The following is a 71,481-nucleotide window of genomic DNA, read 5'->3' as shown; positions in this document are numbered from 1 at the left end:
TTTGGTTTTGCCTGTTTTTTTTTAATAAAACAGGAGGGGTTCCTCTACATATTATATATTAAGATGCAGAAAAAATATTGATCTAGAATATAATCATCCAATCCAGATTCCGGTCCTAAGAGCAACTCCAGTACGGCTACTAAATTTGGGTGAGCAAATGTCCATTTAAAAGCCCACTTCTAAATTTTAATCATCCAAATATGGACCTCCACTCCAGCAGGCTGAGTAAATTTGGCTTCTATTTTTTCAACTGACAACTGGGCCCCACTTGTCATTCCCCCAGCACCCCACCCATCTCTCCCAATCGCCTGTGCCCTACCCTGCGCCACCGGCACTCGCCACCCCCACCGCCGCCCGCTCGTCGTCCAGTCGCCGCCGCCCTCATGCCAGGAGGAGGAAGCGGACGCCGAGGTACTCCTTGAGGAACCCCTCCACTATGACCTTGGGCATCGCCGTGACTCACACCACCACGGTCGCCCTCCCCTCGCCGGCGGCGGCCGCAGTGCGCAGCGCGTCGAATGCCTCGGCCGCGACATCCTCCATGAGCCACTTGGGCAGCACGGCGCGGCCGGCGCGGAACCTCCCGCCCGCGCGGAGGCTGTAGAAGCTCATGCCGCCATGGCCCCGACGGCGGTGGCGACGGCACCGCTACGAAGGCCAATCAGGAGGAGGAAAAGGGTAGAGGAGGAGCAGGACGAAGCCGCGCAGGAAGCCGCCGGCCTCCAGCGCAATGAGCATAAAGTAGGGGAAGAGGCCGTCGTCCCCGCCGGAGCGCAGCAGCAGCGCGGCGTCAACATCGACGACGATGGTGGAGGCGCACTGGGCAGGAGCCGGAGGGAGGGCGCCACGGTGCACCACCGGCGGCGGGTGGCGCGAGTGGGCGCCGTCGTCCGGCGGCAGCGCTGGCGCGGAGGGGGACGTGGAGATAGGAAGAGGTTGCTGCTTGTTGCTGTTGGTGATATGCCCAAGAGCCCATCATCACAATACGGTTTAAAGACCCAAGAGGATATTGATCCAAGAGGAATTAGGGTTACTAATGGGCCTATGAGATAGAAGCCCATTAGTATGCCCTATATATACGAGGGAGGGGCTAGGGGGGCGACACCCCTGTGAGCCGCGCCACCTCCCTCTCTCTCTCGGCCGCCGCCCATGCCGTGCGTGCGGTGCTAGCACACCGACGCCCGGCGTTTCATCCCCGTACGTGTGGACTCCGTGGAGGCACTGCTGCGACTGCTGCGCTGATCAGTTGCTGGGATCAAGTACAAGGAGCTCGGTTCGTGGGACGTGATCGACTACTTCCTCTACATCGACGCGCGACTTCTTCCGCTGCGCTGCACGTCTAGTGGTAACGATCTATAATCTTCTACTCGCAAGTATCTTGGGTATATGCGGTAGTGATGCTAGCGTAGCCTACCCGTTTCCCTACAGTGGTACCAGAGCCATCTTGCGTAGTTTTTGGTCTGGATCTTTTGCATATAGGTGATATGTTGTTGTAGTAGATTGGATCTATTACTTTTGCACGGTTTGATTAGATCAATTGGTCGTAAGGGGTTAAAACTGGAGCGAGTTGATTGCGCGGCATGTGACAAAAGATTAGTTTGTGTTCTTTCTCTGTTATGCATACGACATGTCCCTACCGGCTGGAATCACCATCGGGACTAACTGTGTGCATAGTCAGCAGCTTGAACCAACAGATCGAGATTATGTGTAGATGCAGTCTTCTCAAGTGCAAAGTTTGCACGGTCAATGTGATTGACCTAGTGAAAATTGAGGCATTATGAATGGCTCGGATTTGAGGTGATGCGATCACTCTAATGAGATTTTCATAGGGATTCCATAGATACGATCTGTGTAATTCCATGAGGTTTTCTCGTCGTTGCTTTCTCGCTGTAGCGATCCCAAGCGCTACTTTGGTAGAACACGTCGTATGCCTAACTTGTTTTTGCAGGGTGTGATGTGAATGGTATGGCCTCAATGTCATGTGATGATGTATGTGATGATTTGTACGGCCTGCGTGTCGCAAGTTAACACAACCGGGTTGAGGTTGCACCATTATTGTATAACGACCTGCGTGTCGACTTGTGATGTTTGAATCCTCATGTAATTATTGCACTAGCTACTAGATGTAGTAGCTTAGTATCTTTTCATGGAGGCTTCAATCATGATGGCGATGATGATCACCACAAGACAGGACGGATGGCAATGGAGGTCACCTTGGAGCCATGGCGATGGAGCCCATTGTGATGCAAGAGGCCAACTATTCACAATATAATATGATTATATGTCTGTGATGTTTATTTTCCTGTCATTCTATTCTTTCATGCTTTTATATATGGTGGATGCTTTAATCATGATAGAATAGCTTCCCTCAGAAAAGGTTGAGTTTTTGATGCCTTTTACCAATAGCTGCACATATAAATTTTGATCGTTGTGTGGTAGGTTTACCAAAGTAGAGTACCCTCAGCTATCACTTTTGTATAGGGTGGATGTCGGACATTCACAAGCATAGTATTGGTTTACTCAGCAAAGCTATCAAAACAGTTTTGGGCTTTAAGGCATAGGGTTGGGGCCGGGGCATTGGATGCCACCCAACAAACAAGAGTCGCATAGAGATGTGATTAGTAATTTGTTACTTACCTGTATCACTACTTTTCTAGCCGTGATGCTAAAGCTCACTAGAATTTTAGTGATTATGGATCTTGAACCACTATATGTCATTAGAGGGAAGATGACTTTGATATAGTAGGTTGTCTTTTGTTAAATCAGTTAATGAAAGTCTTTTACAAAAACTTAGTGCTGAAATCTTGCTTTACTTTAATGTTGTAGATCATGTCTGCCAGTAACAATTCCGCTTTCAATTTGCGTTCTGTTCTTGAGAAAGAAAAGTTGAATGGAACAAACTTTATTGATTGGTACCGCAACCTGAGAATTGTTCTCAGGCAAGAGAAAAAGGAGTATGTTCTTGAGCAGCCATATCCTGATGATCTCCCTGACAATGCAACTGCTGCTGATCGTAGAGCTTATGAGAAGCACTGCAATGACTCACTTGATGTCAGCTGTCTGATGCTCGCCACCATGTCCCCTGATCTGCAGAAGCAGTATGAGCATGCGGATGCTCATACCATGATCGAGGGGCTGCGTGGGATGTTTCAGAACCAAGCCAGGACTGAGAGGTTCAATATCTCAAAGTCCTTGTTTGCGTGCAAGCTGGCAGAAGGTAGCCCGGTCAGTCCTCATGTGATCAAAATGATTGGTTACATTGAGACTTTGGACAGACTTGGTTCTGAACTTCACCAAGACTTGGCTACTGATGTTATTCTCCAGTCGCTCCCGGCGAGCTATGAGCCTTTTATCATGAACTTTCAGATGAATGCCTTGGATAAAACATTGAGTGAGTTGCATGGGATGCTAAAGACAGTAGAGGAGAGCATTAAGAAGAATCCCAATCATGTGATGATGATTCAGAAGGGGAACAAAAAGAGGAAGCGTTGGACGCCTCCTAATCCCAAAGGTAAAGGCAAGGAAAAGAGTTCCGGTGGTGAGTCCTTGGGCTCTAAGCTAAACCCAGCACCTAAGGCCAAATCTGGCCCTACTTCTGAGGATGAATGCTTCCACTGTCATGAAAAGGGACATTGGTCTAGGAACTGCAAGAAGTACTTGGAAGAAAAGAAGAAGAAGAAGAAGGGAAGTGAGACTTCCACTTCAGGTATAAATGTTATAGAAATAAATATTGCATTATCTTCTAGTGAATCATGGGTATTTGATACTGGATCGATGATTCACACTTGCAAATCGTTGCAGGGTCTAAGTGAGACTAGAAGATTTGCAAGAGGCGAGTTGGACGTTCGTGTTGGCAACGGCGCAAAGGTTGCGGTGTTGGCAGTCAGCACCTACCACTTGTCTCTACTCTCTGGATTAGTTTTGGAATTAAATAATTGTTATTGCATTCCTACTTTGAGCAAGAATATTATTTCTTCTTCATGTTTGTAAGAAGTTGGTGATTTTAAGATTGTAATAGAGAACAAACGTTGTTCTATTTTTTGCAATGGTATTTTTTATGCTCATTGTCCATTGGTGAATGGATTATATGTTCTTGATCTTGAGGATAAATCTATCTGTAACATTAATACTAAGAGGCTTAGACCAAATGATTTGAATCCCACTTTTCTTTGGCATTGTTGCTTAGGTCATATAAATTTGAAGCGCATTGAACAACTCCATAAAGATGGATTGTTAAGCTCATTTGATTTTGAATCATTTGACACATGTGAGTTTTGTTTGCTTGGAAAGATGACCAAAGCGCCTTTCGCTGGTCATAGTGAAAGGGCGAGTGACTTGTTGGGACTTGTACATACCGATGTATGTGGACCAATCAGCTCAATAGCCATAGGTGGTTTTCAGTACTTCATTACTTTCACTGATGACTTTAGTAGATATGGCTATATCTATTTAATGAGGCACAAGTCTGAATCGTTTGAAAAGTTCAAAGAATTTCAGAATGAAGTACAAAATCAATTAGGCAAGACAATTAGATTTCTGCGATCTGATCGTGGAGGAGAATATTTGAGCCTTGAATTTGGTGATCATTTGAAGCAATGTGGAATTATTCCGCAGCTAACTCCGCCCGGAACGCCTCAATGGAATGGGGTATCCGAACGGAGGAACCGAACCTTGTTGGATATGGTTAGGTCCATGATGAGCCAAGCTGATCTTCCATTGTCATTTTGGGGTTATGCTCTTGAAACTGTTGCGTTCACACTGAATATGGTTCCAAGTAAGTCTGTTGAGAAGACACCATATGAGATATGGACTGGGAAGCGTCCCGGATTATCTTTTCTCAAAGTTTGGGGATGTGAGGCTTATGTCAAACGTTTGATGTCAGATAAGCTCACTCCAAAGTCAGACAAATGCTTCTTTGTGGGGTATCCTAGGGAAACCAAAGGATATTATTTTTACAATAAGGCGGAAGGCAAAGTGTTTGTCGCTCGTAATGGTGTTTTCTTAGAAAAGGAGTTTCTCTCAAAAGGATTTAGTGGGAGCAAGGTGCAACTTGAAGAAATTCAGGAAACACCCGAAACTGTTTCAGCAACCACTGAACATCCACGGGATGTGCAAGATGTTGCACAACCTGTAGTTGAGGCACCAGCCCCACGAAGGTCTATAAGGGTACGTCGCGCTACTGACAAGCTCAACCTCCTTATTACGGAGGAGCGCCACGTATTATTGATGGAAAATGATGAGCCCTTGACCTACAAAGAAGCAATGATGGGACCCGACTCCGACAAATGGCTTGAAGCCATGGAATCCGAGTTAAAATCCATGCATGATAATCAAGTTTGGAACTTGGTCGATCAAATTGACAGTGTGAGACCTGTCGACTGTAAGTGGATTTTTAAGAAAAAATTAGACATGGATGGAAATGTTCACATCTATAAGGCACGATTGGTGGCGAAAGGTTTCCGACAAATTCAAGGTGTTGACTATGAGGAAACCTTTTCGCCCGTTGCAATGCTAAAGTCTGTTCGGATTCTCCTAGCAATTGCCGCATATTATGACTATGAGATATGGCAAATGGATGTCAAAACCGCTTTCCTTAATGGACATCTAAGTGAGGATGTGTATATGACACAGCCTGAAGGTTTTGTCGATCCTAAAAATACTGGAAAAATATGTAAGCTTCAGAGGTCCATCTATGGATTGAAACAAGCATCTCGGAGTTGGAATATTCGTTTTGATGAAGTAGTTAAAGGGTTTGGCTTCATCAAGAATGAAGATGAGCCTTGTGTTTACAAAAAGGCTAGTGGGAGCGCACTTGTGTTTCTGGTCCTATATGTGGATGACATATTACTGATCGGAAATGATATTCCAATGCTTGAAGCCGTTAAAACCTCATTGAAAAAGAGTTTTTCGATGAAGGATTTAGGAGAGGCGGCTTATATTCTGGGTATTAGGATCTATAGAGATAGATCAAAAAGGCTAATTGGATTAAGCCAAGACACGTACATTGACAAGATATTGAATCGGTTCAATATGCAAGATTCCAAGAAAGATTTCTTGCCAATGTCACATGGCATTACTCTAAGCAAGAGTCAGTGTGCTACGACACCTGATGAGCAAAAGAGGATGAGTACGATTCCTTATGCTTCAGCCATAGGGTCGATCATGTATGCTATGCTTTGCACGCGCCTAGATGTTTCCTTTGCTCTAAGTGTTACGAGCAGGTATCAGTCAGATTTCGGTGAAGCTCACTGGACAATTGTAAAGAGTATCCTTAAGTACTTGAGAAGAACTAAGGATATGTTCCTAATATTTGGAGGCGAAGATGAGCTCCTTGTAAAGGGTTACACCGATGCTAGTTTTCAAACAGACAAATATGACTCCAAATAGCAATCTGGTTTTGTTTTCTGCCTCAATGGTGGGGCAGTGAGCTGGAAGAGTTCCAAGTAAGATACGGTGGCTGATTCGACGACAGAGGCCGAGTATATTGCAGCTTCCGAAGCTGCAAAAGAAGCTGTTTGGATCAGAAAATTTGTTTCTGACTTGGGTGTTGCTCCTAGTGCGTCCAGTCCAGTGGACCTCTATTGTGATAATAGTGGTGCCGTTGCACTAGCAAAGGAGCCTAGAACAACTAAGAAGTCCAGACATATACTGCGGAAGTATCACCTCATCCGTAACTTTGTTGAGAGAGGTGATGTGAAGGTTTGCAAGGTGCACACGGATTCAAACGTTGCTGATCCGTTGACGAAGCCTCTCCCACAACCAAAGCATGAGGCGCACATGAGATCTATGGGTATTAGATACTTACATCAGTGATTCTAGTGTGCGTTGGAGATTTTTGTGTCATGAGTATGTTTATGTATTGATAAATAATTGTTATTTGTTCCATGGATGATTATTTTTACATTGATTATCAAGTATGTGACTTGTTCGTGAAACTCTTTGTTGACAATGATATGATTCTAAATTATCCCTAGTTTATGTCGTTGTGTGGGACAACAACGACGTTGAGACTAGCACATGCATTAATTGATGATCATGTTTCACGGATCATGGATATGGAGATATCGGATTAATGATGTGGACACATGTTGGTGAACATGGTGTTGGATTGACCCACTCCAAGACAATGTTGGGATTGTTATTTTGTATGTGCCATCAGTTGTTCTTGAGTGTTATACCTACTGGATCCTTAGACCTGAGATCGCCATTGTTTCTCACTGTGTGTAGTGGTGCATCTTGGGGCTACTAAACGCTACTCCGTGACTGGGTAGTTACGAAAGTAGCTTACAGGTATGTCATGAAACATGGAATGGGATGTGAACGGATCAAGATGGAATTTGCCCCTCCTAGATAACGGGAGAGATATCTCTGGGGCCCTCGAGATAGTTGGATTTGAAAGTGCATGGCCATGCCAAAGTGATTAAAGAGTTAATCATAATGACTAAAGGTTAGTTATGAATAGAATCCACTATTAGATCGAGAGAATGGTCGAGCTATCACAAATGTGGCATGCATCTCGCTTTGAGCTTGACTGGTATCGTGTGGCAAAGAGATCGGTGTATGAGTATATCTAAGATTCGGCCGATATGATCTTTATGTGTATTTGTGAGTCACTATGCCCTGCTAGGTGCCGCTATTGACTTGTGATTCGGAAATGATTTCCGATCACGACCACCTACACATGAACCTAACGGGTCACACACTTAAGGGGTTTGGAATGTTGGAAAGCTTGCATGTATGATTGTCTCTAGTGCAAGTGGGAGATTGTTGGTGATATGCCCAAGAGCCCATCATCACAATACGGTTTAAAGGCCCAAGAGAATATTGATCCAAGAGGGATTAGGGTTACTAATGGGCCTATGAGATAGAAGCCCATTAGTACGCCCTATATATACGAGGGAGGGGCTAGGGGGGCGACACCCCTGTGAGCCGCGCCACCTCCTAGCCGCCGCCCCTCCCTCTCTCTCTCGGCCGCCGCCCATGCCGTGCGTGCGGTGCTAGCACACCGACGCCCGGCGTTTCATCCCCGTACGTGTGGACTCCGTGGAGGCGCTGCTGCGACTGCTGCGCTGATCGGCTGCTGGGATCAAGTACGAGGAGCTCGGTTCGTGGGATGTGATCGACTACTTCCTCTACATCGACGCGCGACTTCTTCCGCTACGCTGCGCGTCTAGTGGTAACGATCTATGATCTTCTACTCGCAAGTATCTTGGGTATATGCGGTAGTGATGCTAGCGTAGCCTACCCGTTTCCCTACAGTTGCTGCTGTTCCGGCCAGTGTGGAAGAGGTGGGAGAGCATGGCGGAGAGGAGCATCGGCGGGGGCGGGGCGGGGGCGGTTGGGGATCGGAGTCAAGGAAATGAAAAAAAAGAAATCGGTGGGGCGCACAGTTGGCAGCCGAAATAGAGGGCCATCAAATTGGGGGGGAATTTGTAAGGCCTACTAAAATGACAGCTTATTTGCTCCTTCTGCTGGAGATTGATTTTTGATGTCCACCGACTAAATCTTTATATGGTAGCTCATTTGCCCTCCCTACTGGAGTTGCTCTGAGCACCGCATTTTGTTTAGTTTTGCGTCCATATGTACCGCATTTTGTTTAGTTTTGCGTCCATGACAGATGGAATAATAAATCCTCAAATCAGACAAGCTGTACGCGATGGATACGGGTATCCGCGTTAGCTGTTAAGCTTGTCCTGATTAGTATATACTTCTTGTTTGTAATTATTTCCTACTTCGTATCCTAATATATCCTAACTTGCCACTATTTAGTTAGAAGATAGGACTTTTTTATTGAACTCAGGAGCTAGGATTTGATAAATCAATTCGATCGCTGGAAAATAAAAATGCATATTTTGGCGCAACCCCGATGCTGTCTCGTGCTCACATCTTTGGAGTCTTATCACGATGAAAAATTCCTTGTTGGGTAAGTTTCGACCCGCATGAAAGGCGTAACGATCTGGGCACTGTCTCGAAGAGAGGCTCGGTGAAATGGACAAGTCTGTGAAGATGCGGACTACCCGCACCTGGACAGAAACACCCTATGAAGCTTTACTGTTCCCTGGGATTGGCTTTGGGCCTTTTCTGCGCAGCTTAGGTGGAAGGCGAAGACGCCCCCCCCCCCCCCCAATTTAGCTGCATCTATCGGCATTTGGGATGATTTCATTAGAAACGGATATAGTATAACAAAACAAATTATCACCTCTAGGCATATAGACATCGGCATGACCTCCATAGTATCCGTGTTTTCAAGACTATGAAACTTGTTGAAACTTGCATTGGGGGCTGTATATAGAGTTTCATTTCATGCAATTTCGTCTAATCACATGTCTCAAAATTAAATGCTATGGCTAGTCTATGAAATCCTGAAATGAAACTTTGTATTATTAGGGACCTTGTTTTATTCGCGAACTCAAATGTACTTAGATGACATGGCACTCTATGAAATCGTGCAATGAAAGTCTGCACTGGAAATAGCCTTGCATGCATATGTGAGGGGAGAAAAAGATTGAGTAGCATGCTCATGCACATAATTTCAAATAAAAATATCATAGTTTTAAAATCAAGCATCAGAATGAAAATTATTATTACACCATTTTGTTTATTTAAATAATAGCTTCAAAATAAGATCCCACGTCACTATGTTTCAATGATATATTTGCTTACGATTTTTGCAAGAGTTGCTTATAGCTTATAAAATGTTGCTTTCATCGTCTGAGTTCAGCTAACTGGATATTGTTGTTCATACTACGAAAATAGATTGCTTGGAGTGATTACTGGATGAGAGTAAACAATTTTATTGAGTATGTGAATGTTTATTGCATGATTAATGGTAGTCAACTTTAGCAGATTAGTTGAGCATTTTAACTAGTTATTTTGATATTTCTCCATTACGCGTAAAGAAAAAAATTATCAAAATATATGCAAGTGGTGGGGTCTTGCTCAGGTCTCTCTGAAAAGATACAGTTGTACAATCGCAATTTGAAATTGATGTGGTTTAATAACTGCAACTTTTTTAAGTTTTGAAATTGTTTGCACGTGCCACTCTAGTTCAGTAGTTATCATTGATCTAGGAGTTAAAGTTGTCTGATCTGGTATAGTTGATGGGTTAGATAAGCAAATAGCATGCGTTTGGTTTGGAGATGGATTGGATTCGTAGTAGTTTTTTGGTTGGCTCCAACTCATATAGCGTCTAATTTTTTGTTTGGTTGGAGGGACGATTTGTAGAGATGGGATGGGTGTCCATTTCACACATTTGGTATGTAACAGTAATCCGCGAATCCTAATTGTCATCCTCATCTTTTTATTCCTGGTACATCTCATCTCTTTCCTTTGGCCCTCATCACTCCTCTGCCTTGAGCCAACCGCCGCGGGCCACTCCTCCGCCGGAGCCATCCGTTGCCCCTCCACCTGAGCTCGCCCAAACGCGCTGACCCTCCACCCGGGCCGAGCTCACACGCTGTCGCAGCCGTAAGAGGGGGCCGTGAGCTTGGCCACCGCCGGACGAAGGGGCCGCGAGCTCCCGCGTTGCCGCCGCCGCGAGAGAGGCCACCACCCGATCATCCACCCGTCGCCCGCCTCCACTTGCCACGAAATTGACCGCCTCCGCACGCCGTCGAAATCCACGTCGAAGCTTGCCTCCTCTAGCCCTGTGCCGCCGACCCGCTCCCGACCCGACTGCACCGAGTGACGGAACGACGGCAATGTTGGAATGGATTGGGTGGTCCACTCGAGGCGAACCATCTAACCTGCAAATAATAGTTTCTAGGGGGATGGATCCAATCCATCTAGACTCTTAACCAAACACGGGTCCAACTAGTTGGATCCAGAACCATACGCAAAGCAACGTGATCCATAGAAAAAGTATGTACATATGGATTACGTTGCCGCCGGTGGCAAGAAAGTCATTATTACGTAAGATTAGGAGAAATAAAAAGCGACGCACAGTAATATTGGCCGTGCTGCTGCTACTGCCTCGCTCGTGGCCGGGCCCACCAGGCCACGAGTTTCCTGGAGCAGATAAGATCCAGGGCTGAGCAGCCTACTCCAGCACGCCACGATCGGGAAGGAGCCAGGCCGGCCGGCCGCCCTCGTGTCGGGAAGAAACCGCGGCACGTACCGGGGCCCACCGGGTTTATGAGGTGGCGCGTGGGGCGCTTCAGAGCCGTTGGATCCGGGCCGATGGGCGCCAGATGAGGCCAGGCCACCCATGCAGACGGGCAGAGAGCGGACGAAGGCGAAATCTCTGGAGGTCCAGTCGGCTGCAGGCGGCTGGTGGCCTCATCGTGCCGCTGCCTGCTGGCGATAAGCATTTCTTTGGGAAAAAGAAACAAAGGCGATGCATGTCGATCGAGGTCTAAATAAGATATTTGCTGCTAGTGAGTCGTGGCAGGCTTTCATTAGATGAGATTTACAGAGCTCAGAAATCAGAATGATACTGATGCAGCTGCTGCAATGGTGTGTGTAATTTATTAGAGACACGGAAAGAACGGAGAGGGGATCATATATGATCCCGTCTAGGATTCCATGAACAAACATTATCCAACAATAAATAGTTAATAGAGCCTGGAGCCACCAGAGCTAGCAAATATCTATGGTACTAATCTATCTCCAGCGGTCCCCAATAATCTTTTCCGAATAGCTGATATTGGAAGATATCTTATAGAAGTTCTAGGATTATTGAGGGACTTGCTTTTGCAGTCTTTCGATAACCTTCTCCCAATCCAACTATTTTATTGGAAGAGTCACAACTCTCCCTTTATTTAGAAAGAGTTTGGGTGAATTATTGGATTGTCCCAATAGTTATCGGGAAAAGAAAAAGATTTTGTGAGACAGCTGGAGCACTATGTTTTTATCTACTCTCCTAATGATAGTTGGATTGGAAATTGGAGGATTGTCATAGATGCTCTAGAGTTTCGAGCATGCATGCATATGTGATTAGCTATACTATAAGCTAGTACTCTCCTAAAAGATTCCGATTCGATCGTCTTGTCCCAATCTTTATTTTTATCTTTATCTATTTCTAAAGTAAGAATTGTTTTCTTAGTCCGTCGGTCGGAGTCCTAGTCGGAATCTGAGTGATCGTTTGTTGTGTTAAAAGTTCGAGACCGTTTAGAATAGCATTTGGTGAGTAAAATATAATGAAAAAGTAAAATCCTCAACTAACATGTACTATGCTGATTAATATATTTATTTGACTTCTCGTAGCAATACACGCGCATATAGCTATGCAATGCAATGTCCGAATTCCCCGGCAGCCTTCACTAACACCAACTACACTAGGCACTAGGCAGTCCTGCACGTACTACTGCGGTACCAGTGACTTGTTTGAGCCTTTTAAAGTGAGGTGACGCTCAGCTCCATTGTGACCGCACTTGGTGGGATGCCACCAGCGGTGGCGGATCTAAGGGGTGCAAGGCCTGCAGCCCTCTACTGGCCACCTCTGTTGGCCAGTAAACGAGGAGAAAGTGAAGAGAGGAGGAGAAGGAGGAGGAGGTGAGATAAGAGAAAAAAGAAGGCTTTCAGCCCGGTTTAGCTGGATGACTGGATCCGCCAGTAGTGAGGTCTGGCTGCCCTATTAGCTAGTTACCAAATTAAGCACCCAACCGAATCCGCAATGGAGGCTGGCAGGAAGCTAAGCACATCGCAACCACGTTCTAGCTAGGATTAGGTAAAGCTCCAGCGACAGCAAAAGAACAGGTCACCCAAAAGAAAAAAAAATGGGAGAGATAGAACAGAGATTTTTTTTGAACAATTGTTCTTTTTTTTTAACAATTTAGAACAGAGATTAGACAAGCAAACAATCATGCATGGAGAGAAGCTCGGGGTGTGCTGGGCTGCTGGCTCTTCGGATTGTAAGGCGGGTTACTTTCCAAGCAGTAAAACGTTGATCTCTGGACTGAAGTGATCAAGTGAAGTGGGCCAGTTTTTGGGCCCGTGCAGGCTCTGCAATCGTATTGGGCCCTCAAATTCGAAGGGTCTCCAAAATGCTAAGTATACATTAAGTATAATTATATAGAGGTTATAATTTAATTGATTGTTAGTTCAATTTGTGGCAAAACGTGACTCAAATTGCTTCTGGAAGATGAATCGTCGCAGGAGTATTGTTTGCCGCTTTCTTTCACGCGGCACATCGCACTTGCCGACTGCTGTCGTTTGATATTCGCGATCCTGAACTAGGCCGTCCCGGTCCATTGTTTCGCTATGGCTTCCCAAATTTGCTGGTACGGCCCTGGTGTCGCTGCTGAGAAGGGAGAGTATCTTCCGTTAACCCATTTTACGCAGCTGTGCTGGCACGCGCTTTTAATTCCCGCCCCTTCTTTTTGTCCGCGAGATGACGATCACGCCGTCACTTCGTGCCCTGCATCGGTGCTGGTGCATATAGAGGCTGCGCTTTTGGCGTGTGCCCACAGCAGATTGGATGCTCCCGCGTTATTCCTCAGAATAGATTATGGACACGGATGCAGTTCGGAGATGCAGTCCAAAGCAAAACGGAGGAGAAGCTAGCCTGATCATGGGCCCAAAGCAATATACTATGTGGGAAGAGCAATCGCATCAGATGTTTCCTTTTAGATGGCCAGCGCTCATTAGATGGGTCCAGGCCCATTGTACGATAGCAGAATCGTGGGCTGCGGTGTTGCCTTTGTGCCCGGCTAAGGCCCAAGAAAGAAGAGAAAAGCAGCATATCTGGCCCAGTTGATCCAAAACAAAAGGTGCTTCCCCTCCCAGTCCCAGCAGTCTCATCACCAGTCCAGCCAGCGTCCCAAGGTTTAATCAATAGCTCTCCTCTCTCTCTCGTCGCACTCGGCCATCCATCCTTTATTCCTTTCCTGCCTAGACACAGCTGTAGGTACGGGCCGGTTGCGGCACCGTAGCTGCATCACTGTCCCTGTCCGGAGGCAATGCATATTCCTTCCTCCGAAGACACGAACCCGTGATGGCGCATCATCGCAGCAGCTCCAAGCACCCAACGTTTCGACGAACGGCTCGTGTTCGTCCTGGCTAGTTCGTAATTTCATCGGCTGGTCAGTCGGTGGTCACTTTCCGCGCACGCCAGGTACGCAAGCCGTCCTTTATTTCGGGAATCTAGCATATATATAACAAAGCTTTTCGAGCCTACGCAAAAGGTAGCAGTAGCTGCTAGCCTGAAACCCTGTCTGTGGAAGCTAGCTGGAGATTGTAGCAGGACAAGTAGAACAGTATAGATAACTGCTGTCTCTTTAGCGCAAACAGTTTAAACAAACAGCTCGTACAATTGAACTGTCTGTTTAGCGCTGTCTGCAAAGTGTTTAATTCATTCATTGACCTAGAAATTATGATGGTCTAGTGCATACTTGATCCTTGTTGACATTTTATTGCATATATGAGATAATGCACAATATATTGAAATAATTCGCAGGACTCTTGCCGATTGAAAAACTTGAGCTCCTCCATGGCTAGTGGACAGAAGTTCACTGTGAGTCAAATTGCCGATGGGCATGAGAGGGCTTGGAATTTGAGGGAAAAGAAAGAGGACAGTGATGGGATTTTGTTTTACCTCTTACTTGTGCCGGAGATGCATCATGGTGGCCAGAATCTCAGGGGAGAAGGCGCTGGTGGTCTCCTCTATAACTGACAGATAAAAGCTCACTGTGAGTTAAATTGCTTGCTGATGATCTAAGGCACGAGAGGGTTTAAATTTTGGGAGTAAAGAAAGAGGACGACGAGTGAGTTTCGTTTTATCTCTTACTTACGCGCCAAGAGTGCATCATAATGGCGGAATCTCGCGGGGGAGAAAGTCCTGGTCAGTAGAGAACAGGCGAGCAGATTGTGAGACGGTGCAGAACGTCGCGTGCATGGAGGGGTGCTGGTGCAGATCGAACCTACCGCGCAGCAGATTTTTTGGCCTCCACCGTCTCCCCACAGCGCGGCGTACAATGGTGGATTTTCTCGTCTGACTCACCTGGGAGCACGAGAACCATCCGTAGACGAACGATTCCACGGCCGGGCGTAACCGCAGATCGTGAGTTTTTTTTTAAAAAAAAAGATCCTTGCATGTCGACGGGTGACTACGGTGCGTTGTACGTGCCCGTAGAAGATTGTTCCTGCATTGAGCGCAGCTTCATTCGATCTCTGTTAACTGTCCTGTCCAGGCTTCTGAGTCCTCAAAGATTCAACACACGCCTCTCCACAAACAGAAAACATTTTATGAACTACTATTCTCGAAGAAATAAAATAATAAGATATATACTAAATATAAGAAAGAGAGAAATAATTAATAATAAGAAAGTTAAGCGCTGCAGCCTTTGCCAGTTTATTGAGGAACGAGAGTACTCTATCCTGCTTGTGATGAGTGAATTGTCAACCGTGCGGTGTGATCGTGCGCTTGGTCTTTAGATTGCAGGTACACGGGCGTCAAGTGTCGACGGAGAGTTCCCGTGGAGGAGCTCGGGCCGGGCGGCAGCCGTGGCGTCCACTCCTGGATCGAGGGTGCAAGCGGCGACAGAAGGCGGGTTTCTTGGTTTGCGCCACAAAACCAAGGAAGCTGACGGCGGTTGAAGACGCCAAGTCGTGGAGGCACGGGCGTCGGTCTCGGGACTGACGGAGGCGACGGGCGTCGACGGCGTCTAGGGCCTTGCTGCGGGCGAGGAGGTGACGGGCGTCGGGCGGCGTCTAGGGCCGTCAGAAGGCCGAGACGGGAACGGCGTCTAGGGCCACGGCGTGGAGGCGGGAATCTTCCCGCGCGTGAGGTTTTGGCGGTTTTCTCAAAACCGGCCAACTACCCGGGTTTCGCGGACCCATCAAAACCGCGAACCGGATCTTCATCGACATGGCGGCATCGTGGAGAAGACTTCGTTCTGAAGAAAGAACCTCGGCCGTCGGATGAGATCGTGTAAATATTTCCGGTTTAGCCCCTACGGGCGTTTAGTCTCTAGTTTGATTCCGAGAGTATTTTGGACCCCTGCGTGGACACCATAAATATCTCTCCCCTCTCTCTCTCACCCCTCGCGCCAGGCACCAAGACCAGAGCCGCCTCCCACCCTTTCCTGGTGCCCCTGCTCTGTCGTTCCCGTCGCCCCTTCTGTCCTCCCCTGTGTTCTGGTTTTGTTTTTCCTCCTTCCTTCTTTCTTCTAGGGTTAGAATTTGAGATGGAGGATTGAGACTTTGAACCACGAATTCATGGGAAAGGAAGCCCTCTCTTCCTTTTGTCCTCCGGGATTTTGATCCGATCTGAATTTGTGTGCATCTAGTTTTTCCTTTTTGTGTTGGTATTTGTTTCCCCCTTCCTATTTGATTGGCGCAGGTCTGCTGGGCGTGATGCATTAGGCACGCAAGCAGTAGGCGCTGGTTTTTTGGTTCTTGACTCTTGGCGCAGGGAAGCTTCAGGCTCTGGCTTGAGTAGCTGCCAAGTGTTGGGGGGCGTGACTCCTAGGGCGGCTGAGGTGCCGCTGCTCTGCATGACCGGCAGCACCATCTGCCGCTGGTGGAGGTGCTGACCTTGGATCGCGCGCAGAGCCCAGGTGCGGCCGGCTGTGCGCAGCTGGGGGCGGCAGCCATCTCGCTTGTGCAGCAGGCGCTGAACTCAGAACAGCTTGCTGCAGCAGCAGCCTGCGCAGCAGCAGGGCGCGGCTCTGGTGGAGCGTTTGCAAGCTAACTCTTTTCTTTGATTCACAGCAACAATTTTGGTTTCCTTGTTTGTGTGATTCTTGTGCAGGGAGACGAATCGAGTGCGTGTGTGGGAAATCCCGGCTCAGATCGTGTTCGTTCTTCATCAGCACAACTCTGCACATAAGGTGTTCGATGAATTGCTTCACCAGTCTTTTCTTTTTCTGTTGATTTTGCTAGATTTTTCTTAGGTCCCTTTTGAGTAGCAAATCATGTTTTAGGGCTGCCTTCTAGTATTAGTCGCTTAGCTCCTTCTCTAGATTTATTTTCCTGATCTAGGTTTAATTAATTTTCTGCTTAATTAAAACCTGAAAAAGCAAAACAAAAATCAGTATTAGTTGTTCTTGTGTTAGCTAGATTTCATTCCAGTATTTCTAGTTTTTGTTTTATCTATGCTCTAACCCCTTTGTTCGAGTTTCTGAGATATTTTGGCTTTCCGAACGCTTTGCTCTGATCTTCGTTTACGTGGTTGAACTTGTGAGATTTTGTTCGAACTTTTCTCGATCGAGCTTCCGATTGTATGTCAAGAGTATTACTAGTGCCGATAGTCGTTCTGAGCTATGCGGTACTGATACTCTTCGTCCGAGGTGCGTTGGGTGTAATCGGGACTTTTCTCTTCGGTTTTTCAAATCGAATTTGAGGCTCCCATTCACCCCCCCCTCTGGTCGCCTGTCCGGTCCTTCAATTGGTATCAGAGCTTGGTTGAGGTTTTCAGTACCTTAACCGGTTCGAAAACCACTTGGCGACCATGGCGAGTCTTGGTAAGATCCCGGTGTTTTCCGGCGAGGACTATGCCTACTGGAAGGTTCGCATGAGAGCTTTCTTGCAGAGCATGGGAGCCGAGGTCTGGGAAATTACCACGAACCAGCTTTACGAGGTGCTGGCTGTTCGGACCACGCCTCTTCAGGTGACCCAGCACGAGGCTAACGCCAAGGCCGTCAATGCCTTGTTCGCTGGCGTTTCTCGTGCGGAGTTCTCACGCGTCCAGGGTTTTCAGGAAGCTCACAAAATTTGGACGTGCCTTGAGAACTACCACGAGGGTACACCTCAGGTGAAGGCCAGACTGTTCGAGACTCACCGGCGTGAGTACGAGAACTTCACACAGGAGCCGGGTGAGAGCATTGACCTGATGTTCAGTCGTTTTCAGTCGATTGTGAACAAGGTCAATGCGAACAGATCTGCTGGTGCCCTTGAGTACACAGAGCACGAGAAGGCTCTCAAGTTGCTCTACGCACTTGACCGCTCTGTGTGGGATCTCAAGGTGAACACGATCATTGAGTCTGCAGGCTATGAGACTCTGACCGTGAACGAGCTTTTCAGCAAGCTCAAGGCCACGGAGGTGGATAACCAGACACGAGCCAAGCTCAATGGTGCCCCTCCTTCCAAGAGCGTCGCTCTTGTGACTGGCCCAGGTGGATCGAGCTCTAACGCTAACTCTGCTCTTGGCTTTTCTCTTGCCTCTTTGCCTTCTATTTCAGATGAGCAGCTGGAGACGCTGGGCGACGACGACTTGTGCCTCCTCATCAGCAAGTTCCAGCGCGTCTACCACAACAGGCAGAGGAAGAAGAACCCCGGGTGCTACAACTGCGGCGACCTGAACCACTTCATCGCCGATTGCCCCAAGAAGTCCGGCGGTGGCCAGAACAACTCCTTCGACTACTACCGCCACCGCGACCGCGACGAGGGAGGCTCCAACAAGGAGCGTCGGCGCCACAAGCACCGCAGTCGTGACCGGGGAGGACGCTTCGACAAGGAGTCGCTCAAGAAGCGCTTCCAGTACAAGGCCAAGAAGCGGGAGAAGGCCTTCCTGGCGCAGCTCAGCGACCTCGACAAGAGCTCCGACACCGACCGCTCTTCTTCACCGACCTCCAACGACGACGACAAGAAGAAGAAGAAGCGGGACAAGGAAGCCACCGGCTTCATCGGCCTTTGCTTGGCGGCCGGTCGACGCAAGAGCTTCTGCACCATGGCGGGCGAAGCCGATGGTGCTCGTGCGTCTTCGGGTGGACATGCTACACCGACGCACTCCGGCTCTTCTCCTGGATCCGAGAGCGATTCAGAGGTAAACTCCACGATTGACCTGCTTGATACAGAGGTTAGGGAGTTGTACGCCGCTCTCGACAACCAGAAGAGGCTGCTTAAGGAAGCAGCTAGAGAGCGTAGAAAGCTTAGGGCTGAGCTGGCTTGTGCTAGGGAGAAATCTAGTGAGGATGAGTGCGCTGGCTGCATATCTCACATGAACGATCTTGTTGCTCTCCGTGCCAAGCATGATGAGAACGTCGTGAACTTAGATGTTGCTAAGACTTCGCTTGCTGACGTGTCTCATGAGCTCGCTAAGGCCAAGCATGAACTAGAACTGGTTAAGGACGCTCCTATTGTTAGCGATGTGCTTGAATGTGACAAGTGTCCTATATTTAAATCCGATCTAGCTTCGTTGCAGTCCAAGTTTGCTACTGTTGTGTGCGAGCTAGAGGAGATGAAGTCTAGGCCAGTTCTGCTTGGTGCTTGCAAGGTTTGTCCCACGCTTAGGTCGGAGCTAGATGAGAAGAACGCCTTGATTAAGTCTTTGGGGAAGACTAAGGTCGTGGAGTCTAGCCCACCTATTGACTGCTCTGTTTGCTCTGGTTTGATTGCTGATCTGGATAGTCTTGCGGTAGAGAAAGCCAACTTAGAGAATGAGAATACCTATCTTAGGGCAATTCTGAGTTGGGTTTCTAGCAGTGAGCCGCAGTTGGGCATGATGATCAAGCAGTTTAAGCGTGGTGATGGATTTGGGGTTGGTTACACATACACAAAGTCAGACTTTGACAGGTTGTATGGTAAGATTGGCAAGGCTGCTGGAAACACTGCTAGCTCGAGCACGCAGCCTTCGCTTGTTGACCCCGCGGATGGTGTGCTTAAAGAACCACCGAAAGCACCTCCGCAGAAGCAGGTTTGGGTTCCAAAGCCCAATGAGCTGAGGAATCCCCTCGACACGCTCCCGGCTGCCACAGCCCAGGTTGCCCAGAAGAAGAGGGCTGCTCCTCCCCGTCCGCAGGCTAGGCCTCCACCTCCCAAGCGTGAGGTGAGGTACCACTGCGAGTTCTGTGACAGGGAAGGTCACCTGGAGGAGTTTTGCTTCAGGAGGAAGCGGGCTGTGAGGCGAGAGCAGGAGAGACGGAATGCGGACATGTACTCTGCTCGGGTGCATGGTACTCCTCGGCGTGGTGGTAGGCAAGATGCTAGGGCGCGCCGTGTAGGTGGAGGTCAGGGAGACGGTGGTGGTTACCGTGCTCCAGCGGGTGGTCGCTTTGCCGGTCGTGCTCCTGGTCGTTTTCAGTACGGCTATGGACCATGGGACCGAGACTTTGGAGGAGGTTTCGATGCTCCACGCTTTCCTCGCGGTGGTGTTCGTCAGTCACGCGGTAGACGGGACGAGGGACACGCTTTGCCTAGTTTTGCTAACCCTTCTGTAGAGCAAATGGCTCGACACTGGTTTGCTTCTCACTTTGCTAACCCCAGTGTTGAGACATTTGCTCACCCTTTGTCTCACTACTGATGTGCAGGTTGGAGGCTTGGAGAACAGGTGGATCATGGACTCCGGTTGTTCGCGCCACATGACCGGAAATGACAAATGGTTCTCCAGCCTCACCCCGATGCGCTCAAAGGAGTATATTGTGTTCGGGGATAATGGAAGAGGAAAGGTACGTGGACTTGGCGCTGTTCGAGTTTCTGATCGCTTTACCCTGAGAGAGGTTGCTTTGGTTTCGAATCTTGGGTTCAATTTGCTTTCTGTTTCGCAACTTCTTGATGAGGGGTTTGAGGTTCGCTTCAAGGAGGGTTGTTCGCGTGTTCTTGATTCCAGAGGAGATTTGGTTTGTCGGATTACACCTCGCGATCGGGTTTTCTTGGTTGACTTTTCTGGAACTCCTCTTGGCCCTTCTCGTTGCTTGTTGGCTGGTCCTTCAATGGGTTAGATAAGCAAATAGCATGCGTTTGGTTTGGAGATGGATTGGATTCGTAGTAGTTTTTTGGTTGGCTCCAACTCATATAGCGTCTAATTTTTTGTTTGGTTGGAGGGACGATTTGTAGAGATGGGATGGGTGTCCATTTCACACATTTGGTATGTAACAGTAATCCGCGAATCCTAATTGTCATCCTCATCTTTTTATTCCTGGTACATCTCATCTCTTTCCTTTGGCCCTCATCACTCCTCTGCCTTGAGCCAACCGCCGCGGGCCACTCCTCCGCCGGAGCCATCCGTTGCCCCTCCACCTGAGCTCGCCCAAACGCGCTGACCCTCCACCCGGGCCGAGCTCACACGCTGTCGCAGCCGTAAGAGGGGGCCGTGAGCTTGGCCACCGCCGGACGAAGGGGCCGCGAGCTCCCGCGTTGCCGCCGCCGCGAGAGAGGCCACCACCCGATCATCCACCCGTCGCCCGCCTCCACTTGCCACGAAATTGACCGCCTCCGCACGCCGTCGAAATCCACGTCGAAGCTTGCCTCCTCTAGCCCTGTGCCGCCGACCCGCTCCCGACCCGACTGCACCGAGTGACGGAACGACGGCAATGTTGGAATGGATTGGGTGGTCCACTCGAGGCGAACCATCTAACCTGCAAATAATAGTTTCTAGGGGGATGGATCCAATCCATCTAGACTCTTAACCAAACACGGGTCCAACTAGTTGGATCCAGAACCATACGCAAAGCAACGTGATCCATAGAAAAAGTATGTACATATGGATTACGTTGCCGCCGGTGGCAAGAAAGTCATTATTACGTAAGATTAGGAGAAATAAAAAGCGACGCACAGTAATATTGGCCGTGCTGCTGCTACTGCCTCGCTCGTGGCCGGGCCCACCAGGCCACGAGTTTCCTGGAGCAGATAAGATCCAGGGCTGAGCAGCCTACTCCAGCACGCCACGATCGGGAAGGAGCCAGGCCGGCCGGCCGCCCTCGTGTCGGGAAGAAACCGCGGCACGTACCGGGGCCCACCGGGTTTATGAGGTGGCGCGTGGGGCGCTTCAGAGCCGTTGGATCCGGGCCGATGGGCGCCAGATGAGGCCAGGCCACCCATGCAGACGGGCAGAGAGCGGACGAAGGCGAAATCTCTGGAGGTCCAGTCGGCTGCAGGCGGCTGGTGGCCTCATCGTGCCGCTGCCTGCTGGCGATAAGCATTTCTTTGGGAAAAAGAAACAAAGGCGATGCATGTCGATCGAGGTCTAAATAAGATATTTGCTGCTAGTGAGTCGTGGCAGGCTTTCATTAGATGAGATTTACAGAGCTCAGAAATCAGAATGATACTGATGCAGCTGCTGCAATGGTGTGTGTAATTTATTAGAGACACGGAAAGAACGGAGAGGGGATCATATATGATCCCGTCTAGGATTCCATGAACAAACATTATCCAACAATAAATAGTTAATAGAGCCTGGAGCCACCAGAGCTAGCAAATATCTATGGTACTAATCTATCTCCAGCGGTCCCCAATAATCTTTTCCGAATAGCTGATATTGGAAGATATCTTATAGAAGTTCTAGGATTATTGAGGGACTTGCTTTTGCAGTCTTTCGATAACCTTCTCCCAATCCAACTATTTTATTGGAAGAGTCACAACTCTCCCTTTATTTAGAAAGAGTTTGGGTGAATTATTGGATTGTCCCAATAGTTATCGGGAAAAGAAAAAGATTTTGTGAGACAGCTGGAGCACTATGTTTTTATCTACTCTCCTAATGATAGTTGGATTGGAAATTGGAGGATTGTCATAGATGCTCTAGAGTTTCGAGCATGCATGCATATGTGATTAGCTATACTATAAGCTAGTACTCTCCTAAAAGATTCCGATTCGATCGTCTTGTCCCAATCTTTATTTTTATCTTTATCTATTTCTAAAGTAAGAATTGTTTTCTTAGTCCGTCGGTCGGAGTCCTAGTCGGAATCTGAGTGATCGTTTGTTGTGTTAAAAGTTCGAGACCGTTTAGAATAGCATTTGGTGAGTAAAATATAATGAAAAAGTAAAATCCTCAACTAACATGTACTATGCTGATTAATATATTTATTTGACTTCTCGTAGCAATACACGCGCATATAGCTATGCAATGCAATGTCCGAATTCCCCGGCAGCCTTCACTAACACCAACTACACTAGGCACTAGGCAGTCCTGCACGTACTACTGCGGTACCAGTGACTTGTTTGAGCCTTTTAAAGTGAGGTGACGCTCAGCTCCATTGTGACCGCACTTGGTGGGATGCCACCAGCGGTGGCGGATCTAAGGGGTGCAAGGCCTGCAGCCCTCTACTGGCCACCTCTGTTGGCCAGTAAACGAGGAGAAAGTGAAGAGAGGAGGAGAAGGAGGAGGAGGTGAGATAAGAGAAAAAAGAAGGCTTTCAGCCCGGTTTAGCTGGATGACTGGATCCGCCAGTAGTGAGGTCTGGCTGCCCTATTAGCTAGTTACCAAATTAAGCACCCAACCGAATCCGCAATGGAGGCTGGCAGGAAGCTAAGCACATCGCAACCACGTTCTAGCTAGGATTAGGTAAAGCTCCAGCGACAGCAAAAGAACAGGTCACCCAAAAGAAAAAAAAATGGGAGAGATAGAACAGAGATTTTTTTTGAACAATTGTTCTTTTTTTTTAACAATTTAGAACAGAGATTAGACAAGCAAACAATCATGCATGGAGAGAAGCTCGGGGTGTGCTGGGCTGCTGGCTCTTCGGATTGTAAGGCGGGTTACTTTCCAAGCAGTAAAACGTTGATCTCTGGACTGAAGTGATCAAGTGAAGTGGGCCAGTTTTTGGGCCCGTGCAGGCTCTGCAATCGTATTGGGCCCTCAAATTCGAAGGGTCTCCAAAATGCTAAGTATACATTAAGTATAATTATATAGAGGTTATAATTTAATTGATTGTTAGTTCAATTTGTGGCAAAACGTGACTCAAATTGCTTCTGGAAGATGAATCGTCGCAGGAGTATTGTTTGCCGCTTTCTTTCACGCGGCACATCGCACTTGCCGACTGCTGTCGTTTGATATTCGCGATCCTGAACTAGGCCGTCCCGGTCCATTGTTTCGCTATGGCTTCCCAAATTTGCTGGTACGGCCCTGGTGTCGCTGCTGAGAAGGGAGAGTATCTTCCGTTAACCCATTTTACGCAGCTGTGCTGGCACGCGCTTTTAATTCCCGCCCCTTCTTTTTGTCCGCGAGATGACGATCACGCCGTCACTTCGTGCCCTGCATCGGTGCTGGTGCATATAGAGGCTGCGCTTTTGGCGTGTGCCCACAGCAGATTGGATGCTCCCGCGTTATTCCTCAGAATAGATTATGGACACGGATGCAGTTCGGAGATGCAGTCCAAAGCAAAACGGAGGAGAAGCTAGCCTGATCATGGGCCCAAAGCAATATACTATGTGGGAAGAGCAATCGCATCAGATGTTTCCTTTTAGATGGCCAGCGCTCATTAGATGGGTCCAGGCCCATTGTACGATAGCAGAATCGTGGGCTGCGGTGTTGCCTTTGTGCCCGGCTAAGGCCCAAGAAAGAAGAGAAAAGCAGCATATCTGGCCCAGTTGATCCAAAACAAAAGGTGCTTCCCCTCCCAGTCCCAGCAGTCTCATCACCAGTCCAGCCAGCGTCCCAAGGTTTAATCAATAGCTCTCCTCTCTCTCTCGTCGCACTCGGCCATCCATCCTTTATTCCTTTCCTGCCTAGACACAGCTGTAGGTACGGGCCGGTTGCGGCACCGTAGCTGCATCACTGTCCCTGTCCGGAGGCAATGCATATTCCTTCCTCCGAAGACACGAACCCGTGATGGCGCATCATCGCAGCAGCTCCAAGCACCCAACGTTTCGACGAACGGCTCGTGTTCGTCCTGGCTAGTTCGTAATTTCATCGGCTGGTCAGTCGGTGGTCACTTTCCGCGCACGCCAGGTACGCAAGCCGTCCTTTATTTCGGGAATCTAGCATATATATAACAAAGCTTTTCGAGCCTACGCAAAAGGTAGCAGTAGCTGCTAGCCTGAAACCCTGTCTGTGGAAGCTAGCTGGAGATTGTAGCAGGACAAGTAGAACAGTATAGATAACTGCTGTCTCTTTAGCGCAAACAGTTTAAACAAACAGCTCGTACAATTGAACTGTCTGTTTAGCGCTGTCTGCAAAGTGTTTAATTCATTCATTGACCTAGAAATTATGATGGTCTAGTGCATACTTGATCCTTGTTGACATTTTATTGCATATATGAGATAATGCACAATATATTGAAATAATTCGCAGGACTCTTGCCGATTGAAAAACTTGAGCTCCTCCATGGCTAGTGGACAGAAGTTCACTGTGAGTCAAATTGCCGATGGGCATGAGAGGGCTTGGAATTTGAGGGAAAAGAAAGAGGACAGTGATGGGATTTTGTTTTACCTCTTACTTGTGCCGGAGATGCATCATGGTGGCCAGAATCTCAGGGGAGAAGGCGCTGGTGGTCTCCTCTATAACTGACAGATAAAAGCTCACTGTGAGTTAAATTGCTTGCTGATGATCTAAGGCACGAGAGGGTTTAAATTTTGGGAGTAAAGAAAGAGGACGACGAGTGAGTTTCGTTTTATCTCTTACTTACGCGCCAAGAGTGCATCATAATGGCGGAATCTCGCGGGGGAGAAAGTCCTGGTCAGTAGAGAACAGGCGAGCAGATTGTGAGACGGTGCAGAACGTCGCGTGCATGGAGGGGTGCTGGTGCAGATCGAACCTACCGCGCAGCAGATTTTTTGGCCTCCACCGTCTCCCCACAGCGCGGCGTACAATGGTGGATTTTCTCGTCTGACTCACCTGGGAGCACGAGAACCATCCGTAGACGAACGATTCCACGGCCGGGCGTAACCGCAGATCGTGAGTTTTTTTTTAAAAAAAAAGATCCTTGCATGTCGACGGGTGACTACGGTGCGTTGTACGTGCCCGTAGAAGATTGTTCCTGCATTGAGCGCAGCTTCATTCGATCTCTGTTAACTGTCCTGTCCAGGCTTCTGAGTCCTCAAAGATTCAACACACGCCTCTCCACAAACAGAAAACATTTTATGAACTACTATTCTCGAAGAAATAAAATAATAAGATATATACTAAATATAAGAAAGAGAGAAATAATTAATAATAAGAAAGTTAAGCGCTGCAGCCTTTGCCAGTTTATTGAGGAACGAGAGTACTCTATCCTGCTTGTGATGAGTGAATTGTCAACCGTGCGGTGTGATCGTGCGCTTGGTCTTTAGATTGCAGGTACACGGGCGTCAAGTGTCGACGGAGAGTTCCCGTGGAGGAGCTCGGACTGGGCGGCAGCCGTGGCGTCCACTCCTGGATCGAGGGTGCAAGCGGCGACAGAAGGCGGGTTTCTTGGTTTGCGCCACAAAACCAAGGAAGCTGACGGCGGTTGAAGACGCCAAGTCGTGGAGGCACGGGCGTCGGTCTCGGGACTGACGGAGGCGACGGGCGTCGACGGCGTCTAGGGCCTTGCTGCGGGAGAGGAGGTGACGGGCGTCGGGCGGCGTCTAGGGCCGTCAGAAGGCCGAGACGGGAACGGCGTCTAGGGCCACGGCGTGGAGGCGGGAATCTTCCCGCGCGTGAGGTTTTGGCGGTTTTCTCAAAACCGGCCAACTACCCGGGTTTCGCGGACCCATCAAAACCGCGAACCGGATCTTCATCGACATGGCGGCATCGTGGAGAAGACTTCGTTCTGAAGAAAGAACCTCGGCCGTCGGATGAGATCGTGTAAATATTTCCGGTTTAGCCCCTACGGGCGTTTAGTCTCTAGTTTGATTCCGAGAGTATTTTGGACCCCTGCGTGGACACCATAAATATCTCTCCCCTCTCTCTCTCACCCCTCGCGCCAGGCACCAAGACCAGAGCCGCCTCCCACCCTTTCCTGGTGCCCCTGCTCTGTCGTTCCCGTCGCCCCTTCTGTCCTCCCCTGTGTTCTGGTTTTGTTTTTCCTCCTTCCTTCTTTCTTCTAGGGTTAGAATTTGAGATGGAGGATTGAGACTTTGAACCACGAATTCATGGGAAAGGAAGCCCTCTCTTCCTTTTGTCCTCCGGGATTTTGATCCGATCTGAATTTGTGTGCATCTAGTTTTTCCTTTTTGTGTTGGTATTTGTTTCCCCCTTCCTATTTGATTGGCGCAGGTCTGCTGGGCGTGATGCATTAGGCACGCAAGCAGTAGGCGCTGGTTTTTTGGTTCTTGACTCTTGGCGCAGGGAAGCTTCAGGCTCTGGCTTGAGTAGCTGCCAAGTGTTGGGGGGCGTGACTCCTAGGGCGGCTGAGGTGCCGCTGCTCTGCATGACCGGCAGCACCATCTGCCGCTGGTGGAGGTGCTGACCTTGGATCGCGCGCAGAGCCCAGGTGCGGCCGGCTGTGCGCAGCTGGGGGCGGCAGCCATCTCGCTTGTGCAGCAGGCGCTGAACTCAGAACAGCTTGCTGCAGCAGCAGCCTGCGCAGCAGCAGGGCGCGGCTCTGGTGGAGCGTTTGCAAGCTAACTCTTTTCTTTGATTCACAGCAACAATTTTGGTTTCCTTGTTTGTGTGATTCTTGTGCAGGGAGACGAATCGAGTGCGTGTGTGGGAAATCCCGGCTCAGATCGTGTTCGTTCTTCATCAGCACAACTCTGCACATAAGGTGTTCGATGAATTGCTTCACCAGTCTTTTCTTTTTCTGTTGATTTTGCTAGATTTTTCTTAGGTCCCTTTTGAGTAGCAAATCATGTTTTAGGGCTGCCTTCTAGTATTAGTCGCTTAGCTCCTTCTCTAGATTTATTTTCCTGATCTAGGTTTAATTAATTTTCTGCTTAATTAAAACCTGAAAAAGCAAAACAAAAATCAGTATTAGTTGTTCTTGTGTTAGCTAGATTTCATTCCAGTATTTCTAGTTTTTGTTTTATCTATGCTCTAACCCCTTTGTTCGAGTTTCTGAGATATTTTGGCTTTCCGAACGCTTTGCTCTGATCTTCGTTTACGTGGTTGAACTTGTGAGATTTTGTTCGAACTTTTCTCGATCGAGCTTCCGATTGTATGTCAAGAGTATTACTAGTGCCGATAGTCGTTCTGAGCTATGCGGTACTGATACTCTTCGTCCGAGGTGCGTTGGGTGTAATCGGGACTTTTCTCTTCGGTTTTTCAAATCGAATTTGAGGCTCCCATTCACCCCCCCCTCTGGTCGCCTGTCCGGTCCTTCACAGTTGCCCCCTATGAGACACGGGAGGCACTCTCGCTGTCTCGCAGGCCGGGGCTGCACCGGTTAGCGACTGATCACGGTCGACAATTAACTACTAACCGCCGAATAATCAAGAGCCAAAGCAGGGGCCGTACCAATCACCTCACGCCGGCCTCCTCCGGCGGCGCGGCCTCGCCTCTGTCCGCCGTCACATGGGCCACGGCTATCTTTCCCGCTGGGCGCTTTGGCTCGTCGTCGCCGTCGCTTTTGGTGGCACGCGGTCGACGACAATGCAAGCTCATGTGATGCCCGGGGGAGGCGCTCGCGTAGATCGAGTACGTACGCTTGCCGTGCAGGGCAGCGATCGCCTCGCCGGTCATGTGCCCGCACGTTGCCGCGGCCAGCTTTCCAAGCCACGGCCCTGGCCTTATCTGAAGGCCTAGCATCATCGGCGAACACGTAGGTGACTTGCAGACTAATAATCTATCTCTTTTTTTTTCCGGATAGATAGACTAATAATAATTTATCATCAGCAGCAGAAAGAAAAAAAAGCTTAGTGGCCTGCAGAGTAATTAAACTACCGAGTTCCTTTGTTTATAATCTATCTACAAAAACATGAGGCCGATCTATCGCGGTTTGCGAGTAGTATTTTATGGTTTCAAGTTTGAACACCGCCGATGTGTTAACGGTTGTGTGGCGCGTTAAGCGATGTAAACTCCCGGAATATACCTTAGCTTTATCCTTCTTTATTTACTAGTAATGAGCTGCCATCCCAAGTCATTAGTTATTTTAATAAGGGTAAAGTCCATTTTACAACCTCGTACTTGCCATAGTTGTCTGATTAACAACCTAGAAGTACAAAACCGGATAAAAAAACACCCTGAACTATACAAAACTGGGCAAAACACACCCCTGGGCAGTTTTTTGGGCGGTTTTGATGACGTGGCGATGTGGGGTCCGCATGTCAGCGCTGACTAGTGGGCCACCCCTCTTCTCTTTCTTCTCTCCTACCCTGTCTCTCACTACCCTCTCCCCTTCTCGCTCCTTCACCGGCGCGCGGTTGGTCAGGAGCACTCGGCCCAGCCCTCCTCGTCGTCGGCCTCGGCGAACGGCGGCGGCGGCGCCCGGTGGCTCGCCGCGCGCGCCATCCACGACCCCACGGTGAGCACCAGCCTCGCTGGCACGTGCGCTGCGGCCTCCGGCCGCCGGAGCAGCACGGCCTCCCCTCCCTTGCACGCGGCGGCGGGGGCGGACGCGATCTCAGCCCAAAGCGCCGCAGCCATCGCGACGCGGAGCGGGACGCGGGCAGTGGCCACGCCCCGGCCCAGCGCTCGGAGCGCGCCCGCGGCCTTCGCGGCGCGCCGGCGCGCGGGCCTCACCGCGAAGCCCATCCGCGCGGCCCACCCTTCAAGCACCGCCTCCGCGCGCGCCCACCGCTTCCACGCCGGCGCAGGCGCGAGCGCGGCGGCCGACTCCGCCGTGTCGGCCATGGACACGCAGGAGCTGCTCAACGCGGACGACGCCGAGGGCCCCGAGCGGGAGGGCGCGCCCAGGCGGCGCTTCAGGTGCCTGGACACTAGGAAGTTGGCGCCGTGCAGGGAGCGGACATTTGCGGTGGCAGCGGTGGAGTGAGTGGAAGGCGACGGCGGCGCAGGAGGAGCAAGAGGACGGCGGCGGCACTGGAAGGAGCGAGAAGGGGAGAGGGTAGAGAGAGACAGGGTAGGAGAGAAGAAAGAGAAGAGGGGTGGCCCACTAGTCAGCGCTGACATACGGACCCCACATCGCCACGTCAGCAAAACCGCCCAAAAAACTGACCAGGGGTGTGTTTTGCCCGGTTTTGTATAGTTCAGGGTGTTTTTTATCCGGTTTTGTACTTCTAGGTTGTTAATCAGACAACTATGGCAAGTACGAGGTTGTAAAATGGACTTTACTCTTTTAATAACCGGACCGCTAATTCCTGCTTAAAATTTGTTGGCATGCAGCGCCACTGTCTCGCGGGCCTCTGTTAGTTCCTGCCGTGTCGGGTCAGAACAAAAAAAAGAAGAAGAAGCGAACATAAATTCGCGGACAGACAACCGTACATGGAGAATTCCAGCAACGCGTATATTTTACTAGTCATCACACGGCAGCATGTATATGCACCGGCATGATCATGCAATGAGCAGTGGCACCGGTCGAGCGCAATTATGCGGCCACGTTCTCGTGCACAGTGTGTGAAACTGCCAAGGTCCGTCCCGGTGTGATGCCCATCTCCAGCTAGCACACTCCCAGCTTTCGTGCTGTCCCGATTCAGAAAATTAAACATCCAAAAATTCAGAAATACATACACTAACTTGCAGGGCAGCACTCGCAGTAATTAGCTAGCTTCTTTCGCGCGCACATCATTGCCACAAAAAAAAAAAGTTTGGGCAGGCTAAGCTAGGCTAGGTAGCTAGAGCGACGCCGCCGGGCATTCTTGAGCGACACGCCGGGCGATTAGCTAATCAGCCAGTTTTTATAATCCAATACTAGTATAATCCGCGCAAAGGAATCTTTATTTCTTGTTAAATTATTCGGCCATGTTACCCTTGATCGATGGAGTACGAGCGAGTACGACCTGAATATATAATCCTCCCTGCTCCTGCATGCCAGACTCTCCTTCGTCATCCCTTGTTTCAATTCCATCTCACACCAAGTTCTCACTCAATAACAAGCTCTCTCTGTCTCTCGAGCAGCAGTCTCGCTCGAGATCCAGCAGGAGATCGACCACTACCTCTGCAGTGAAGGTGTACGGCGGCTGCTGCTAGTGTCCGCGGCGTGATGGGCGACGACGGCGCGACGAAGACGGCAGCGGCGGCGACGGGCCTCAAGCAGATCGTGCGGCTGCGGGAGCTGCTGCACAAGTGGCAGCAGGCCATGGCGCTGGGGGGCGGCATCAGCAAGCCGCCGCGGGAGGAGGAAGAGGAGGGCCACGGCGGCGGGGCGCCGGGCGACGAGGAGCTGGTGGCGTCGGCGATCCCGCCGTTCGTGATGCAGCGGCTGCGGCGGACGGAGACGGTGGACTCGCTGCTGTCGGACGACGAGAGCTGCCAGAGCCCGGAGCCGCCGCCGGACGTGCCCCGCGGGTACTGCCCCGTGTACGTGGGGCCCGAGCAGCGGCGGTTCGTGATCCCGACCAGCTACCTGGCGCACCCCGTGTTCCGGCTCCTGCTGGACAAGGCCGAGGAGGAGTTCGGGTTCCGGCACGAGGGCGCGCTCGCCATCCCCTGCGAGACCGAGGCGTTCAAGTACATCCTCCAGTGCGTCGAGCGCCACGACAAGGGCCTCGCCGCCGACGCCCAAGGTACACGTACATCGTCGGTCGTGCACACGATGACCAGCTGATCTTGATCCCGCAACGGATTCATTTCTGACGCCTTTTTTATTTGAATTATTATATTGTTGCAGTTGCAGAAGCGAACCACCCGGCCATAGCGCTGGAGCAAGAACCGGCGGCGATGCACCATGCTTAAATCCTTAGACTAGCTAGATGCATGGTGTTTGCGTTGCAACGTGATGTACACTTTTGTAATTTTTCTTAAAGTTTTATTATTTTTTAAGCAAAAGGACTGCTGGTATGTATGATGTCCAGTATCTTCGAGGCATTGTTTGTAGAGAGGTCAAGAATTCAAATATATCTGTCATTCAGTCAGTCTCTTGCTAATCACAAAGTACCTGGTTGTGAACTCGGTTATTAATCGGTTTGCAGTTAAAGGCGATCTGTCCAGTTTACTTCTTGCTAATCACAAGCGATCAAATGAGCTGGAACGTGGTGAGCGAGATCTCTGCTGTTGCCAAGAAAGGTTCTGCAATCCGTTTCCGATCCCCTTGTTGGGCATCGTCAGTCACACACACACCGCCGAGTCCCTGACTGATCCTGAAGATCCCGAAAACGCTAAACAATCGCGGATGTCCCCTGCAAGCTGCAGTTAGTTTAGAACTTGTATCAGGTCGCATTCGATCAGTTTGATTATAGCATCTGCCGAGGAACTTATCCCCCGGCCCAACCACCCATTCATCCCGTCCTGGATCCGAGCGTGTCAGAGGGTGGTGGCCGCCGGCCGCGGCGGCTGACCGCGTCGAACGCTCGCGATTGACTCGCGGCCTATACGCCATCGCGGTCTACCTTGTCGACGGCGGCAGCCAAGCTCGCTCCGCCCAAGCCTGAACCGACAGGATCGGCTAGCGCCCCCCCCCCCCCCCCCCCCCCCGTCGCAACGGCTTGTGTCCCAGTGCGGGGCTTCCGCGCTCGGTATCGCCGCAGCCGGAGTCGAACCGCGCCGCCCAACAGAGAACAACCGGAGCGGGGTTCATCCCGCAGTCTCGCGTGCCGGCCGCGCGTTCCGGCGCCACCAGCCGGGCGCCCAGGCCGCGGTCGAGGGCTCCAGGCGCGCCCGTCCGGGTGTGGCCTCTCGGACGCGCGGCGCCAGCGCCCAACATGCGGCCGTCTCGTCTCGTCTCGCGCGGCATCCTTGGTGGCCAAGGCAGCAGAGGTCAGGGAGCCACACCGTCCGCGGACCGCGTCGCACCGCCCGGACCCCACCGCCTTTTTTTTGGTTGCGTGGTAGCGTGTAACGAATATGACACTATTTATGCCATTTCGAGTGATTTTAGTGATCGTATGACAACGCAATCAGTGGGACTAATAGTTTTATTAAGAGAACAATTCTAGATACCAGAGATGAAGTAAAAAGGCCATGCAAAGCAAAACACGAAAAAAAACTCAAAGAAATGCTGAATTGGACGAGTTCTACAGAAATTAGTAGCACCAGAAAAACCGATGCCTGAAGCATCGGTGCATCCGATGTTTGTCGGAAGATCCGACGCCCTGGCACAGTGCAAGTCTGAGCGTCCTCTAGAGATCATGTGAAGATCAAGTGAAGCACCGGTTGAACCGACGGTCTAAGAAGGGGCATCGGTGCAATCCATGTATTGTGTTCCAAAGACGATGCAAGTTGCGCAGGAGCCAAGCCTTCAGCACCGGTTGAACCGGTGGTGCGTCGGAGCATCGCGTCGGAGCAATGACGTCAGCAGAAGAGGGAGTTCCAACGGCTAGTCAAGTTGCTATGAGAGACCGGTTGAACCGATGCCCTATGATCGGATGAACTGATGGTTCTGCAGACTTGTCAGGAAGTCCAACGGCTAGTCCAGTTGCTGAGAGAGACTGGATGTTCCAATGCCCTATGGTCGGATGTTCCGATGCCTACGCAGAAAACTGGCTAACGGTTAGTAACGGCTCTCTTGAGTTGGTGGCCTATATATATGTGTTTCTCCGGCCATTTGAAGCTTGCTGGAGTCCCAAGATATCTCATACACATCCAAGAACACATCCAAGCCATCCAAAAGCATAAAGATCAAATCCTTAGTCCTTAGCACAAGCTTTGTGAGTGTTAGTGCTAGGTTAGCTCTTGAGTGAGTGATCAAGCAAGGTTTAGATCCTTGTGCTGTGGTTCTAAAGTGAACCAAAATTGTATCACGGTGCGCCGGCCTCCTTGGAGCTTTGCTGGCTCACCGGCAAGTCAACGACCCTCCGGCTTGTTGTGGAGCGGCGTCGACGACATTGTGCGGGGGACGGAGACCCCTCCTTCGTGGGCAAGCTACCTTAGTGAAGATCGGGATCAACGTGACCGTGATTGTGTTCACGGGAGAGACTTGATTGCCGGGAAGCGATACTCTTCGTGAGTGCTTCAACAACGTGGATGTAGGAGTATCTTTGTGGCAATCCGAACCACGGGATAAATCCTCATGTCGAGAGTTCGCTTCCTCTCATCCCTCTCTTTAAGCTTCCGCATTTTATATTGCAACTTGTGTGTTTTTACTTTCTTAGTGTAGTATCTTGTTAGGATTGGCTATAGGTTGCAAAATCCTTTTGGGATGAGGGTTTCACACTAAGGTGAACCGTGGTTACACATCTAAATAGCTTGATTTAGTTTAAGTTTTGTGCAAATTAGTTGGAGCCATAGGTTAAAGTTTTTAGAGTGCCTAATTCACTCCCTCCCCTTCTTAGGCTAGAGCACCCGATTACTTTCAATTGGTATCAGAGCTAGGTTCTCACTTCTCTTAAAAAAAAGCCAATTCCATTGGTAAATTTGTGTTTACCGGCTCATTAGATCGGTAGGCTTCACCGCCTAGTGAGTTAGCTCTTAGGAGGAAATGATGGATCCTTTTAGACCCACTCCACGGTTCGATGGCACGGGCTTCCAACGATGGAAGATCTTAATGCAAGCCCATCTCCAGCAACGGGGTTAATTGTTTGGAGAGTTGTGAGTGAAGGTGTAAAAAATAATGGTCAACTAGAGAAGCGACATGATGTCACCGCAAAATGCATAATCTTGTCTTCTCTTAGTGATAATGTGTTCAATCGTGTTTATTCTTGTGAAAATGGTAAAGAGCTATGGAAGACTATCATTGAGAATCATGAGGGCACGGAGGATGTAGCCAATGAAATATATCATGTTCTCATTGATAAGCTTAATAGCTTTAAGCAACGTGATGATGAGAATGCCGAATCCATGTACCCACGGTTGAACACACTTGTGAATGAGATTAATTCCCTATGTGTGAAACAAATTGAAGATTTGGAACTCATTCGCAAGATCCTTCACTCACTCCGAAGGTTGGACTATGATTTGGTAACCACAATTCTATACGAGAAAGAGCTCGACACGTTGACACCAATTCAAGTCCTTAACAAGGTGATCGCCCATGAGCTACGCAATGAAATCAAGACAAAAACATCATTTTTTTTCATCAACATATAGTGCACTTGCATGCAAGCAACTCAAGAAGTTGAAGAAGATGGCCATCAAAGGTACCTCAAGTGATGAGAAAGAAGAGGATGCAAGAAGCTCCTCAAGTGATGATAAAGTGCCAATGCACCCCAACCTCTACAAACAAGTAAAGAAGATGAACAAATGCTTGAAGTAAATCAACTCAATGAGGTATATGGTCTTCCTCAAAGATGGGCCTCACCATCAACTTATGAAGGTTGAGAAGACGTTCAAGAAGAACAAGAAAAAGAAGGAGAAAAAGCCCAAGCATGAATCATTTGCCATATTTGTTGAATGGGTTAGCGGTGGTGAAGAATCAAGTGCAAGTTCAAGTGATGAATTAAACAAGAAATTCACCACCCGCATGGGATCATCATCCAATACTTGCTTTATGGCCAAATGTATGGATAGCGATGTAAGTGATGATGACTCTGACTCTCCTTCAATTGATGAACTTTTTGACCTTGTTCATGAGCACCAAAATGTCATTAAGAAGCAATCAAAAGAAATTAAAAATCTTAATGCTCTCAATGATCTAAATGCTTCTCTTGCTATAAATTTTGAAGATTTGATGTGCAAATTCAAATTGCTTAGCAAGGAGCATGAAGAGCTCAAATTAAAATTTGAGAGCATTAATGATACTAATGACTCTTTGGAATTGAAGCAAACTATCCCTTGTGCAATTCCAATCTCTAGAATAGATGTTTCAACTTCTTGCATTGATTTAATTGATGAATCTTGCTCTAACCCTTGCAATGAGAAATGCAATGAGAATATTGTTGTACAATCATGTGATGATCTCATTGCCAAGGAGAATGATGAGCTCAAGCAAGAAGTGGAAAGGCTCATGAAGGACTTGTATAGATTGAAGGGCAAAGGCATAAAGAGCAATGTCCAACCTTCGCAAGATAACCGTGAAGACATGGTGAAGAAGCTTGAGAAGGGGTCCACCGTGACTTGCTCAAAGTGCCACAAAGAAGGCCACAAGTCCAACAAGTGTCCTCAACCAAGGAAGAACCTTTCGGATGAGAAGAACAAAAAGAAGCTCACAATCAAGAGTTCTCTCATCTACACAAAGCCCAACTGGAGGAACAAAAGCAATAGCACCTCCTATGTGATAAAAAAGAAGACAAATGAGAAGGTGGTTGCTCACAAGGTTGGGAAGAATGAAAGGAGTTGGAACCACTCCATTTGGGTGCCCAATGACATCATCACCAATATAATGGGGCCTCAAATGGTGTGGGTTCCAAAGGAGACTTGAAGCTCAAGAATGGCTTCGGGGGATTTGGAGGCTTAGCTTACAAGTTGAGGTGAAGGTTGAAGCCAAAGAAACTAAACTCACAACTTGGACATGTGTTGCCCAAATCCTCCATATTAAGATAATGGTAGCTAGATTACATTTGAAGCATCATGTAGCTCCATTGCTTTTGCTAGGATGTTTGCATATTGCATCTCCTAGTGTTATAAATGGTGGGTTGTTTGTGTCATGATTCTAACCCATAAGCAACCTACATGATTTGATAAGTGTAAGTGTGTAGAAAGCTACACAAAATTACCCTTCATGGTAATTGGTGAGCACAAGCTATTGGGTAAAACTTCTCAATTGTGTCAAAATCAATATGCATATATGTAATTGGTGATTCAAATACTAAATGCACACATTTAAGGGGAGTTCATCCTATGGTTTGTGATTTTGAGACTAACATATTTGCAAGTTTATCTTTTGTAGTCTCACGACGGAGTTAACACTCCAAGAGAATGTTATTCACGCTCAATGTGAACAAACAACTCTATAAGAGTGGTTAGATAAATTATGCTTTCATGCATATTGAGTCATGCTCTATTGAACTTAAATGCTCATATCTAAGTTCATAGACTATGTGCTCATACATTTGGTTAACCTTGGTATACCAAGAGCTCATCTTCAAAAGACTTTCAATTGGTACATGCAAAGTAAATAAAGTCCCCCGGAGGTATGCAAGGTTCTAAATTTATTCAATTGGTATCTTTGTCAATTTCTTATCATTTCTAGAGCTACCTCCATGCATGATATGATCTAAGCTTTCTAGTTATAACATCTAGTTGTGCACTTGAATTTCACATTATCTTTTGGTGCACACACTTTTGGAAGGTTTAGCTCATGCCGTGCTAGTTTCATGATTTTGTGATCCACCCTAGTAAATTTTCAATTGGTATCTTCATTGATATCATACTTTTGGATCATAAGTCATGGAACTAACTCCCTAGGTTACTAATCTTCTCTTGAGCTATGTTGCTTTGCAAGAAACCTTTTTAGGTGATTTGATTCCAAAGGGGGAGAAATATGGATCAAAGCAAGGCATGTTCCCAACAAAGGGGGAGAAGTGTTCCCAAGACGGAAAAGTATATTCTAAAGGGGAAGAAATGCCGAGTGGATCAAGTCAACACATGAGAGAGGTGTAGCAAATAGGGGAAGGAACAAAGGGAGAATTATGGTTTTAGGGGGAGGCCAAGCCATCATTGGATGGTGGTAAGCATCCAAGCAAGTGTAAGTGGTTCAATTTGTCAATTTTCGCAAATTTTATGCTTGCTTTGATTGTGTTATCATCAATCACCAAAAAGGGGGAGATTGTAACGAACATGGCACCATTTATGCCATTTCGAGTGATTTTGGTGATCGTATGACAACGCAATCAATAGGACTAATGGTTTTGTTAAGAAAATATTTCTAAATACCAGGGATGAAGTAAAAAGGCCATGCAAAGCAAAACATGAAGAAAGAACTCAAAGAAACACTGAATTGGACGAGTTCTACAGAAATTAGTAGCACTGGAAGAACTGATGCCTGAAGCATCGGTGCATCCGATGGTTGTCGGAAAATCCGACGCCCTGGCACAGTGCAAGTCTGAGCGTCCTCTAGAGATCATGTGAAGATCAAGTGAAGCACCGGTTGAACCAATGGTCTAAGAAGGGGCATCGGTGCAATCGATGTACTGTGTTACAGAGACGATGCAAGTTGTGCAGGAGCCAAGCCTTCAGCACCGGTTGAACCGGTGGTGCATCGGAGCAATGACGTCAGTAGAAGAGGGAGGTCCAACGGCTTGTCAAGTTGCTGTGAGAGACCGGTTGAGCCGATGCCCTATGATCGGATGAACCGATGGCTCTGTAGACTTGTCAAGAAGTCCAACGGCTAGTCCAGTTGCTGAGAGAGACCGGATGTTTCGATGCCCTATGGTCAGATGTTCCGATGCCTACGCAGAAAACTGGCTAACGGCTAGTAACGGCTCTCTTGAGTTGGTGGTCTATATATGTGTTCCCCCAGCCATTTGAAGCTTGCTGGAGTCCCAAGACATCTGATACACATCCAAGAACACCTCCAAGCCATCCAAGAGCATAAAGATCAAATCCTTAGTCCTTAGCACAAGCTTTGTGAGTGTTAGTGCTAGGTTAGCTCTTGAGTGAGTGATCAAGCAAGGTTTAGATACTTGTGTTGTGGTTTTAAAGTAAACCAAAGTTGTATCACGGTGCGCCAGCCTCCTTGGAGTTTTGGTGGCTCGCTAGTAAGTCAACGACCCTCCGGTTTGGTATGGAGCGGCATCGACGACACTGTGCGGGGGACGGAGACCCCTCCTTCGTGGGCAATCTCCCTTAGTGAAGATCGAGATCAAGGTGACCGTGATTGTGTTCACGGGAGAGACTTGATTGCCGGGAAGCGATACTCTTCGTGAGTGCTTCAACAACGTGGACGTAAGGGTGCCTTTGTGGCAATCCGAACCACGGGATAAATCCTCGTGTTAAGAGTTCGTTTTCTCTCATCCCTCTCTTTAAGCTTCCGTATTTCATATTGCAACTTGTGTGCCTTTACTTTCTTAGTGTAGTATCTTGCTAGGATTGACTATAGGTTGCAAAACTCTTTTGGGATGAGGGTTTAACACTAAGGTGAACCGTATTTGCATATCTAGATTGCTTGATTTAGTTTAAGTTTTGTGCAAACTAGTTGGAGCCATAGGTTAAGGTTTTTAGAGTGCCTAATTCACTCCCTCCCCCTCTTAAGCTAGGGCACCCGATCACTTTCATAGCGTCCGTTTTATTTTCCCATTTTTCGCCCGCGTCTGGCACGTCGCCTCAACCAGGACATTCCGCAAATGTGTTATGGGTCACGCTTGAGACTCTAATCCGACGTGTCCCAGAAGTGTCGCACAAGTGAGTCTCCGCATGCCCGGCAAGTTTATTTTGTCGGTCCATTAGTAACTTTATATATGATCCAGTTACGCCTTTTCATTCTTTCTCGCCTCTTCTTCCTTCGGCAATTTCTCTTGAAGCACCGGATGTCAGCTGTCACACCCGATTTTAAGGACAAAACCGAATGCATAGCTATATGTATGCTAGGATCAAGTTTCATACATATAGAGATATTATAAGTGAATAATCAGTAACAGTATCACAAAAAATAGAATTACAACAAATAGAAGATTATCAGAGTTATATAGCTTATCCTGGAAACGAAGGCTCCAAACTTCACAGGCAATCGACTGGGGGTTGCGCATGCCTAGAACTCAGTACCATCTTCAAAATACTTCTCACACCTTCTCCTTCTGAGCAGCAGTAAGCAAGGGTGAGTACACTTATAGTTGGTGCTCAGCAAGGCCACAAGAAATAACCAGAATGTGATTTATATCCATCTTTAAGTTTATTAATCATGTGAGGGTCCAAGTCGCTCTTGACCGTGAGCACAGCTAACTGGTTAGTTTTAACTCTGTAGAGGTTGTACACATTCACCACAATTCGCGTAAAAGTTCTGAAGAACTTTGAACCCAACCACGCATATGTGCTGATCAGGCACAATACCACACTTCCGAGGTGTGATTGCACAGGGACGCTACGAGGCCTTTACAAAGAATCCCTATATGTATGTGTTGGTCCCTGCCGTTGCGGTCCCTCAGAAGACGCAGCTTCTTTGACCCGCTCCACAACACAAACTCATAACCACCAAGCGAAACAACCCCAACACAACATATAGTTCATCTAATTACTTAGCCAAGACTAGAGCCATATAGTATTGTGGTTGTACGGTTTTCTTGGGTGGTTCTCCATGTTCCAATTAAATCATAGTACTCTTGTAAACAAAGCATAGATAGAAGTATGGTTAGGGTCACTTTCCTTTCTCCAATGAAAAGCTACTCTTACTGCTCTTCAGCTTTTGCTCACTTGGAATTCTTGATTCTTCAATCTTCGAACAACGATCCTTCTACTCGAAGAAATCTTCGGCAAACATACAAAGCAAACAAGAAGATACATCTAAGAACAATACACCAAAACAAAAGAAAGGCTTAAAAAGAACGCACTAAAGGATAAGGCTCGCTGCTATGGTTATGAGAGCGCAAGAAACACAGAAAACGGAACTAAAACGACGATTCTATGGGGTAAACGATGCTTCAGGGATCTAGTCGCGATTAACTAAAAGGTTAAGGACTAACAGAAAAGATTTGTAAGACACAATAAAGTGTGCTCACAAAGGATAAAATTGTTATAAAGCTATTGCACACGTCACAAGGATCACGTGAGCGCAAGAATCGATGAAAACGGAGCTAAAACGAAGAAGTTATGGCTAAAACAAGGTTCTAGGGGCTTATTTGTAAAGAAACAGAGCTGTCAGGGGCTAGATCTGAAGAAACAAAGGACCAAAACATGATTAAACCTAAACTTTAGGGGTTAGCTTGAAAAATATACACTATGGACGGCGGGTTCTATTTTGGAAAAGCTCAGGGTGTTTTCTGTAAAGATTTGGACTAAAATATAAATAATTTTGAACTGCGGTGGACGGCGGGTTGATTTCCTCAAAACCTAGGGTCTCTTTTGCAAAATGCCCTAGGGTTGACCGGTACTAGACTCAGTTGACTGGGTCTAGATCTAATCTGGGCCATTGGATCTTGATCGAATGGTGCAGGGCGGATCGGTGGAGCGGGCGGCGCTGGCGACCGGCGACGAGGTTTTGCGGCGGCGGGCAGCGGTGAGCTCGCCGGAGAACCGCGCAAGTGCGATTCCGGCCACGTTTTTGGTCCGGGTTTGGACGGGAAGCTACGGCGTGAGGCTATGAACTCGATTTGGGGCTCTAGAAGGCGAAACAGAGACAAGATGGGGGCGTTCGACAGCAAGGGCGGAGCGAGTGCTCCGGCAAGCGATCCTGAGTGGGACAGAGGGGGAAAAAGGGGTGGGGGAAGGGCCGGCGAGCATCTTTACCACAATGCAAAGCTCCATACAGGTGAAGTCATCGAGGGGAGACGGCGGAACGGCGGCGCGTCGCGGAGCTCTAAGCTCCCAACAATGGCGGCGGCTGCGGCTAGGGTTTCGCAATCAACGGCGGTGGCTGCGGGTTTGGGGATCCAGGGGGGCCACGGCGCTATTTATAGGGCCGGGAGGAGTCGCCTTGGCGTGCGCGCAAGAGAAGGCCGCGGCGAGGCGTGCCCAGGTCGGACTCGGCTTCGAGTCCGCGCCGCACACGGGAGAGAAGAAGGCCCTGACGGGCGGGGCCCGCGTGGCAGTGATGGTGAGAGAGGGGAGGCGGAGCGGGCCGGGGAAAGGAGATGGGCTGGCGCGGGATGGTTTTGGGCCGCAGGGAAGAAAAGGGAGAGGGAAAGGGAACAAGCCGGCGAGATGGTTTTCTGGGCCGCGGGAAAGAAGAGAAAGGAGAAAAGAAAAAGAAGAGATGGGCCGAATGGGCTGAAAAGGAGAGGGGAAAAAAGGAAGGCTTTTCCATTTTTGAAAAGATTCAAACACATTCAATTTAAATTCAAACTCATATGAATTCAAATTTAAATTGAACAACAAGCAATAAAACAATGCAAAGGTGGCATGAATGCAACACAAAAGAACAACCTTATTTAATTTGGAAAACAACCAACATATATTTTATTTTACACTAAATTCCCTGTAAAGAAAATAAGTGTTGGATAAATTTTTAAAATTACAAGAAAATTGTTGTTTTATTTTTAATTTTAATCACATCCTGAAATCCAAAAATTTCAGGGTGTGACATCAGCGCTGCTTCATCTCTGTGCGTAGTGGCGGAGCTCCCCATACAGCACCATGAAGCAGCTGCTCCAGCTTAATTAGAGGCACAAATTAAAGACCCCCACGACAGCTATGGTTTAATGGAGGCTCCAGATATGACAAACTCAAAGTGCAGGCGGGGCGAGCTTTGTGCACAAATTAAAGCACAGGCATGGAGAGAGAACCAAAATCAAGGCAAGTTCTGCCCCACCTAAAATCCTAAGTGAGCTACGCCACTGCCCATGCATGTGCATCCACCCCTTCTCCTCCAACTCCGGTGAACCAAATCCTCTTCAAATTTTGCTTCTATCTCTATCTCCGACTTAATAGCCTTCATAGGGTTTCTCGCTGAATAGATTTGGGGGAAATTTAGCCATTCAGAGCGAAGAACATTTGTTTGAAATCTATTTCCCCCTGCATTATAAGATTTTGTTTCATATTATTCATATATTTGTTCCTTCAGTAGAAAATATTTGTTCATTGTGATATAACTTTTTGTTCCCTAATCCCTATGATACGTGCAATTGTTCCATCAGTTGAAAAATAATTATTCAACGTTTGTTTTGTCAGTAGAAAAGTTTTGTTCCAAGTAATCATATAACATCTTGTTGGGAAATCAGTAGGATGGGACGTGAGCCTTCTCCAATTAACGTATTCACGTCCAAATATGAAGCGCCCCAACCCAAAGATCGAGGCTAAACCATGTATTAATAACCGAAGCAAGTCCCCGGTATAATACATGTTACATCAAGTGGAGTCTAAAGTCATACAGAACTTTATTCAACACATACACGAGGAGTAAAGTGACAAACACCAAGCTACCGCAAATAGCCATAGGATAACGATTAGCATAACGACATGCAAGACTAGCTCTTCGTCCATCACGGCTCCACTCGATTAGCTTGGGTGCGGACACGATCTACTCGTAATCTTCAGGCACAAAGTCAGGATCCTCTGAAAAAAATAATCAACAAGGGTTAAGTACGAAAGTACTCAGCAAGTCCCACCTCACCCTTACGGGGAGGGAGTTACAGATTAATATTCAAAGGTCCATTAATCAACCAGAATATATAACAAATGTGGTATTAAAGGTAACCCAAACAGTCATCCATCTCATAGGCTAGGTGGCTCAACTAGTTGAGATGTCCACACCGTAACCTGTCCAAACCGAGGACACTGACCATTCGAATGGATTGTACACTCTGTAGAGGTTGTACGCTTTACCCACACGCACTTCACCGTCCAGAGACGGCTCCGTCATAGCCGACACCCAGCCGTGGCCCAACCCCGACTAGTCGTCCACAAATCCCCGGGTTTGGACCAATTCAGGTCTCACCCCAAAACATATCCACCTCGCACGACTACCAGGTTAGCCAGTGAGATTAGACTAAGGAAGGTAGGTTAGGTGAGATGGCACCACAACACTCATCAGGGCAGCCAACAACCATAACCAACCAAACCCGAGATGTCACCACGACAGAGCTCGGTCGCAAGTCTACCACCACGGTAGCGCATGCACCAACACATTCCACACTGCCCTGGTCTCATTCCCATTCCAGTTTCATCAATTAACAAGGTCTGATAATATTCAAGTCTGATAGTAAATCAATATGCAACATGACTTCAATCAATGGTTTCTCTCATACCCTCAGTGTATCATCTCATGCAATCCCTAAGTCTAGCAAATTTTATATTTAACCTTACTTAGGATCAATCATGGTCAACGTAAGGGATCGATGAGACTTGCCTTCGCTTTCGTACGTGTCGGCGGAGGCGGCTTCCTGATCTCCCGGCTCCTCCGGGTTCTCCTCTGGAATTGGTTCTACTTCGTCATACACGACGGAAACGGCACAACCGACGAACAACACAAGCAAGCACAAACATAAAATAAAATGAGCTCAACCAGAGGTGAAAATAGGAGATATGGATAGGATATGATTTTATAGGATTTCAAGAAAAAGAATTAGCTGAAACGGAGTGAGTATGAATGAGATATTCCACTTGCAATAATTGGTTGTCTAATTAAATTTCAACACGGGTGATTTTGTGGGAAGTGGGCCTATGTGTTTTGATTAATTACAATTACACGTGATAGGTTGGGGTGTTTTGGTGTTCTGTATGTTGCCATTGGGCTGCGGCCAACAGTTTTGAGGCCCACGGGCCCACTAGCAGTTAACAGAGAGGAGGGGATAAACTGGTAATGCACGGGGACAGACGACGGGTCGTCCACGGCAGCACCGCCTTGCGCAGTCGCCGGAGCTTCGCCGGAACGGCGCTCCCAACCTCCGTTCAAGAATCTGAGGGCATGGGGAGAGAGACAGGAGAGTGAGGGGGTTCAGCTTTGGGGACTCCGGACATAGGAGAGGGCTGGACTGTGGTCGGCCACGTGCGGCCATTGTTGCGGCCATGGCAGCTCGTGGGGAGCTCTGCTCGAGCAGGGAGAGGGAATGGCACGGCTTGGGGCATGTTTACAAGGGTATGGGGGTGTTCACCTCGAGAGGAATCGGACCAAGATGGCCTGGGCGAGGAGATCGACGATACTCTGTTCTTCGGCTGGAGGAAGAAGAAGGGCTCGGTCTGTGGCTGGTGTGCACGGCGATGAGCTGTGGATGGTGTGAGGCGTCACGGTGCAGCACCCGACTCAATTTACAGGCGGCCAAAGGCAGTTCGTGGCGAGAAAAATCTTGGCCGGCGAACTGTGCGCGGCGACGACGGCACAGCGACGTCGCGGAGTTCCAAGGCTGGCAGGACGATTCGACCTGCAGTGGGGCACGGCTCAGGCGTGGATTGCGGAGGGCGGCCTGGCTGGTCGGACGTGCACGAGGGTGGCGTTGAGCTGCTGCTCTCTCTCTCTCTCTCTGCTCGTGGCATCCTCTCAAGTTCGGCAGCGATGTATCCGAGTCCGGCAGCGCGGCGTCTCCTTGGGGCAAGGTCCACTTGCACGACGAGATGTGTCGATGGTGCATAAAAAGCTGAGAAGGCGGTGGCGGACAACTTTCAAGCTCCTACACACATGTTGCTGGCAGGAATGGAGGTCAGTTCCCGACGCCGGGGCGTGAGTAAAGGGGAGTAGGTGCTGCTATCGGTTGACTGTGAGTTATTGCGATGTACGGTGAGGTCGCGAGGCTTCCATGGAAAGGGACTGGTGAGCTTTGTTGCAGGTACTGTCATAGCGTTTCTTGCTACTGGAAGGTGAGGGCGTGCATCTGTGTTGCTCCTGGACAGGGAAGGAAAAGGTAGGCTTTTGCGTGAGGGAAGAAGATAGACATTTTGTGCAAGGAGAGAAGCACGTGGCTGGTCATTGAATGGAATGGGTTGCTGTAAAGTGTTTTCAATTGGGGTAGCACAAATGATCTTGGTGAGATTAGGAGGTTGTTCAGTAAATAAAGGAGGGCAATGATTAAGTTGGTTGTGTGAATTATATTAGTCCTAGGAAAGTCCTTCGTATAGAGTAGAGACACGGGTCTTGTAATGAAGATTGTTTGTTAACATTGATCAAGTTAACTATATAATCGAGAAGTATACTTAAGTTTTATTTTGTTGATGAAAATTGGGATGTTACAAAATAATAAAAAACTTAAAACGATCATAGTAGTACGCACTGGATATAACATGGCCCAGGTCCATATTAATATAGGCAACGAGGATAAAGCCCAAAAACGCCTCAACCAGGCTTTTCTAAGCCCAATACAACATACGGCCTAATATGGGCAATTCGTTGGCCCAGTAGACATTCCCCTTGGTCCAAATTTGCAATTTTATCCCTTCTTCGACCTCCAGACAAGGCTGTCGTGCCAAGCATCATCCGCCCCCGAGTGTGATTACTGGAATCAAGAACGCACTGTTCATGTTATACTCTACAAAGATACGCATGGATAACTTCCTGAAAGGGTCTAACAAATTAATTATTTACATCCCGACACCTTGTCCACGACAAAGATACTACGACCAAGGTTCAGTTTCGTCCCTGAACTATTAAAAACGGTCAATTTAGTCATTGAACTTTCTCAAACAGATCAATTTTATTCTTTTACCGACATATCTCGCCACGTTAGTATGCCATGTCAGCTTCTAGTCAGCTAGGCTTGTAATATATCGTTTATATCCCCCCTATATGATATATATCGTCAATTTAGTCCTTGAACTTTCTCAAACAAACCAATTTTATTCTTTTGCTGACATGTCTCGCCACGTTGGCATGCCAAGTCAGCTTCTAGTCAGCTAGGCTTGTAAAATATCGTTTCTATCTCCCTAATGATTTATATCACCGTCCATGTACGCCACCCAGTGCACCTCCACGATATACAATCAAATTCTATAAGCAAACAAAATAAAACTTATTAGATCGAGTATAACTTGAATTCACCTCCAGCCTTTAGTTCATCAATCATCAACCCTCTAATATAGGTCCTCAGCCACCATGGAGAGGGAGAAATGAGATACAACATATTTGCTATTCTGAGCCTAATGTGAAAAACAAGGAAGGGTAAAAAGGTTATTTCAAGCAACTTTAGCAATACTAGCTGACTAAGCCTCTCATCAATGTGCCCACGTGACGAGACATGTCAGTAGAAGAATGAAATGATCAGTTTGAGAAAGTTGGAAGACAAGATCGATGTTTTGATAGTTCAGGGACAAAACTGAGTCTTAGCGCATTCCACCAAAAATAGATATTCCAAAAAAGAAAAGTCCATTTATTACCAGCTACTGTTTCTGGTGTACCTGGAAGTTTGTTTTTGGCTGCAGCTTCGGTCGACATTAATTGCTGATGGCTCCAACAGTCGAGCTTCATCTGAAACTACTATGCATCAGGCCCCCTTGATGAATGTACGCAGCTTACGCAGCTACAATGGAGTATATTGAAGCATAGTACAGTACGATTACACTTTGTTTGAATGAACATGAACGACAGACAAGCAAGCATAGTCGCATACCGACTCCTCACTCCTGAACATTAGAGCTACCAGTACCCAAGGAGGCAGGAGCTAGCCGTAAAAACACACAACCTGAAAGCGATCGGGTGCTCTAGCCTAAGAGGAGGAGGGAGTGAATTAGACACTATTAAAACCTTGACATATGGCTCCAACTAGCTTGCACAAAACTTAAACTAAAACAAACTAACTAGATGTGCAACTACGGTTCACCTTAGTGTGTAACCCTCATTCCAAAAGAGTTTTGCAACCTATAGCCAATCCTATCAAGATACTACACTAAGAAGGTACAGGCACACAAGTTGCAATATAAAATGCGGAAACTTAAAGAAAGGGATGAGAGAAAGCGAACTCTCAACACGAGAATTTATGCCGTGGTTCGGATTGCCACAAAGGCGTCCCTACGTCCACGTTGTTGAAGCACTCACGAAGAGTATCGCTTCCCGGCAATCAAGTCTCTTCCGTGAACACAATCACGGTCACCTTGATCCCGATCTTCACTAAGGGAGATTGCCCACGAAGGAGGGGTCTCCGTCCCCCGTACAAAGTCGTCGACGCCGCTCCACACCAAGCTGGAGGGTCGTTGACTTGCCGGCGAGTCACCAATTGCTCCATGGGGTCGGCGCACCGTAATACAAGAGTGGTTCACTCTAGAACCAGCCACAAGGATCTCAACTTTGCTTGTTCACTCACTCAAGAGCTAATCTAGCACTCACACTTTACAAAGCTAGTGCTAAAATCTAAGGATATGATCAATGAGCTCTTGTATGGCTTGGAGGTGTTCTTGGGTGTGTGTGTATGACTTCTAGCAACTCCAGCCAACTCAAAATAGTCGGGGTGAGGCGTATATATAGGCCACCAACTCAAGAGAGTCGTTACTAGCTGTTGGCCAGTTTTCTGCGTAGGCATCGGAACTTCCGGTGCATAGGGCATCGGTTCTTCCGGTCACTCTGCGCTTTGAAGTAGCCGTTGGCCACTCTGACATTGCTGCAGCAACTTCAGGGACCATCGGATGAACCGATGCTATAGCGTCGGAACTTCCGGTGACATTTGATCTTCATATAGCCGTTACACCTTGCTGACGTCATTGCACCGACACATTGCTCCGATGGCCATCGGTTCATCTGGTGCTGAAGGCTTGGCTGCTGCACGCTTGACATCGTCTCTGGAACATGGTACATCAATTGTACCGATGCCTCTGAATGGACCGTCGGTTCAACCGGTGCTGCACTCTTTCTTCAGTTGATCTTCCCTTGATCTCCAGAGGCGCTCAGACTTACACCGATGACAGGGCGTCGGATCTTCCGACAACCATCGGATGCACCGATGCTCATGCATCGGTTAAACCGGTGCCTCTGTTTTCTGCCGAACTCGTCCAATGCATCGCAGCGATCAATTTGATCCTTCAAATTTATTCTCTCTGGATTTCCACTATGCTTTTACATCTCTACGGCGGATTGGACTTGTCATCTTGATGGTGGATTGGACTTGGCGTTTCGACGATAGATTGGACATTGCGTCTTGATGATGAATTAGATATGTTGACTCATATCCATGGGAGCTAAAAACTCCTACAAGTGTGATCTCACAAACTTATTAGTCTCATTGATTATGTTGTCAATCAATCAACAAAATCACAAACAATGATCTAAATGGGGCCATGTTAACCCTCCGGAGGACTCTGGTGGTCACGACGGCAATGATCTAAATGGGGCCATATTAACCCTCCGGAGGACTCTGGTGGTCACGACGGCAATGATCTAAATGGGGCCATGTTAACCCTCCGGAGGACTCTGGTGGTCACGACGGAGGCTCCTGCCGCCTGTTTGTTGCTTGCGTCACGGCGCGGCCGCCTGCGCCTCCTCGTGGGCGATCAATGCGCTCGGGGAGGGGTAGTTGCTGCGGGTTCGGACAGAGTGACCTGACCCCCAGGCCAAACCGACAGCGTCGTGTAGCTGCAGCCTGCAGGAACCCCGTACGCCGCCGTCCGGGCCGGGACGCACGGCCTGCGCCCGCGCACGCGCCATGCTTTTTCGTGCCGGTGCATGCATATGCCTGTCTCGCGAGTCGCGACGTTCACCGGCCAGTCGTCGTCCCTGGATCCGCGCCTGCGGCCTGCCTGCCTCGACTGACATGTCGTCGTCGTCATCACTCATCAGCTGTTGGACGGTAGCTGTACGTATAGAGCGTACAAGGAACCTGTTTTTTCTTTTCTGTTTTTGATTGAGGGAAATAATCAAATAAAGGAACGTGTTTATTGTTAGCGCTAACAGCGCCAGTGATACAAGTGTGTGCAGTTATACAGCAAGAGTTTCAGAGATGGACTTTAATTTTTGACCGATCAGCTACCTAGTCGTTGGTCTGTTCGGTTCCACCGTGCACAATGCAAGCTCCGGCTCTGCGCCGGCCGACAGGCACATCGCACATGCGCGCGGTGCCGCGGAAGGCAGGCGCGACCTACCGGCCAGGCCGGGGGGACGCCGGCGTAAATGCGGTGGTGTAGGCGCCACGACTGGTACGTGGCCGGCGGCACCTGTGCTAGCTCTGCCTGCCTCGTGAGGTGAGCATCATTAGATTTGTCTCGCGATTTACAACTCATCTGTGTAAAAATTTTTATAAATATATTTTATTTAGTACTTCAAATTAATAAGATTCCAACGCAAAATTTTTTTGCGCTGGAACTAAACAAGACCTTAGTGTTGTTGTTAATGGCAATAAACAGAGCTCAGCATTAAGGACGGGGACGTACGACGACGATGTTGCAGCAACGCCAATGGTCGAGAACTGCACGACGCCGATCCTTAGCAGCAACACGATCCATTATCGATCGCACCGGCCCCTAGCTAGCTACCAGGCTCCTTTTCCTAGCAGACAGTCGATCGATTTGTCAGTAAGTACAGGCATACCATGAAGTGCCTGCCAAAGTACACATCGCATGACGTCTCTGACGCTGATAATGTGATCAATCAATGTGCAGCCAAAACAAATGCGACGGCGCAGCAATGCAAGCACCTCCGATCCAAATGCTAGGGATCTCCATTGGATTACGGCCCTCTTTAGTTCCCTAAAAATTTCCTGCATTACCAGTCACATCGAATGTTCGGACACATGCATGAAGTATTAAATGCAATTGAAAAAAATAATCAATTACACAGTCTAACTGATTAGCACGAGATGAATTTTTTAAGCCTAATTAGTTCATAATTAGACATCATTTGTCAAATAACAACGAAAGTGCTACAGTATAAAAACCCAAACATTTTCGCGAACTAAACAGAGCCTATATTTATTTCGGTGCTGGCCTCAAACTACCATGCATGCAGGATGATACCACCACCACAGACAGTGTAACGGACGGGTCGGTCAGGGAAATGGACGGGCGACCAACCAGGAAGGCTAGCTAGCTGCACTGGATCGAGCGGCCGGCCAGCTAACCTGGTTGCGCCGGCCGGCCCGCGATACAGCGCTGCAACTGACCGCCTCAGCGTACGCACGCACGCCGTAGAACTAGAACCAGAGCCCAACCGTACCGTCGGAACCACCACTGGGCCGGCCGGGAGGGTTGTCAATTGAAGCCGAACATTCCCAAGCTCCATGATCACTGTACTGGCAGCGCACGCAAGGACCATCTGTTTTGCTTGGCGTTCTGGTGAAGCTAATGAAAAGGGGCGCGCCCGCCGGCCATTGTGGTTGGGGGCGGATCCTTCTAGCGGCCGGCCGGCTAACACTACAGTGAGCTCGCGCTCGCCGTGCCATGCTTTAAGAGGCAGGCCCCAGCAGGCCGGAGGGCCGTGTCAAACTGATCAGCTCATGCCAATGCATATGGAGCTTTATTTTCATCATCAGTGCCCGAATGGAAATGATAAGAGCTAAGTATACTGGTGGGCGACGAGCAGGCGGAATCCAACGTGGCAGATGGAGAAATGAAGAGAGAAACGAGTGAGCGTCTCCCGACGCGCCTGCTTAAGCCGACGTAGAGGAAACAGTGCAACCGACACTGGCTGTCATCCCTGCGCAAGACATGGGACCCCCAGCCACTGCTTTGAGCCGGAGCCTGAGAAGCCGACGAGCGGGCGATTCTATTAGCTTTGCTCTAATAAGTTAAAGTAACTAGTATAGTACTCATATATAGGAGTTTGTATTAATGGGGTTGGAGCTGCCTGTGTGCCTTGGGCGGGAGGGCCGGTGCTCTTTTCTTAATTGGGGCTAGCACTCCTTTAAATTCGCAACGACTACACTATCGGTAATAGCGGAGGATTGGCCTACCATCTTTTTAACCCAACAGTGTGCAGGCCTTCTCTTTGTCCCCAGCCTTGCTTTCAGTGCTCAGAGTCCCACCGCAATCAATCATTGGCACGGGCGTTTTACTGTCTAATCTTGTTGCGCCAGGGGTTGGGGTCGAAACGTCGCGGAATAGGGATCTCTTGATTGCCTGTCGGGTTCAAGTTCTGTTCGGACGACGTGACCAAATAAAGAAGTTGGGAGAGGAGGAGGAGTACGTACGTGTATTGATGAGAACCGTTAGATGATACAGAATGATTCTAAATCCCCCAATACATGCATTTGCATTGTGAAAAATTGGTGATGTTGTACGTACTTGATGACACACCTAAGAATACTTTTGGCAAATAATTAATGAGATCAAGCTACTTTTTGCGAATAATTAATGAGATCAAGCTTTTATCTATCCCATTCCCGCCTAGCACTAAAGGTATAGGGATCATGAGTAATCCAGAACAAAAACTAGCATCTTAATTAGGTTTAAAAAAATATGCATGGTCCAACGATTTTCAGGGATGGACCAAAATGCTTTCCTTTACCTACCTATCGAAGTGGCCCTAGTTAGTACGCCCAAAAGCATTTTTGAAATAAAGGTTAGTTGTCATCATCTACTCAATCAAAGGGATTAAGCACGCATGATTAAACATGCATACACACCATGCAAAAGGGGAGGGGGAAGAGGCTATGACAGCGAGGACTACTTGAACTCGATCATCTAATCGCGCGCACCAAACTCCAATTTAAACCCTCGCTCTGATTAGAGAATACCAAGATTTGGTAATAATCAAGCTTATGTTGCTTTCCGCATGCACATGATGGCGCTGATTAATCATTGGATTTGATCAAATTGCGCTTTGGGGGTTTATGAGCGAGCTAGATGTCAGGTACAGTATTATTGGGACATACGGGTGTGAACGGAGCAGCAGTACCTCGTTAGTTAGTGCCTTCAGTTGAGAGGACGGCCACCTGTAAAACTGGTTTCCATGAGTCAGGTGGGGTTCAGTACTTCAGTACCCTCTACGTACCCCTGAACTAGAAATGCTCGGTGGAGTCTCTCTCTGCATGGTTATGTGACTCTACTCCTTTATTAGATGATGCTGGCCGTTTCAGGGAAAAAAATTATGTGACTATTATTCCGTCAATATGCATGCCCAAGCAAGTGAAAAGAATCTCAGAAGAACAATTCATAGGAAAGAAATGGGCATGGACTTACACATTGATGAAATAATGTACATGAATACATCCATTCCTAAAAGGGAATCTTATTCAATTCTGCTCAAAAGAAATAGCAGCAGAAGAAGAAGCATGCAAACCGTTACATTAGAGAATTAATTAACTGCTCCGGGAGAGCAATACCTTGGGCGCACGGTAGTTACACGGCTAATCTCGAGATAATTACCACAAACACCCCAAGGTTAACTAAATCTCCAAATGTCATACTCCTCGGTCCTCGCACTTGCGACCTGGCGTATATTACAACTCTACCCCTAACCTTAATAAATAAATAGGGACCGGATTACCCAAATTACCCCCTGACTCCGGCGAGCTCGGCCTCGTCGCCGCGGCCGGCATTCCTGGGCACAGCCGTGAGGAGGTGGTCAGCACGCGTAGTACTCGACGAGCTCGTCGAGCGACTCCGGCTGCGGGTCGGCGTTCTCGAGCATCCAGAGGAGGTGCTCGAACAGCACGACCTCGCAGCCCACGACGGTCCCGCCGCCAGCTCCGACGCCGGCGCCGCCCGAGCGGTCGACGAGGTTCTGGAACAGGGGGTGGCCGACGAGGTCCGCGGCGATGAGGTAGCGGCGGCGCGACTTGCCCACGTACACCGGGTGGAGGCCCGGGGGCACGCTGTCTGCGCCGTGGTGGAACGACGCCGACCCCCTGCCGCCGCCTCCGCCTATGGCGACAACGGACGAGGCCGCGACGCCCCGCCGCCACGAGTCCTCCAAGGCGAAGCCGACGGCGGCGCCGGCGCCGTCGTGCGAGCGCGCCGAGCTGCCCGACGGCGTGCGCGAGATCCGGCTCGAGGAGTGCCACCTCTTGATCATGCACTTGAGCTTGCTCAGCCCGCCCTTCGCCATTGCCGTCCCGATCAAGAAGCAGAGAGGGAGAAAGCTAGAGAGAGCAGAGGAGGAGGCTAGGCGGTAGGCAAGGTCGTCTGGTCGTGGCAAGGTGGAGGCCGGGGAGGTGGGTGCTTATATAGCGGGGGAGGGGTCCACGTGGCGGGCCGGGGAGCATGGGAAGTGGGGCCCCGGTGTCGGGGAGGGGTAAAACCTGGCGAGTGGGCCCGGAAAGCAACCGTAGGGAGGCAAGTGGCCGATCTGTCTGTACGTGGTGAGTTGGATGGGCGTACTACTATGAATTTCCCTTTCTCCCCGGTTGGCCGCCGGGCAGCTCAAAAGAGAGCCAAAGGAAGTGTCAACACTTGATTATGCGTTATAAAAAAAACACTTGATTATGCTATAGTATGAATTGATTTGAGTTTCTTCAAAAAAAAATGATTTGAGATTCAGTGTGGAAAAAATAATTTTTGTTAAGTGTTATGCTTCGATGTTGAGGGCCCATTTGAAACGCATGAATGTCACACGCTACATTGGCCGTGTTTAGTTTGCCTATTCTAGGAAAGAATCTCTCCTGCATGACGGGTAAATGAAGTTTATTTGCAAAATCTCTTTAGAAATGGGCGTAACTTTTCGCGATGAATCTAATGACGATAATTAATCAATGATTAGAGTATGGTTACTGTAGCATCAATGTAGCCAATCGCTGATTAATTATCGATATTAGATTCGTCGCGAAAAGTTACACACATCTCTAAAAAGATTTTGCAAACAGACTTCATTTAGTATTCCATGCATGCAAGATTCTTTTCTCGGCTTGTGTGCACTAGGAAGTATAGCACGATCCAAACAAGGCCATTGTGTAACCCCAGTAACACTATTTAACGCATCGAATATTTCAATTTTCATGTTTATTATAGAAATATATATGATAAAGATTTTCCATATGGGGAAGTTTGATGACCAAAAGTATTAGCTCATAGTGTTGTAAAACAAATCAACTTTGGAAACAAGAATCCTAGAAGGAAAGGAAAAGACTGGAAGTCCTATTCCTAGTCCGGTTTGTTTGTGGGCTCTTACCGAAACTCTAGACTTTGATTAGAATATATATATGAGAGATATGTTCATTGTAAAAGAGAGAATTTGAGGAATAAAGATTTGTCTCTCGTACTGGTGTTCTTGTGTCTCCGTATGTCCGTGTGATTGTTGAGAGAGAGAGAGTCGATCCGACGTTGACGACGTGTTTCACAACACGTTATCAGCACGCTGCTCTACATCGACATCGACGGAGTTGACGCATCAAGAAGCTGTACATCGACACCGACGTCCAGTTCATCTACGTCGACTTCGACGGCGCCGAGAACCTCGACGTCGTCTACGTTTGATCGGCATCAACTCAGACATCGCGCCGGCATCACGCCGGCAGGTCCCCTCGGCTCAGCCGAACTGTCCTACGCGACAGCTTCGTTTTTCCTCTACGTGAGAAACCGAGGTACATACATGATTGATAGTAGATTAGATTGGTTCTAATCTGCTGCGTAGATATGTGTTTGTATCTGTTCTACGCACTTTAATCTACGCAAAGAACTCGCTCATAAGAATTTAGCCGTGATTGGAAAAGAAAAGGGGCAGAATAGATAGGATTCTCGCTGGTACTGCATGCCGACGATTCTTGATGTACGTAGTATACCACCGGCTTGAAGACCGTGGTCAGAACCAGCTTGAACTGTTATACATCTAATCCTAAGTCTTGAAGATTGAGATTCAGATTACATGGAAGTAATTGTTAAGATTTAGATTACACGGAAGTAATCGTAGCACTAGCCTGCTAGTAGTAAGCACGAACACTAACAGTCCTGCAACGCATGCTATGTATTTGGCCCGTCACCTGAAGTAAAGTCGCTTCATCACACGCTGCCGGCGAACAGGGTAAGCCGCCTGAACGCGACGTTCTGCCACTGATATGTGCGCGCTAGCCGTGCGGCACCCCTCGGCTAAATTCGAAAACTTGAAGTTAACCATAGAACTAGCAGTTCAGATCATTAACATCTTTGCGGTAGATTATTATTTTACATGCCTGTTTACCAACTGGACATTAGATATTGTTTTTTTTGTTTATGTTGCAGGCATATGAGTTCTCTAAACCCCCCATGAGGCTCATATTTTAATTTTTCTAGCATGGTTTATTGTTTTTGTTATTCTGCTAGAAAAATATAACTAAGATTATTTAAGCTTCCAAACCAATTTACTTTCTGTATACTACATGTTTACTAGCAGTAAACTTACTTGCATATTTTTTCATCATGTAGAAAATGTCTGATCTTGTGAAAAGAGAGATCACAGAGCTCGCCCCAAATGGCAGCAACTATCTGTCTTGGTCCTTATATGCTGAGATTGTCTTGGTCATTTAGTACTCCATGCATGCAAGATTCTTTTCTCGGCTTGTGTGCACTAGGAAGTATAGCACGATCCAAACAAGGCCATTGTGTAACCCCAGTAACACTATTTAACGCATCGAATATTTCAATTTTCATGTTTATTATAGAAATATATATGATAAAGAATTTCCATATGGGGAAGTTTGATGACCAAAAGTATTAGCTCATAGATGGTTGCGATCAAAAGTATTCTGCCACCTGTATAGAAAACCATTGATGCTTTTATAGTTTATACTACTTTATAGATAGATATTTTAGATTTAAATGTGAAAACGGAGACTTCCAACTCCATATAGGTAGATAGTATGACCACTGGCATCGTTTTTTAAAAGATCTATTTACATTTATTTCTATATTGCACTACTGCAGATTCATTTTCACCACCAGCCCTAAAGAAGTGGGTGATGTCCATGCTTCAAATTCACTAGCCTTATGCATTTTGATGTGGATTTTGCTTCTACCATGAACAAATAAAGCCTCTCCATCAAATTCAAACTAGGAATAATTCGAAATCTAGCCAATAAAACAACTAAAGAATTCAATGGGTCGCTAGTTACTAACCTCAAACCGAGTAGTTGATACCAAAACTTCAAAAGAGGACCGAAATCTTGAATAACATGGTGAGAAATGGCTACAAAAATGGTGGGAATTAGAATAGGAGAACTCGGGTAGGAGGAGGGGGAGGGGAATTATAAAGTGAACTATTTTCACCACCTGCCCTAGCCACAGGCCACAGCTGAAAATTATTTTCACTGCCGGTCCCTAAGATGCCGGTATTGAAAATGATTCCCGCAGTAGTGTTGCTTTGGATTACAAGTGTCAAATAGATCACGTACTTGTCGGTTGACCGGGCAATGAAATTGACACACGTCTTGTGTTCTGACCGATCTGCTAAACAATCATAAAGTTCCAATCAGATTTCGGAGCAACCGAACAGCATCATAACATCGATAGAATATAAAAAAAACAATGGCCGATTTCTTCATGGCAATCTTTTAACTCCAAATAAAATTCTCACGCCGCATGTCCCGGCGCCCTGGCAATCACGCCAATACAGGACTCCACTAGCTAGCCAGCAGGACACAATAATGCTCGATTAAGATTGCATTATTTTTTTTTTACCTCTAATCGAACATCATCCATCTTGTTCTACATTTGCGCGCGCGCACTTTCCCACCAATATTCCCATGCTGATCCAGACGTTCGTGGCATCTTTTGTTTCGTAGCAGCATCAGGCATTAGATTGGGTCTGCCTTTGCAACCCCCAGCTGGCCAAAACTTTGTAGCCGCTATACGTGTCAGGGTTCCAGCGGTCGTGTGTGCGCGACCATTCAGTTTGCAAATTAAGGTCGTTTAGTTAGTTCTGAACCCCCAGATAGATTAGATTCTCCAATCTCATTATTTTGGGCCAACCACCATTTGCGGCGTCAGAGAGCCAGAGTCAAATATCTTCTGCGTTTATATATAGGGCTTTTTTTTTGCAAACTTTAACTAATAGTGCATGAATCTTTTTTGTGTACAGATTGTCTTTAATTTACAGCACATACACTAAACCTAAACTTGTGTTTGGCTATATGCGGCTAAAAGTATGGCAGAAATAAAAGTTCGCTAGAGATTGGCCAACCTATGTGATCATGTTATGTCCATTACCAACCGGAATTAAATATTATTTTTTTGATAAACACACACTGCTAGAAAGATGACCTTTCGTCGCACAAAATTAGTACCGGTCACTCTTTACCCGGTACTAAAGGTGGTACGGAGCCATTTTAGTAGTGACTCTAAATTTTAAAGCTCTGAAGCGATTTTAGTACTGGGCCAAAACACGTATTAGGCTGGAGGTCGTGGGTTTGAATCCTCGCGGACGCGCACACGCATTTACATGTGATGTGCGACTTGCGATGATGCCCCCCAAAGGTTTGTTGTATTTTTTTCCTTTTTTCTAGATGGCACGTTTAATACCGGTTGGTGCAACTGCTGCTAAATGGGTCATCCATTTAGTACCGGCAGGTGGTACCGGTTGTGGCAACTAGTACTAGCCATGCCATATGAAAGGTACTATGCTAGCTAGTTTTTTTAGTAGTGACAGTAAAGATGCAGACGTTCATAAACACGCATGCACACTGAGAGATTGAGCTAGTAGATTCTCCAGATTAATAAAGTCACCATAGGCATCTTGTTGTCGATCGGAACATCGCCTGCCACTAGGGTTGATTAAAACCTAAAATAATTCTAAAAAACTGCAAGCACTGTGCCTAGTTGGGGGCTCGAATCGGGTGAACATGTTCCACCATAAGGAACCTTACCAGCCGAGTTACGGTTAGTTCGCTTAAACAGTGTATTTTTAATGAAATCAGCATGATGTTGTGTCCATTTGCATGACTTATAGAATAGTTTTGATGGTGGAAAACATATGGCTATTTGTGGTGAAAGATTCTTTAACAAATATAAGCACGAGACGGTGGTTTTATGGATAAAAAAGAAGAGCTTTTTGAAAAAAAAACGGCTGAGCCCAAAGCACAAAACAAACTGAGAGGAGCTATTCTCGCAAAATATATAAGTGGTGTGGGTGGCATATTCCCTGCAATATATATAGTGCGTGCCACACCACAGTGGCATTAGTGTAGAATGCATTGCGCATCCGCGGATAAACTCACTTGCATCCCTAGGCTTAGAGTACATTGTACAAAGCTTCAACTTATATGTGATGAAAAGTTAAGTGATCCCATGACAAATTAAAGAAAAACAAAAAAATTAAGCAATTATTATTTGTTAAAGAAATGCTACAGAGTCCAATCACAGGAATGACCAAACTAAGCAACAGCAACAGGAGCTGCACTATTTTCCCCGTGTAAATTGATCTTTCCCTCATCAGACTAGATGATGATTTGACAAAGGCATCTAGCTAGGGGGTCCTTTATTTTAGATTCTACAACTCCCAACCTCTCCAATGATATTTTTTTTTAACGGACATAACATTCGGTATCTAAGCAATAGTACCCTAGTGTTGGAAGAGAGTAGTTGAAGAGTGTCCTCGTCAAATCAAAATTATGTTTTGCTCTTTGTCACGTAGTAGGATATTTGATTCCCTACAAAACAACATACATGAACGTAGCAATCATAGGAGGATACCTTCATCTTGATTTTTTAAGTTACACTTCCAGACTTCCTATGTCATTGACTTCATGTAGTTTTAAAAAAAAAACTAGGGAATTTTGATTATTGTTTGAGACAAGATGAAATAAACCTATACGTTCATAATATCCCCATTAGTCGATGATTTTAACTTTTATCCTCATTCTACTCGTAGAATTAGGACGTGCGCCCTGAGGAAACCGATGCCTGAGCAAGTGCAGGACATTTTAATAGTTTTATGGATGAGTATATAAAATGCCTGACACTACTACAAAAACGTTGATTTGTCCCGGTTGGGAAACCGCTGTTGTCCCGGTTTCCCAACCGGGAACGCCTGTCCGGGACAAAAGGGGGTGCCCTTTTGTCCCGGTTGTGGCAACCGGGACAAAAGAGGACCTTTTGTCCCGGTTGGTAACACCAACCGGGACAAAAGGTGCAGCCAGCGCCCACGTGGCTGGCGCACCCTTTTGTCCCGGTTGGTGTTACCAACCGGGACAAAAGGTCTCTTTTTTTTTCATGTTTTTCTTTTCTCAATTCTTTTTCTATTTCAATTATACTTTTGCATTTCAATAAAACTTATGTATTGGAATTCAGTGTGTATGATCTCCACTAATATATACATATATATATAGTTACTTATATAATATTTGTCCTAGATAGTTTTCATATATAAATTAATTCACTTATATATATATGTATACACATATCTATACATGTGAATTCCTTTACATATGAAAATGTCTAGGACCAATATTATATAAATATATATATATACACATATATATTATTGGAGTGCTTATATATATAATACATACATACTCCATCATATTTGCATAGGTATATTCGTTCTTAATTACATAGTAGAATTTGCCTTTTGGAAATTTAATACATACATACATACTCATAAATAGAAATTTAATACATAGACACACATATATATTTACATAGTTATATTCGTTCTTAATTACATATATACGCGTATATTGTCATATTTACTGTGATTGTCAATATTAGATATTCCATCATAGTAGAATTCGCCTTTTGGATCGAGGACTTGCTCAACAATAAATCCGGAGAATTGTTCTTGAATCGCCATAACCTTTTCCTCCGGTATGAGTTTATCGCGCATCTCCCCGACCTATGGAAAAAGGGGATAATTAATTTCGACTAATTAAAATACGAGTTCAAATATTAACAAGTTTTTTTACTTACTTCCTCCTCCCAATCTGTCCAGCCCTTTGGAGGACCTACCAGACCATGGATGTTCTCGCATACATAGTATGCGCACAATACAGTGCCTGGTTTCTGCCTCATACACTTTAAGAGAGAAGAAATTATCAGGTATTTACATGAATATATAATAAAACTAATGAATCGTGCAACGAATCATCCAAGCGCGTATCGGAAAATCTGTCTTGATCTTCAATTCCTTGTCAAATTTGCCTGGATGATTTTTAGCGAATTCTTTCCAAACCCTGTGCATGATTAGAACAATTATAGTCAAGTAACAAAGTGATTCAAATTATCGGTCATGGACGGAGTAGTGGTAGAATTACTTTTTCATCATGTTAAGAAGATTTTCGTATTGTTCTGGAGGTCTCCTCAATGAGTCCATAACCACGAGTAGGCTCTTCTCGGGAATTATGACAATTAGGATCCAGTGTTCACTGCAAGATTATACGGAGGCAGTTCTTGGTAGTTAAGGTTTAAACAATTCGATTACAGAATAGAAAGAGTTAGACGGAAGGAATCACTCACGCAAAGTTGTAAGGAAACAATATCATTTGCTTGTTGTGATAAACGCTTATGTACTTGAACAACATTTGGAATATCTCATCGGTATTGTCGCGTAGAAGCCTCCAATTACAAGTAATTGGGTCGATGAAGCCGAGGTGAGAGTATCCCTTTCTTCTGCAAGTATGTATCTCCATTCTACATGATACCGAATAAATCAAGAGATCAGTATGTTGAGATCATGCAAAACAATACGTAAGGAGAGTAAAATACTTACAGAACCCACAAGGCGACCATAGAGATGTCGAGGGCCTCCTGATGGAATAGTTGGTAAATTTCTTCCCAGTTTATCCATAGAATGGCCTCCCCCCGTAAGAAATCGTCATCTTTAATCTTTGCGCCCTGCATGAAGATGCAATCGGCCATCGCACGCATGTAGTGCTGGTGCAGCTTATACATTTGCGTTGGAAGCACAGACACTACTTCGGGGGGTACAAGAGTTTTGCCGATCTCAAACGTCCATTTGACGACCACATCGGCCTTTGGAATATCTTCTCCCCCTGCAATCTGAGCGGCCGTCAGGTTTGATTCTTTCAAAAATGTAACAAAGTCTTGTTCTTGCGTCGTCTGTCCCACTACGAGAGGCTCTATTGATTGTTTCTTTTGGGCTCCGAGCTGTGGAACGTCGGACGACGACGACTTTGATTGTCTCTTCTTTTTCTCAGTAGTTTTGATAATTGTGCGTTCGTAGTCTGAAGGGGGGTCTCTCGGAATGAATTTTCTCTTATTTGCTTCGCACATTCCCTTAAAAAATTTCAAATCTATCGGATTTATCACTTTCTCGGGCTCCGGCTTCGGCTTCGGCTTGAAGTGCTCTTTAACTCTTTCTTGAGTTATCCGATCGCATTCTTCAAGGCTCATGTCCCAGGGTTTAATAGGAGCCTCCTTGGTTTTCTTCTTCTTTTCCTTCTTCTTTGGAGGCTCCCTAGCCGGTGCAGCTACCTTCTTTGCCGGCGGCCGTTTTTGCTTCTTTGCCGGCGGCGGAGGGGGTGACCATGGAGGCGACGGTGACGCTTGAGTGTTCATCGGCGCATGAGATGATGGTGATGGAGAATGTGCCGGTGAACCTTGCCGAGACAGTGCTGCCCTTGGGGAGTTTTGCGGAGATGCCGGTCTTGGAGAGGCATGCTGAGATGCCGGTCTTGGTGTTTGATCATCCGACTTTAGGACAATGTAGCGCTTATCCCATAGGATGTAGCCATGAATGGCTTCTGCTAGTGTCCTCTCCCCATCGCCTCCAGGAATATCAAGCTCGAGCGTCTCCCAACCCTGGCACACCTGCTCCACGCCAACTCTTGTGTATCTAGGCGGAATTTGCTGCCCGTGGTACACGTCGCCTGGTTCGGTTGGCATGGCGGTACCGTACGCAACAGTGAACATTAAGTTCTTAACGGCAGTCTGCAGGTCACAAGGTGTCCGGTGGGTGATCTCATCCACTGGAAATCGCTGCGGGGCCGACGCTTCAACTGCGGCCTGGATCCCCGTGGGCTCGGCAGCGGCGACGTCTGTGGAAGCGCAGCTACTTTTCCGCTGAGACAGGTGATCGGCTGCGACACTAGGCTCTGGAGGCAACGTTTGCGCTTGCTGTTGCTGGCTCATTGCTACGGCCACTTGGCGTTGTACCTCTTCCTCCAGTCTTTGATCGTGTGACATGAGCCGTTCCTCTAGCCTTCGCAGGTGCTCCCGCTCATCATTCTTTCTTCTTTGCCGGCTTCTATATGAATCAATGTAATCCCTGAACCCATACTTCCACGGAACCACGCCTTTGCCTCTTGTGCGGCCCGGATGCTCTGGATTCCCAAGGGCGTAAGTCAGCTCGTCCCTCTCTCTATCTGGCTGGAATGTTCCCTCGGCCGCTGCTTGTATGGCCTCCTGTAGTCTCTGGGCTGCTCGCTGGATGTTTGGCCCATAGATGCAGTCACCAGTCATTGGGTCCAAGCTTCCCCCGTGACCATAAAACCAGGTCCTTGACCTTTCAGGCCAGTTCATGGTCGCAGGTCGGATGCCTCTGTCAAGCAGATCCTGCTCCATCTTCTCCCATTTGGGTACTGCAAGCTTGTAGCCTCCTTGGCCTAGAGTGTGATGGTACACTTTCTTCGAGGCGTTGTCTTTGGCCTTCTGCACCTTTTGAAGCCCAAGCTCTGAAGACTTGTATTCCACAAATGCATCCCAGTGACCCCTGAGCTTTACGAGCTCGCCGGTAAATACGGGTGTGGTCCCGGTCTTGATATATTTCTTCGTCAAAATTTTCTTGAATGATCGCAGTTGTTCGGCCATCTTACTCAGGGTCCAGCGCTTGCATATCTCTTCGGATTCAGCTGGAACCGTGAAGTTTTTCTTAAGCTCCCGCCAGCACCATTCTTTTTCTCTTTCGGGTACCGCATCCCGTTCCTCGCTTGGATTGGAAGCTTTCCAGAGCCTAAAGCTGATCGGGATGTGGTCCCTGACAATACATCCGGATTGTCTTATGAATTTTTTGGCGGCAGCTTCTGGAGCGATCGGTTCGCCATCTGGACCAACTTCCGTTATAATGAACCGCCCTTCCAGTTTTTTTGTTGGGCCTCGCTTCGTCTTTTTCTGCTGCGACGATGATCCAGACGGCTATAAAAAAAACATTCATAGTATTCATATAGATTCAGATGAAAATATGATTGTCACTACAAATAAGTATAGTTTTGATATGTACATTAGCACTTTGTTCGTCAGCAGCATCATCCTGAATAGATGGTGCCTCAATTCCATCACCGGACATATTCAAATATATGTCGGTATTGCTGCCATCATCAGCTTGTTCAGCGACATCTCCTTGACCTTCGCCAATCATATTCAACAGGAACTGTTCGTCTTCCGCGTCTGTGTGTCGCGGGTCCATCGTAACTAAAATATGAATACAAATAAAACCCTTAAAAATTATCTAAATAATCCACTCCAGAAATTTGCGGCTAGGGATAGGCGGAGGGCCGAGGGCCGAAGGCGAAGGGCTCAAAGCCGAGGGCCGGAGGCACACTGGGGCGAACGCGGAGCGGGGGGGACGTGGGCTCAGGGCGAGCTATGAGCACAGCTCAGGCTCCTCATCCCATGCTGCAGAGAGCTTATCAACACTGTTTGGACCAGAAGCCCAGCCAGGCAATAATGTAAATGGACACATCAAGAATGAGATGAAAACAACTCGCCTTCTAGTCCGCTGAAGAAGGTGTTAATAGTAAGGTCATGTTTAGTTCTCAAAAATCTTTAAGATTCACCGTCACATCAAATTTTTAACACATGTATGAAGTATTAAATGGAGTTTAAAAAATAACTAATTGCATAGCTTAGCTGTAAATAACGAGATGAATCTTCTGAGCCTAATTAGTTCATGATTGGACACTAGTTACCAAATAAAAACGAAAATATTATAGTAGCCAAACCCAAAAAAAATTGGAAACTAAACACGCCCTAAATTTTATAGATTTACATATATCTTTACAATATGAAAAAAATACACTCTAAAAACCTTTTTTTAGGAACTACACATTCATTTTTTTCTCTCCAACGTTTCTTTAATTTAGAAACTACACTCTCAGTATGTTTTAAGGGGTTGGTCCACTCGATAGAATCAGCTCAAACAATATATGAGAGGAGACCAACATTAAAAAGAAAATCTCAACAGAAAGCTCTTCTCTGCTTGTGTTATGATTTTCTCTTCTTTCTTTCCTCCCTTATTGATCCCTGCACGAATCTTTAAAAAAAAACAAAATTGATCCTTGCACGCATAGTCGATAGATCAGTACCCTTGCTAAAATTCTAAACCTTCAGGAAGCAGATTTGTTTACAAAAATACATTCTTTGTGGGACAAAATACATATAATTAAAGCAATACTAATTATACTCTCTCCATGTCAAAATACATCACTATATTCATACTCAAATCAAACGAACTCCCGATCTGTAAAAGAACAGAAGAATACCCACGCACACAACAGGGCGGCGGCGCGGCGGCGTGCAGTGGAGGCCGCCGACGAGGGCGTGCGCGCGGAGTGGAGGCCGGGGGCGGCGCTCGCAGGGACGACGGCGCTCGGTGACGTGGGCTCGCGCGGCGGGGCTCTGGGCGGCGACGTCGACGCGGCGGTGCTCGGGGAGCTCGAGCGGTGGGGGGAGCAGGGGAACGGACGGCGGGAGGGAGGAAGGGCGAAGGAGGGAGGGAGCTAGGAAATATATGGGGGGGGGCCTTTTGTCCCGGGTGAAGCCACCACCCGGGACAAAATGACCTTTTGTCCCGGGTGGTGGCTTCACCCGGGACAAAAGGCCCCCCCTTTTGTCCCGGGTGAATCCACCACCCGGGACAAAAGGACCTTTTGTCCCGGGTGGTGGATTCACCCGGGACAAAAGGGGTTTTTGGGCGGGCCGGGAAAATTCCCAGCCCGCGGCCCACCTTTAGTCCCGGGTGGATCTACCACCCGGGACAAAAGGGGCCCGTTTTCCCTCGTTCCCGCCTAATGTTATGTTTGTTTTTGTTTCTTTTAACTTCTCTTTTAAAATTGGCTTTCATTTGTTAATTCAGTTAATAAAATTATGATTCCAAAAATTATGGAACAAAATTTCTTATCTCTATATAAACTTGATACACGCAACAAAAATAATTAATTTTCATTCAAGTGATTGGGTCAATGAAATATCTAACTTTTTTGAAATCATATTTGTTATTTTGACCATGCAAAAATATATTAGGTGAAATTTTTTTCAAACTGTTGCTTTTCGATAGAAAGTGGATTCTATCACGATATTAACATTTAAAAAGTGAATTTTAGATAAAATTAAGCAATTTCATGATATTAATGAGTAGTGTGTGTGAGTTTGAGAGATAGTGTGTGTTAGTGAGATTGTGTGTGTTAGTGAAAGAGTATAGTGTGTTAATGTGAATGTAATTTCATGAAATAAATAAAATTAGTTGAGTAATCCATTATTGAATGAAAATTATAATTGAGTCTAGTAATTAAGTGAAAAATATATAAAATAATATAAAGAACACATAAAATATAATTGTACAGTACATATATAATAAAAGTATTCGAATTGCGATTATGTTTTTATACAATAATATAAAATGATTCAAGTACATGAAGGATTAGCGGTAACAGACTTTCTCTTCACAAATGTCCCTTGATTATGATCACGGCGCAAGTATGGAGCATCATCATTGGCTAGCAGGATGCATGGATCAGCATTTACTTCGAAAGGTGGAATGGCAACAAAATTATTATATTCTTCTGAAAAGTCTGTCTTGTCCTCCACTCCAACGATGTTTCTCTTTCCTGATAGAACTATGTGTCGCTTAGGCTCATCCTTTTGCTTGTTGATCCCCTTCTTTGGCTTGCTGGACATGTCCTTAATGTAGAAAACCTGAGCGACATCCTGGGCTAGGACAAATGGCTCGTCTCTATACCCAAGATTGTTGAGATCAACTATTGTCATCCCATACTCATCTTTTGTTACCCCTCCTCCAGATAGCTTAACCCATTGGCAACGAAATAGAGGCACCTTGAAATTGGGACCGTAATCCAGCTCCCATATCTCTTCAATGTAGCCGTAATATGTGTCTTTTTTTCCATTATTGTCCGTGGCATCCATACGAACACCGCTGTTTTGGTTGGTACTCTTTTTATCTTGGGCTATCGTATAAAATGTGTTTCCATTTATCTCGTACCCTTGGTATGTTAAGATATTCCAAGATGGTCCCCTAGCCAATAAGAACAGTTGTTCACTTATATCCATGTTATGCATTAGATGCTTCCGCAACCAGCTACAGAAAGTGTTCATGTGCTCACGTGTAATCCATGCCTCAGACTTTTCCGGGAAATTGGAGAGCAGAATTTTCTTGTGTTCCTCGATATATGGGTCAACCAAGGATGATTGTTGAAGAACCGTATAATGCGCTTTCTTGAATGAGAAATCATCTGTGCAGACATAAGATTTCTTTCCTAATGTACCCTTTCCAGATAGTCTCCCCTCATATCGCGATTCAGGGACTCCAATCAGTTTAAGGTCATCAATAAAGTCAACACAAAAGTCAATGACCTCCTCAGTTCCGTAGGCACTGGCGATGCTTCCTTCTGGACGAGCTCTATTACGAACACATTTCTTGAGTACCCCCATGAACCTTTCGAATGGGAACATGTTGTGTAGAAATACTGGTCCGAGAATATCAATCTCTTTGACAAGGTGCACTAGAAGATGTGTCATGATGTTGAAGAAAGATGGTGGAAATATCAGCTCAAAGCCAACAAGACATTGCACCACATCGTTTTGCAGCTTTATCAAATTCTCCGGGTCAATTATCTTCTGAGAAACTGCGTTGAGGAAGGCACATATCTTCACGATGGTTAACCGGACGTTATCAGGCAGAATCCCCCGCAGCACAACCGGAAGAAGTTCGGTCATAAGCACATGGCAGTCATGGGACTTGAGATTTGTAAATTTCTTCTCTGCCAAATTTAAGATTCCTTTTATATTGGATGAGTATCCAGATGGAACCTTTATACTGCTCAAGCAGTCAAACATGGTTTCTTTCTCTTCCTTGCTAAGAGTATAGCTGGCAGGACTTAAGTATTGTCGTCCATTATCTCGCTGTTGTGGATGTAAGGCATCTCGTTCTTCCATACGTTGCAATTCTTGACGTGCTTCTACTGTATCTTTTGTCTTTCCGTACACTCCCAAGAATGCTATCAGGTTGACGCAAAAATTCTTCGTGAGGTGCATCACATCAATTGCATGACGAACATCTAAGACTTCCCAATATGGTAGCTCCCAAAATATAGATTTCTTCTTCCACATGGGCGCCATTCCATTTTCGTTCGGAACAGGTTGGCTACCAGATCCCTTTCCAAAAACAACTTCTAGATCTTTTACCATGTTGAAGACATCTTTACCACTACGGTGCATCGGTTTTGTTCGGTGGTCCGCTTGGCCTTTGAAATGCTTGCCCTTCTTTCGTACCGCATGCCTGATGGGAAGAAACCGACGATGACCCATGTATACAACCTTCTTACAGTGAGTCAACCATATATTATCGGTATCATCTAAACAGTGTGTGCATGCTTTGTATCCCTTGTTCGAATGTCCTGACAAGTTACTAAGAGCAGGCCAGTCATTGATCGTTACGAACAGCAATGCTCGTAGGTTGAAGTTTTCCTGTTTGTATTCATCCCACATCCGTACACCTTCATCGCCCCAGAGCAATAAGAGTTCTTCGACCAATGGTCTTAGGTACACATCAATGTCATTTCCGGGCTGCTTTGGACCCGGGATAAGCACTGGCATCATGATGAACTTTCGTTTCATGCAGAGCCATGGTGGAAGATTGTACAGACAAAGAGTCACAGGCCAAGTGCTATGACCACTGCTCATCTCACCAAAAGGATTCATGCCATCCGTACTCAAACCGAACCTTATGTTTCTCGCATCCAAATCAAATTTAGGGTACGTTCTATCTATTTTTCTCCACTGCGACCCATCAGCGGGGTGTCTCAACATCGAGTCTTTCTTGCGTTCCTCTTTGTGCCATCGCATCAACTTAGCATTATCTTTATTTCTAAACAGACGCTTCAAACGTGGTATTATAGGCAAATACCACATGACCTTCGCAGGAACTCTCTTCCGGGGAGGCTCTCCCTCGACATCTCCAGGATCATCTTTTCTAATCTTGTAACGCAATGCACTGCATACGGGACATGCATCCAAATTCTCGTACTCGCCTCGGTAGAGGATGCAGTCGTTGGGGCATGCATGTATCTTTTGCACTTCCAGTCCCAAAGGGCAAACAAGTTGTTTGGCTTCATACGTTGTGGCAGGCAATTCATTGTCCTTAGGAAGCATTTTTTTAACAAGTTTGAGTAATTCACCAAATCCCTTGTCGGATACACCATTTGTCGCCTTCCATTGCAGCAACTCCAAGGTGGTGCCAAGTTTCTTAAATCCATTTTGACAATCTGGGTACAACAACTTATGGTGGTCCTCTAACAACTTCTGGAACTTCAACCTCTCCGTTTCACTCTCACAGTCTGCCTGCACATTGTGCAATGCTTGCCCCAGATCGTCGCTGGGATCATTTTCTGCTACATCTACTTCGGGCTCTTCCATGGGAATATCGTCATCGAATGCACCGATTCCAGCATTCCCGGGAAAGTGGTCGTCAAAATCTTCTTCTTCATTGTCTTCCATGGTAACCCCCTGTTCTCCGTGCTTCGTCCAACAAACATACTTTTTCATGAAACCATTTGCGAAAATGTGGCTGTGTAGGATTCTTGAAGATGAGTAATCCTTGTTATTGTTGCAATGAACACACGGGCAGCACATAAAACCATTCTGCTTGTTTGCCTCAGCCACAGACAAAAAATAATGCAGGCCATCAATGAATTCTTTCGAACGTCGGTCAGCATTGTACATCCATTGCCGGTCCATCTGCATTTTAAATAAATCGATTTGAATTCTTTACACGTATCGAATAAATAAAATATATCAAACCTAAATTAAACTAAATGTAACATAACATGAATAATTAAAAGATATGCAATATCTATCATACATCTTGATTAATTAAAAGGGGTACTTAATCCATTACAGAACTTAACAAAGGAGTACTATACATGAAATTTCAAAATTCGGTCAACAACACATAGGTTTTCAACCGTCCTTGCGTTGGAACGCAGAATGTTCTAACGGATTTCTTGCTGGCGCAGAATAAGATGGCGGAGCTGAAACCTCCGAGTTTGGTGGTGACGAACCGTAACGCCGCAATAAATCCTCAAGATCAAACGGAGGTTCCTCGCCCCTTACCATGCATTCTCTATATTCTTTTTCCAAATAACGGAGCGCTGCCCTATGAAAAGCACTAGGTTTTTTGGACCGACGACCTACTCGAGTTGTGCCCTTCTCTCCAGAAGGACAACGATCACCCCCACCGGCGCCACTCCCTCCAGCTGTTGAAGCCATATTTTACTGAAAAATACCTTTATTTTCCACAAAATTATAAATTCTTACCATTACAAAGCAAAAATTATTTACTATTACAATTACAATGATCAGATTAATAACTCTTGCAAATAACAATGAAATTATATAAAAAAAAGACGAAATGTATCATTAATCCTCAAGAAATCTCTAATTAATTGAAAGAAATCTCTATAACTTCTAATTACTTTGACACCCTTCAGTTCCAGGAGTACACTCTTTTCAATATCCAGAAACCCTCTAGAAGAAAAATAAACCTTTATTTCTGAAAATGTATATGTCAGTAACCTCAACCCTGCGGTGATGACACTGCCTTTCGGGGGGACACGGTGCGGTACAAGGATGTCACCAATCGGCTAGTCGCAGCACCAACATTTACGATTAATAGGCACAGCACTTGGCACAGGCAGCATGCTCGTTCATATGCTCTCAGTACAACAACGGCATGCTGACTGCGTCAAATGCTGTCTTCTTATCAATCGGAAGTGCTGGTGATGCGACCAACCGATTTGCGACGTCCTTATAGCGCATCGTGTATCCCTGAAAGGTAGTGCCATCACCGTTGGATGGAGATTAACGACGTATACTTGTTTCGAAATAAAGATTTTTTTAGCTTCTAGATGGTTTCAATGTGAGCCTGATTAATTACATCACTAGAGTGTCAAAATAATCCATTCATAATACAAAAAATTCTATAATATACTCATTTCATTAATTCATTCACGAATAAAAAAATCAACTATCCACAATATGGTCATATATACAAGTACATCACATGAAGTATCTACACTCATTCTAAAAATTTCTACTATCCATATACTCATCTAAATCTAAAAGAAAATTACGCCTACATATGCAATCTAGCTAGCAAAATAATGTCCAAGAAATGAGCTAGCTACACATTTTCTCTATTTCTAAAGTATGAAATGAGCTATACAAGCCAAGGAAGAAGAGAAAAACAAGCCCCAAACCTTTAGAGCAGATGGATGGACGGGGAATCAAAGATCTTCACAAATGTGGTGAAGAAATGAGCAAAACTCCTCTATCCCGAGCCAAGAACAGAGAAAACAAGTGAGCTGAATGGCTCGGGCGGCGGGAGAGGGAAGGGGATAAGGGGCGCAAGGCCTTTTGTCCCGGTTGGAGGCACGAACCGGGACAAAAGGGGGGACTTTTGTCCCGGTTGGTGGTTCCAACCGGGACAAAAGGCTACGCGGGCCTTTTGTCCCGGTTGGAACCACCAACCGGGACAAAAGGCTCCCATTTTGTCCCGGTTGGTGTCTCCAACCGGGACAAAAGGCCCCCGTCCCCCCCGCTGGCCCGGCTAGCCGTTGGACCCGGGACAAAAGCCACCTATTGTCCCGGGCCCAAAGGCTGCCGGGACAAATGGCCAGGAACAAAGGCCTGTTTTGTAGTAGTGTGAGCGAGTTGCGACTTATATTAATTAGAAGGCAGCATACTGCTGAAGGAAACAACAAGGACATGCTTTCATGTCGTTAGTGCTTTAGATTTCTATAATCATGGAGTAGTTATTGTTGCCTAATCACAGCTGTGTGGAAAAGTATAGACAGAGAAGCATCAGCCATGCAAAACAGCAAAAGGTTACAACTTTTAATGCTTAGAGAAAGTTTATGCAGCTAGCAGTGACACTGGCAACTACAGTTTCCATATCTTTCTCTGGATAAACTAGAGGTCAAATTGATGACCCTTTGGTGCACTTTCAACTCTCTTTAGTTTAATTATTTATACTACTTCTTCAAGATGAGATCTCATTTTGTAAAAATAGTACAAATATTTGAACTAAAAGGGTTGGAGGTGCACATGAGGGTCACCCATTCACATCCCTAGCATAAACATATAAATTGGAGCTTTATTAGAAACTACAAAAAGAATACCCCTATAATAAATACTTTTCTCTATAGTTTTTAAAGCAATGAGAATAGAAATCTTGTGCGGAACAAAAGGGTAAAAACTCATTTGATTCCAAGCACAACGGCATACCGTGCGACACAAACACATTCGGACCTCTATTCCTGAGCGGCCGGCTCCGATCACACCAAACGCAAAGTGCACCGGCTCTCAAGCCCTTTTGGGCTGCTTCACATAAGCCTGCTCAATATGGAGAGCAACAACTAAGTGATACTTGAGGCACCTACCCAAAAATACTATTCCAATGGGTTGAGCTCTGATACCAGTTGTAAACACAATGGCACACCGCGCCACACCCAAGCTTTCAGACCTCTATTACTGAG

General features: G+C 46.9%; 4 protein-coding genes and 1 long non-coding RNA gene across 7 annotated transcripts; 1 reads left to right on the top strand and 4 right to left on the bottom strand.

Moving 5' to 3' along the window:
- Positions 1-26,342: 26,342 nt before the first annotated feature.
- On the top strand, positions 26,343-31,503 carry LOC120679648 (auxin-responsive protein SAUR66-like). Of its 3 annotated transcripts, XM_039961307.1 has the most exons (4): positions 26,343-27,257; positions 29,774-30,018; positions 30,506-31,113; positions 31,218-31,503. In XM_039961307.1, exons 3-4 carry the CDS (start codon positions 30,591-30,593, stop codon positions 31,280-31,282), a joined length of 588 nt encoding a protein of 195 aa, XP_039817241.1. In that variant the 5' UTR covers positions 26,343-27,257; positions 29,774-30,018; positions 30,506-30,590; the 3' UTR covers positions 31,283-31,503. The 3 variants fall into 3 exon arrangements, with proteins under 3 accessions (XP_039817241.1, XP_039817232.1, XP_039817227.1); XM_039961298.1 differs by lacking the exon at positions 29,774-30,018 and having other exon boundaries at positions 30,509-31,113; positions 31,218-31,473; XM_039961293.1 differs by lacking the exon at positions 29,774-30,018 and having other exon boundaries at positions 26,344-27,257; positions 31,218-31,473.
- LOC120695367 lies at positions 28,516-29,422 on the bottom strand (the record flags this gene model as incomplete). The annotated part of the gene is made up of 1 exon (XM_039978638.1): positions 28,516-29,422. A coding segment is annotated over one exon (567 nt), but the record flags the coding sequence as incomplete, so codon positions are not given.
- A 10,727-nt stretch (positions 31,504-42,230) lies between the features above and the next one.
- LOC120679642 lies at positions 42,231-45,132 on the bottom strand. Its single transcript, XR_005677281.1, has 2 exons — positions 44,101-45,132; positions 42,231-43,430 (listed from the first exon to the last, which is right to left on the bottom strand). It is a non-coding gene; the product is annotated as an uncharacterized LOC120679642 (long non-coding RNA).
- A 6,875-nt stretch (positions 45,133-52,007) lies between these two features.
- On the bottom strand, positions 52,008-52,983 carry LOC120679635 (auxin-responsive protein SAUR76-like). The gene has a single exon (XM_039961274.1). It carries the CDS (start codon positions 52,899-52,901, stop codon positions 52,419-52,421), a length of 483 nt encoding a protein of 160 aa, XP_039817208.1. The 5' UTR covers positions 52,902-52,983; the 3' UTR covers positions 52,008-52,418.
- Positions 52,984-65,371: 12,388 nt separating this feature from the next.
- LOC120696068 lies at positions 65,372-68,668 on the bottom strand (the record flags this gene model as incomplete). The annotated part of the gene is made up of 4 exons (XM_039979227.1): positions 67,636-68,668; positions 67,004-67,536; positions 66,072-66,850; positions 65,372-65,963 (listed from the first exon to the last, which is right to left on the bottom strand). Coding segments are annotated over exons 1-4 (2,937 nt in total), but the record flags the coding sequence as incomplete, so codon positions are not given.
- Positions 68,669-71,481: the final 2,813 nt, after the last annotated feature.

The sequence above is a fragment of the Panicum virgatum genome, chromosome 2K, assembly GCF_016808335.1.
Source record: "Panicum virgatum strain AP13 chromosome 2K, P.virgatum_v5, whole genome shotgun sequence".
Classification (NCBI taxonomy): domain Eukaryota; kingdom Viridiplantae; phylum Streptophyta; class Magnoliopsida; order Poales; family Poaceae; genus Panicum; species Panicum virgatum.
The sequence above is the reverse complement of the archived record's forward strand: the minus strand, read 5'-3'. Positions and strand labels throughout refer to the sequence as shown.

Coding starts and splice junctions, on each gene's coding strand:
- LOC120679648 (XM_039961307.1), top strand. CDS start 30,591: ATGGGCGACGACGGCGCGACGAAGACGGCAGCGGCGGCGACGGGCCTC. Junction 31,114..31,217: donor CCTCGCCGCCGACGCCCAAG/GTACACGTACAT, acceptor ATATTGTTGCAG/TTGCAGAAGCGAACCACCCG.
- LOC120679635 (XM_039961274.1), bottom strand. CDS start 52,901: ATGGCGAAGGGCGGGCTGAGCAAGCTCAAGTGCATGATCAAGAGGTGG.